The sequence below is a fragment of the Hibiscus syriacus genome, unplaced genomic scaffold (genome assembly GCF_006381635.1).
Source record: "Hibiscus syriacus cultivar Baekdansim isolate YM2019G1 unplaced genomic scaffold, ASM638163v2 tig00110864_pilon, whole genome shotgun sequence".
Lineage (NCBI taxonomy): Eukaryota > Viridiplantae > Streptophyta > Magnoliopsida > Malvales > Malvaceae > Hibiscus > Hibiscus syriacus.
This window is the reverse complement of record NW_024062893.1, coordinates 1,873,309-1,945,397: the sequence shown is the minus strand read 5'-3', so window position 1 is coordinate 1,945,397 and position 72,089 is coordinate 1,873,309. Positions and strand designations below refer to the sequence as shown.

General features: G+C 34.9%; 4 protein-coding genes and 1 pseudogene across 4 annotated transcripts; all 5 read left to right on the top strand.

Moving 5' to 3' along the window:
• Positions 1–6,073: 6,073 nt before the first annotated feature.
• Positions 6,074–7,422, top strand: LOC120143882 (glycosyltransferase BC10-like). Its single transcript, XM_039158092.1, has 2 exons — positions 6,074–6,661; positions 6,781–7,422. The coding sequence occupies exons 1-2, from the start codon at positions 6,074–6,076 to the stop codon at positions 7,420–7,422; spliced, it is 1,230 nt and encodes a 409-aa protein (XP_039014023.1).
• An 8,126-nt stretch (positions 7,423–15,548) lies between these two features.
• Positions 15,549–18,078, top strand: LOC120143881 (receptor-like protein 19). The gene is made up of 4 exons (XM_039158091.1): positions 15,549–15,939; positions 16,677–16,748; positions 17,277–17,486; positions 17,582–18,078. Exons 1-4 carry the CDS (start codon positions 15,549–15,551, stop codon positions 18,076–18,078), a joined length of 1,170 nt encoding a protein of 389 aa, XP_039014022.1.
• A 5,267-nt stretch (positions 18,079–23,345) lies between these two features.
• On the top strand, positions 23,346–36,052 carry LOC120143880 (annotated as a pseudogene).
• Positions 36,053–41,552: 5,500 nt separating this feature from the next.
• On the top strand, positions 41,553–42,802 carry LOC120143879 (glycosyltransferase BC10-like). Its single transcript, XM_039158090.1, has 2 exons — positions 41,553–42,041; positions 42,161–42,802. Exons 1-2 carry the CDS (start codon positions 41,553–41,555, stop codon positions 42,800–42,802), a joined length of 1,131 nt encoding a protein of 376 aa, XP_039014021.1.
• Positions 42,803–43,845: 1,043 nt separating this feature from the next.
• On the top strand, positions 43,846–44,775 carry LOC120143877 (cysteine protease RD19A-like). Its single transcript, XM_039158089.1, has one exon. It carries the CDS (start codon positions 43,846–43,848, stop codon positions 44,773–44,775), a length of 930 nt encoding a protein of 309 aa, XP_039014020.1.
• The last annotated feature ends 27,314 nt before the right edge of the window (positions 44,776–72,089 follow it).

The following is a 72,089-nucleotide window of genomic DNA, read 5'->3' as shown; positions in this document are numbered from 1 at the left end:
GAAATTTGCTCTTGTTGGACAGTTTATTGGTTCGGCTCCAGCTTTTGGTTCCATTCAGAGAGTTGTCTCTATGCTATGGGGGAAGGCTTCTCCGATTAAGGTGAGTCTTGCTGGGCAAAATCTATACGTTTTTTCATTTGCTAATTCGGTTGCTAGGGACTGGGTTTTAGATAATGGTCCATGGCATATACAACATAAACCGATCTTTCTTAGGAAGTGGGAGCCTAATTTGAAAGAGCTCTAGTTTGATTTGACTCGAATGCCGATTTGGATCCACCTTTACAATGTTCCTCTGGAGCTTTTTTCAAGGAGGGGACTTAGCTACATTGCTAGCGCCGTTGGAAGGCCACTCCATATGGATTCTGTCACTGCTACTCGGGAGAAGCTTGAATATGCTCGAGTATGTATTGAAATCACTGCTGGATCTCCAATTCAGGACCACATCGATGTTGTTTTGGCTGATGAATCAGTGGCAAGAATAAGAGTCTCAATTCCTTGGATTCCTAGCTCTTGCAGTGATTGTGGGCGTTTTGGTCACTCTGTAAAGTTATGCCCTCGGGGGAAAAGAACTGAGCAAGTTTGGAGGGTCAAAGGGCCTGTTCAAGATGCTAAACAGAATGTTTTTCCTGACAGTGGTGGGATCTTAGTTGTCACTACTAATTCAGCATCAGAAGGGATTAGCCCTGGCAAGGATAATGATCATGCAGTCAATCATGCTGGACTCAATGGATCTCTTGTTGAGAGTAACGTTGTTGCCAAATCAGTGCTGGATGCAAATTGCACCGTCACTTTAGATCTGGTCAAGCAGATTGAAAGTAATGTTGTTGTCAGCACAGTGCCTGAGGGGGGCGTGGATTTCATTGTCTCAACCAAACAGGTTGGCCACCTTAATAATCCTCTTGTTAAAAGAGGTAGAGGAAGACCTGCTAAGGAGGGTAAGATTACTGGAGGAGCTTCAAAGAATAAATTCGACATTCTTAATACTTTGGATCCTCATAATGCACTGGAAATTTCTGTTGTTGATTCTGGTAGAAAGCAGAGAGGTGCTTCTATGGGAGTTGCTAAGCTTGTTCAGGAACTAAAAATGAAAAAGAAAGAGCATGTGGATAAAGTAAAGAAACTAGAGGAAAGAGGGGGTGCTTCTTCCTCTACCCCTGCTCCATGCTAATCTGTTTTTGGAACACTAGGGGTTTTAACAATCCCCTCAAGCAAGGAAAGGTTCTGTACTGGGCTGTCAAGAATCAAATTAGTATCCTTTGCCTTCTGGAAACTAGAGTGAAGGAGAATAAATCCTTAGCTATACTGTCAAGTAAGTTTAATGACTGGCAGTATTGCTGCAATTATGGTTTTGCTGATAATGGTCGTATTTGGGTTCTTTGGAAAAGTTATGTCGTCTTCTCCATTATTTCTACTTTTGATCAAAGCATCACAATTAAAAGTTGTTTTAGGGGTATGGACTTCTTCTTTATTGTTGTATATGGCTTGAATGATGGCTCCTCTCGTAAGCGCCTTTGGACCCAACTTTGCTCCATGGATGCCTTTGTGGATAATAGATCTTGGCTAATTGGTGGTGACTTTAATGTCATCCTCAATGCTGAGGAAAGTTCTGCTCAAATCAACTCTGGAACCTTAGTCGACATGGTTGATTTTCAGTGCTGTGTTGAGGACTTGGGGCTTATAGATCACCCTTATACAGGTCCATTGTTTACTTGAACTAACAAGCAGCAGGACACTCACTTAGCTCGCAAGTTGGATCGGGTTCTTGTTAATCCAGCTTGGTCTGTAGCATTTCCTGCCTCTGATGTTGAGTTTCAGGCTCCGGGTGATTCTGATCACTGCCCAGCTCTTGTTTGGCTTCACAAAGAAGTTCCTGCTGCCAAGCCAACCGTTCAAATTTTTTAATTTCTGGGCCATGCATCCTGATTTCATGTCCTTAGTCAAGGACTCCTGGCAAGTCCCAGCCCCGGCTAATGCTAATCCAGCTCAGTGTATTCACTTAAAACTTAAAAGGCTGAAAATGCGTCTTAAAGAGCTTAACAGGAATAATTACAGCGACATATCTGGACAAGTAAGGGAGAAAAGGGAAAAATTAAAGATTCTTCAGCTTGCTAACCTCGATCCGACAACTACTGGAAGTAACATTAATGTTGAGTTGGTAGTCGAGAAGGAGTTGAAGATCCTTGAGCAGGCTAAGCTACTGTTCTACAAGAAAAAAAGCAAAGTTTGATTGGATTAGGGAGGGGGACCAGGGTACTCAATTTTTCCACTCCATAGTTGCCACTAAAAGGAAAAGCAGTACAGTTAGAGTTCTTTACAATCCAAGTGGTTCCAGGCTTGACACTTTTGAAGATATGTCTAATGAAGTGACTAGATTCTTTGTTAACCAACTTGGTGTGGCTGACCCCGAGGTTAAAGCCACTTCTGCTAGCATTATTAAGGATCTTCTTGGCTTCTCCTTGTCAAGTGAAGCTGCAAATAGTCTTTGCGGGACTGTTTCTGAGACTGAGATCAAAGAGGCCTTATGGGGACAAGGGGATAACAAGTCACCTGGCCCTGATGGCTATAATGCCTTCTTTTACAAAAAGACTTGGTCTATTATTGGCGAGGATTTCTTGGCAGCAATCAGGTACTGCTTCGATCACTCTTTTATGCTCCCTTCATTCAATGTTACTGCTGTGGTACTTGTCCCTAAGATTCCTAATCCTAGCTTAGTGAAGGATTTCAGGCCCATATCCTGTTGTACGGTGGTTTATAAAACTGTTACAAAAATCCTAGTAAACCGTCTCTCATCTATTTTCCCTGATATGATCGCATTGAACCAAACTGCATTTGTGAAGGGTAGAAGTATAGTTGACAACACCCTACTTGCACAAGAAATTGTTAGGGGTTACTCTAGAAGTAAGATTTCCCCTAGATGTGCTCTTAAGATAGACCTCCAAAAGGCTTTTGATTCCTTAAGCTGGGAGTTCATTGATGTGATTCTGCATGCCATGGGAATACCTGAGAAGTTCATTGGTTGGGCACGGGCCTGTTTTGCAAATCCTAGATACTCCATTGTTTTCAATGGTAGTCTTGTAGGATATTTTAAAGGAGCAAGAGGAGTGCGGCAGGGTGACCCCCTATCACCCTACATCTTTGTCCTAGCAATGAATGTCTTGTCTAGTCTCCTTAATACGACTTCTACGAAGGGTATCTTTAGCTTTCATCCTAAGTGCAAGAGGATTGGGCTCACTCATCTCTGTTTTGCGGACGACCTCCTCATTTTTTGCAAGGGTACTATTGACTCTATCATGGGAGTGCAAGCTGTGTTGGACCATTTCTATTCCATGTCAGGGCTGAAGCTGAATGCTAGTAAGTGTGAGATATTCACTGCTGGTATCCCTGATGAGTAAATCAGTATCATCAAAGAGAGCATGGGTTTCAAATTGGGTAGTCTCCCAGTGAGATACTTGGGTGTCCCATTAATAACCAGGAAATTATCTGTGAAAGATTGCCAAAGTCTCATCGATAAAATTAGAGCAAAGCTTAGCTCGTGGGCCAGCAAGCACCTCAGCTTCGCTAGCAGGTTGCAGCTTGTCCGTTCTGTTTTGCTCAGTATCTCTAGCTACTGGAGCAGGCAACTTATTCTTCCTCAAGAAATTATTAGGAAGGTTGAGCAGTTGTGCTCTCGGTTCTTCTGGAAAGGGTCTGATTTTCTTGCTAAAGGTGCACGAGTAAGCTAGAAAACCATCTGCTTGACGAAATCAGAAGGTGGACTGGGGATTCACGACGTAGGAGGTTGGAACAAATCCTGTTCTGTTCAGCTAATCAGAAAGCTTCTCGCTAATGATGGCTCTCTTTGGGTGGCGTGGATGCACTCTTAGGTTATTAGAAACGCTAACTTCTGGCAGATGGAAGTCCCTAAAAATGCTAGCTAGAGCTTTAAGTACCTGCTGAAAATTAGGCATGAGGTTGCTCCCATCCTTGTGAGTCAAGTCCAAGAGTTTAGTACGCGATACATCTGGGACAAATTGTGTTCCCCTGCTTTCAAGGTCCCTTGGCACCACCTAGTTTGGTTCTTGGGACGTATTCCCAAACATAATATTATTGTTTGGATGGCCATTTTAAACAGACTTCCTACTCGGGTTAGACTCCAGCGTATGGGCTTGGCTATAGAAACTGATAAATGTTTGCTGTGTGGTGAGGAGGCAGAGACAAGGGACCATATTTTCTTTGATTTCCAATTTGCTAAAGAGCTTTGGGAATCAATTTTTGAGTTCTGCTGCATTTCTCGTGGAGCTTGCAGCTGGGTTAGTGAACTGGCGTGGGCCACCCTTCTATTCAAGGGTAACTCCCTCATAGTGGGGATTCTTAAGCTCGCCTGGTCTGGGCACATTTATGGTATATGGAAAGAGAGGAATGACAGATTGTTTGGGAATAGAGCAAGATCGAAGGAGGAAGTGCTAGGTGACATCAAGGAGGCCATCCGTATCCGGCTGGTGGGCAAAGCTTTTAACCGGTCTGATCTGTCTAATATCGCTCTGTGTTCTAACTGTGGCATTACTTGAATCTTATTGTTCTGCTATAGCTAGCTGGTTGTTCTCTGTGTTTTTTCCCTTGTTCTTTTGTGCTGTCTATCGACTTTGTTTACTGTAGCAAGATTTCCTGCTTCTTGGGTAATGAAATTGATTTATCCAAAAAGTACAAACTAAAACAAGAATTTTAAAATTATCTATTTAATACAAAATAATAAATTTAAAAAATTAAAAATTTTGGTATTTAAATTACATTTATATTGTAAAACATTGAAAGATCATAATTTTGAGTTTAAGTGTTCAATTGATATAATATTTTTAATTTATATATTTTTTAGAGATCTACACGTCGAGAATGAACAGAAGGTACCTTTTCATTGTTTTGTTTTTTTGAAAGATGAGTACTTTGCAACCTTATCATTGTTTTGCCGCCAAAAACATAATCTTTCTTTAATTTTAAATATTAATATTTTTATTAAAAAATTGAATACGTACTTGTAAATCATTTTATTTTTTATATTCTTACTTTTTAGAATTTATATTCTAATTTTATAATTACTATTATTTTATTCAGTTTTTTTTATTTTCTAAATGAAACGGACTCTAAAATTTTATATTTTTAGGGAGGTTAATTTGCTTTTTCAATTACAAATATCCGAGTAATTTAATCATAAAAGAGAAATACGAATATCTTTTAAATGATATTTTTTAGAGTTTTTATATTTAAATAGTTACGTTTATATGACGTATATATATTCTTAATTTATTAAAAAAATTAAATAAATATTATAATTTAATCACTCATATCATTATGAAATATGTGAAAAAACATTCAACTCAAAATATCATGTTTGAAAGAATTTTTATATCAAAAATATAAAGTAGACTTAATTTCAATATTCAAGAATAATAATTATTCCTTTAACTACTGGGATAATTTGATTTGTTCAATAACTACTGTAATTTAATTTCTGTATATATGTTACATGAAACTACCTAGCCTAAGTCACCAACCACCTCTAACAAAAAATGACAAGATGGAGCTCACCCAATCCATGGGATAAGGCGCTACCCGCCAAACCTCATAAGGTCATCGTACACGTAAGGTTAGGCTATTCACTTCATCAATACTTACCTTCTACATGTATAATATATAGAAAAATGTGAAATCACATTAATTCCACCTTACTTTAAAAAAATAGTAAAGGACACGACACCGAACCTAAATTCTTGCTCTCTACCACACATGGTTGTACATTCCAGTAGCGTGACCAAATATGCAGCAGCAGCTCATTTCATGCACATCTACCACGGTAACGCCTAAACTTCTGTTATCCGACGTTAGATCTTAATTTATTATTGTTTTTAATTCAAGTTAGCTTAATCCTCACTTTTATCTACATTTACAAGAAATTGCTGTAAAGTTTGTAAATCAGGCATATTAGCTTTTAATGGCACCATTAATGTGATCATTCATGGATTTACATACGATTTTAGGTCTTACCCTAAACTCCACCACTTTAAACCATCGTTTTCGGTCCTAATTTTCCGTGTCAAAAATGATTAAGCGGTTTGAAATGACTGGTTTCGTTAGGGAACTCTACTCTCGCATTAGAAGAAAGTTTCATATTACTATAACGTCATTGTTTCTGCTGTCAATGACTTCTTTTGTGGTTGTTCTCGGGACTTTCACATTGAAGTTGTTGGTCTCTAAAGGCTCCTCGTCTTGCTTCCCAAAACTTAACCGATTTGCTCCGCCACCGATGAGCTCTCCGTATTCGTACATTTTCTCTAACTTTGGTTTCCGATCATCCCTTCCCCACCCACCTTTTAACTCTTCTTTGGAATCGAAAACTTTGATAGGCGCCCCGGACCACAACGGCACGTTGCATTCCGTGACAGATGATCGGGAGCTGATGCGACGTGCCGTTGTCGTATGTCCAAATGTTACCGAATCCTCAGAAAACCTGACCCCGAAGGTAGCCTTCATGTTTTTAAGCAGGGGGTCGCTGCCTTTAGCACCCCTTTGGGAAAAGTTCTTCATGGGAAATGAAGGGCTTTACTCCATTTACATTCATAAATCGCCGGAGTTCGTCGATGAGCCATCCGTAACATCGATGTTCTACAAGCGCAAGATACCAAGTAAGGTGAGATTTAAGAAATGAGGACTATAGAACAGTGTGTAAACGAGGCTGATTGGATTATTCGATTCATATAAGTATACAATTCGAGTTTTTTCCTATGTAAATTCGATTCTCTTTTGCAGCCTGTTCAGTGGAGAAGCGCGACAATGGTAGATGCCGAGAGACGGCTGTTAGCCAATGCGTTGCTGGACTGCGCCAACGAAAGATTCGTGCTGCTCTCAGAAGCATGCATCCCGCTAGTCAACTTCACCACCGTTTACAACTACCTCATCCACACCAACCAAAGCTTCATCGGTTCGTTCGATGATCCGAGGCCAACCGGCCACGGCCGTTACAACAAGCGGATGTTGCCGAAGGTCTCATTGGCCGATTGGCGAAGAGGGTCGCAATGGTTCGAGGTTAATCGAAAGCTCACCCTAAATATAATATCAGATGAAATTTACTACCCTCTCTTCAGAAACTATTGCAACCCTCCATGTTACGTAGATGAACATTACGTGCCGACTCTTGTCAACAAAATCTCGCCGGAGCTTAACACGAATCGGAGCATCACTTGGGTCGATTGGTCGAAAGGTGGTCCACACCCCACACAGTATGTGAGAAAAGATGTATCGATGGAATTGCTGAATCGAATTAGGCAAGGATTTGATTGCAGTTATAATGGTCAGACACGCTCGATTTGCTTCCATTTTGCCAGGAAGTTTCATCCGAATACACTTGAGACTTTGCTTAGGATGGCTCCAGCGTTGCTTGGATTTAATTGAATGTTAGATATGTTATTTTGATATTAAGTATTAAATAGAGTAACTAGTAGGAGTAAATAAAAAATATATGTTTGGCTTAATTGTGATTTGTAATCTATGTAAAATGCAACGTCAGTCCTTAACGATAGAATGGTTGAACTCACATAAATTTGATGGTGGAACAATTTTACTCCATCGAAGATGAACAAATATTTATTTATTTATTTGTTTGTTTGTTTATTTATTAGTAGGGGTATCAAAATGCAAATGTTGTATAAGAATTATTATAATATTTTTATTCAATTATAACTCACATAATTCTTTAATTTTATAACTCTTCAAATTTGGTCCAAATGTTACAATTAAATTATGAATATCATATTAGTTGTCGAAATGAAAAAATAATTTATTGATTAATTATATAAAAATATGATTAATCAATTAAATTCAGAAATTAAACGTAATTATTACTTATTAATGATGAATGATTATTTTTTATAATACAGAAGCCACTAGTAATTAACTAGAACCAAAAATATCCTTGTTCAGAATGGCCATAACTTCTAGTGGAGATATGTGAATTCAAACCCATCGATGAAAGCTCCGCGATTCAAAGCAGCCATACGATCAGTTGAAGTATTTTGGTCCCTATGAATATGTCATAATTTTATCCTCCATTCTCGATCCCAAAACTCCAAGAAAGCAGCTACCAAGGCACTCCGTGCTAACACCTCTGAATCTCTGTTACAAATTCTTGAAGCCTCAAGAATATCTGTTTCTACCTCCATGTATCGAATGTCTAACCTCCAAACATGGCTTAAGATGTCATGAATTGCCCAGAACTCGGCCACGAGAATTGAGCATCTCCCCATGCTTCAAGTAAACCTGAAGATCCAAGCACCATCGGCGTTTCACAGCAATCCACCAGCAGCGACCCTTCTATTGTTTGATCTCACAGCTCCATCTGAATTAGCCTTGATACCCTGTTGCAAATATTGAAAATTAGGGTTGTAGTATGATAATCTAAAAAAATTCCGTTGCAATAATATAGTTAAAAAAATTGTGAAATTAGAATAGAACCTGTAATCAGATGGAACTGAATAAATAGAAGTAGAGTTTTGTTGAGGCCTGTATGAACAGTTTCCTTAAGATATATTCGTCCTCTCCTCGGTGCTTTGAGTAACGTTGGACGTCGGTCTCCCAAGATACAACAACAAACGTTCACAACAATAACCACAAGCGTAGTGAACAATCGAACACAATCTTTGTCTTTATCTATCACCAGAAAATGACTTTGGAAGAATCGAAGATTTAAAAGGAAAGTATTTGAAAGAAAAATGAAAAAGTTGTGTGCTGAGATGTGTCACAACTTAGCCTTTATATAGGAAGAGGAATTTGTATTGAAAGGTTAAAACCTTTAAATAAAATGACTTAAGAATTTGATTAAACAATTTAACCTTTTGATGAAAAGGTTAACATGAAAAGACCTGACTTTTTGGGTGAAATGAATTAACTATTTTTCATGAAAAGACTTAACTATTTTTCATGAATAGAGATGTTGAATAGTCATGATTGAATAAATCAATTCATTCATATTTTTCCAACAATCCCCCACATGAATGAATTTGAATGTTTAAAACATTGACTCGATGTGGTGATAGATTCTACGTTCAAAATTTGCATAGGATAGGTAGGCGTCCCCCTATGAACCTTCTCTTGTGAAAATATGTTTACCTTATTGGCTGTCCAGTAGACATGATGTCCTTGAACTGTTCTACCATTTGTGTAAGCGATGACATAGCTCACATAAATATCTCACTGACAAGAATTTGGTTCTCATGGTAATGTCCATATATAGCCGTGAACATTTCCTGGTTATGCAAGAGCTTAGAGAACTATGCCCCAATAGTCTCTTTGAAGCGGCTTCACTTCACTCTCACATAGATGACTTATGTTGTTTGGTTCAACGAAACACATATTGGTCATTAAAAGCATTGCTTAACCTCATCCACATTTTAGTCATTGTTTTTATCATAGGAATGGACTTGGGGATAACCCCCCACAATGACCTCACAAGGTCTATGCAAGTAGGTTGTCCCATTGAACCTAGATCTTGGGATCTCCAGTCAACTAGGTTGGGTTTTCCTTCAAATAGAGCCTTAACAATTCATGGGCTTTAGTCTCATTTCTCTTGATGTTTTATCAACTTGATCTCGATTCAACCCTTTGGTTAGCGAGTCCACAATGTTATCTTTTGATCTTACAAAATCAATAGAGATAACTCCAAGTGAGATCAGTTGTCTAATGATATTGTGTCGACGTCGCATGTGTCTCGACTTACCATTATACATTACATTTTGTGCTCTACCAATTGTTGCTTGGTTATCACAATATATACATATTTTGGGTATATTCTTTGGCCATTCAAGAATATCCTCAAAAAAATTGCATAACCATTATGCCTCTTCTCCAGTTTTGTCCAATGCTACAAACTAAGATTCCATCGTGGATCTGGTTATAATTATTTGTCTTGAGGATTTCCATGAAATAACTCCTCCTCCCAATGTGAAAATATAACCACTTGTGTCTTTTGCTATCTTGAATATCAGATATCCAACTAGCATCAGAGAATCCTTCTAACACAGCAGGATCTCTAGAATAATGAAATCTAGAGTTTTGAGTATATCTAAGATATCTCAATACCTCACAATTGCTTTCCATTGTTTCTCCCCTGGATTGCATGTAAATATGCTTAAATTGCTTAAAGTGAAAGCAATATCAGATCTAGTGCAACTCATAAGGACATTAGACTGCCTATGATACTTGCATATTCCACTTGGTTAACACTTTCACCTTTATTTTTATATAGATGTTGACTTGTATCTATTGGAGTTTTGGCCACACCAGAATCATTTATATGATTGCCAATAGCAAAGATCCGGAGAAGTACCCAAGTGGCCCCATCACATGAGCAAGGGCTAAGGAGTTTCAAGCAGCCATGGAGAGTATGTTTACATCAAGATTGGAACGTGATGAAGGAGGAATAATAAGGGAGGAACACTTTACGTTGCTTATGCATGAATTTGCATGAGAATTTGAAGTTTGCATAACATTCATTGCATTTAATGAGTGTGATGTTCATTCAAGCATGCATTGCATTTAAATCATGTATTGCATTTAAATCATGTAGTTCATTTAGGGAAGTAGTTCATTAATTAAACTAGTTCATTTATTAAATTAACTCTTAATTGTTTCATGCATGTTTTCAATTAAATATTGAATAAAGTTCACCTTTGTGTCTAGGTGCATGAGAGAAGTTGAACGGTTTCATCATATGCAAGAATGTCAGTCAGAATGTCTTCCAATTCTGGATGCAATACAGACGTGTTTGGTTCTATAAATCAATTTTAAATTATTCTTCTATCTCTTATCTTTCCAACGCCTTTTGAATCACCTTAATCCGATATTGGGAGCTTGAGATATGATCGATTTATTGAAGAGAGTGCAGGCTGGAATTTTGTTACGGAAATTTTATGCATGGATGATTTGGATGAGTTTGAGCCAAGGGAGAGCCTTTTCAACTTCAGCCAAGTGACAAGCCATTTAAGGAATTTTAATTCACCCATTCAAGGCATTCAAAGCTGATTGTTATACTCTAAATTCAAGGGCTGTTCATATTCTTCAAGGGAGCATACAATGAAGGGTCATTTAATTCACTTATTAAGACAATTTTCATAATGGAATAGCAAGAGTCTACCACCCCTTGAACGAAATTAAGGCCAAATTCAGCTTCAAATTGTCTAGATTCATCCCCAAAATGATCTAGAATATTAAGCCAACCTTGAAGATAAGAAGACAAAGCATTCAAGTGCATTTTATTGCTAAATTGATGAGAATGTTTTCATCTTTTGAGTCTTTTCATATGCTGCTTAGAAATACTATAAATAGGAACCTTTGGGATCATTTGTAGACACATTTGAATATATAAACATCTTTGAGAGGTTTCTTTCATTCTTTTTCTCTTGTAGAACTTTATCGGCTTCAAGATAGTCTTGTTGTCTTCATCCATTTCCTTTTGTTATAGCGTTGTTTCCTAGCTCATCTATAGCTAGTGAGTCAAGTTCCATCTACTTCCATTTTGATTCCATCTATTTATATTGTTGGTTCCTAACTCCATATAGTTAGAGGGTCACAATTCATTTTCTTTTTAATCCATTTTTCATATTCCACACCATTACCAACCCATACCTTCGCCATACTTTCACTACATCCAACATCCAAACTACAACTTCCATCCTCTTCCGTTCAAAGCAAGCAATTTAATTTCATACTAGAAACACGATCGGACAATCATATATATGATTCGAAACTCATAATCGAGATCATATCAATCATCTTTCCCAAAATTTTCAAGAATATTGTCTACATAGTGTGACTAAGTGAATATGAGACCTTCAGATGACCTTTTGATTTGGATGCCCAATATCATGTCAGCAAGTCCCATGTCTTTGTCAAATTTTGAATTTAACATATTTTTGGTACGTTTTATCATTTCATCGTTACTTCCAACAATGAGTATGCTATCAACATATAGGCATAGGATTACATATCCATCAACAGTGGTTTTGACATACACACATTTATCACTCATTTATTTTAAATCCATTTGATATCATAACACTATAAAATTGTTCATGTCATTGCTTTGGTGTTTGCTTAAGTCCATAAAATGACTTTACCAACTTACATGCTTTTTTTTTTCTTGTCTTGGAGCTATATAACCCTCAGGTTGTTCCATGTAAATTTCCTCATCTAGGTCTCCATTAAGGAAAGCGATCTTAACCTCCATGATGATCTGAACAGATTTTTCACATGTAGAAGATCTCCAGAAACCATCTCCTTCTGATTCATGCACATCTTTTTGAGGTCTTTTCACGTTAGAATTCTTCTGTGCAATCTTCTCTCGACGATTGAATACAAATCGTTGGTAGTTTCTGCCAATTATTTCCCATTCATCACTTGAGAAGAAAAACCCTGGGTTGCATGAGTAAACATTGCTGACCTTGAACATATCTCTAAATTGATCTAAACTTGCAACCACATTGTCGTTGTCGGCGATGAGCATGGGGAGATAGATTGAAAGTATCTCGATGCCACTAGGGTTGAACACTATGTCTAAAGGACGCCACTAGACTTGAAGAAATCTTGGCGGTAAAGAGAGCTGATGGAATGGTGTTGGATGGCTTCAAGATCAGAGTTTTTCATGAATATTTTTCTGATAGTCGTGGTAAGAAGGTAAAGGAGGTTTGCAGTCATCATAAGGTTTGGAAGCCAGCTTTTAGGGTCGATAGGTCATCCAAATAGGTTGAGGGAGGTACGATGCCAGAAGGTGGGTTGTCGGTTCTGAATTGTGTTGGTAAGAAGGTTGAGATTCATAGCGGTTCTGATGCAGTTGTTAATGTTAGGGTAGCTGATGAGTGTGAAGCTAGTTCTTCTGCTTTTCCTTCTGTGGATTGTAGGAGTGTTATAATCTCTAAGTGTGAGCTTTCTTGGAAGGAAAGTAGCTTGGTTGGCATAGTTAAGAACAGGGTTGATGAGAATGTTATTAAATCAGCTTTCAAAGTTAAAGGTTTAGATGTTAAGGTTAGTTACTGGCAAGACCGTTTGCTGATTATCCAATTCAAGAATACTACTGATTGTCAAGCTTGTTGGGTTAAAAGAGACGATTGGATTCGTTCTTGGTTTGAGGAGTTGGATATGTTGGAGGGTTATGTTAATAGGCTAAAATATAAAGTGTGGGTCTCGCTGTTAGATGTTCCTCCTTCGATTTGGAGTGCTCATCTATTCATGCCATTGGAAGCTTGTGGGGTCGAGTGCTTAAGATAGATGATGATACTGTAAATCGAGTTAAGTTTGATGTTGCTAGAGTTTTGTTGGAAGTGCACTCCTTATCATCTATTCCAGACAAATTTTTCATTGTCGTTGATGGTCATTTTTTCTCCATTATCGTTCATTCTGAAATGCTGGGAGAGGCGAAAGGAATTCTTGAGGAAACCAAGGTGGTTGGTGGAGCGTGTTGTGCGGAGGTTGACGAAGGTTCAATCTCTTCTATCTTCGAGATGGTGGGTGCTGCAGGAGGTGGTATCGTGGGGGGTTCTGTCGTGCACGATCATGGAAAGTTGGTGAGTCAGAGTTGCGTCGAAACCATTGGATGTTTGGAGGATGGGGGATAGCTTGTTGTGGACAACGTGGACTGTGCAGGGCTCCATATTGTGCCTTTCTTCTCTGTTAATGGACTGCATGAGGAGCATGATATTATTGATAAAGTTAATGGTTTTATGGATGATGGGGGACAACTTGCTGCTGATAAAGTGGAGTGGAGTAGTGAGCAGCATGTTGTCGACGATAGTGCAAGTTTTATTAATATCAATAGGGGATTGGATCCAGCATGGGCGTCTCTACCCATCCCCACCAGTACTGGGTTTTTTGAAGTGGCTTTTGAGGTGTCTTCTCCCCTCGTGTTGGATGACGATCATCCGGTAGCTAATTGCGTTAATATTAAGAGACATATTCTTCCCAGTCCGGGTATTGTGAGAGTTTCTAAGGCTAGAAGAAGGTGGGCGTGTGGGGTCAGTCTGAGAGCATCGTCAAGACTCATCTTTGGTAAGAGGAAAACCTTTGATCGTAGGTGTCGGGGTGGTTGGCCTAACGTTAGTAGCAGATGCAATCTTGTTAGAGGCAGAGATGAAGTGTATTATGAGGGAGTTCGAGGCGATTATGATGAAGCTGAGTTGGCTCTAGCGGCTGCCGTTGCTTTGGGGTGGAATTTGCAGAGCTGAGAAGTCTTGGATGCTCCTTTATTGATCAAGTTCCTTGTTGTTCGTTGGTTCCCATTCATCAAGCTTCAGCTCCGTACTAAGCAAGGCTATTGTTTTTTCTATTGTTCTCGTCTTCATGAAGGTGTTTGAGGTTTTGATTCTTGTCTTACATCAGTAAGGTTGTGGCTTTAATGGTTTTTATTTTGAGGCTGTAGTTCGATTTGGGTCCTGTTTGACTGTGCTTAAGTTTTGTTAGTGTTTCATTCAGTGTGTAGTCTGCAGATTATTTAGGTTGTTATGGGTTGTTTTAGTGGTGCAGAGTCGGACTCTTGCTGTGATGTATTTGAGACTTTGGCTGATTGGTTTCCACTCCAAGGTTACTCTTTTTCCTCCACATAGGCTTAGGGAGGTTTTTTAAGGAGGTCCTTGGAGTGGTGTACTTCTGTGTTTATCTAATACAAAGTACCCCTTTTTCAAAAAAAAATTGCATAGATAAAAAAAAATACATCTCTTAAAAATAATTTTTTCACATAATTTTATAAATTTAAACATACCTTCTATTTATAGAAAAACAAACTAAGTACACTAAGAATCTTTATTATATAAGGATTCATATCGAAATAAATGTAATTCGAACTAAACTTTACCTATTAGAATTATAATAAAATTTAATATTATTATCAATTAAAATTTGAATTAATATATAACAATGTTATTGCAACCTTAATTTTAAAGGATTGGTACTTGAATTTTCTTGATATATTGCAAAGGTTGATCATAATGATCGATATATCATCTAGGGGTGTGTATTTTTAGATATTGGATATCCAAAAATTTTCTAAGTAATTTTTTAACAACTCAAAATACTGCTCCTCACTCGAATGAGCAATGAATTGAGTTAAATAACAATTTTTTTATAAGTACAATTTGAATAAAATTTTACCATACTTAATAAACAACGAGTTGAATAGAACAATAATTTTTTTTTAACAAACATGAGTAGAATTCTGCTCCTCACTCGATAAGCAACTAGACTCTCTTAATTAACCGGCACCTTCCGGATGTTTCACTGTCTTTTACTTGTTCTGCAGGGCTGAGTCGCAGTGGCTTCGATTGACCGACACTGTAAACTTGAATTGAAAAGAAAGGTCGCCATTGTCAACATATAATTAATGAGTTTGACATATTCCCCTCAAATCAAACTAAGATTAAGCTTAAACTTTTTTCTAGGAGTTGCATGTCTTTCAACATTGTCGGGACCATTCATATGGAACCAATGATTTAAAGTTTTTCCACCTATGTGGTTTTCAACAATCTGGGTCGAATACTATGGCGAAAACTAGTTTCCTCCTTCCTCTTATGTTTCTGCTGCTATTTGCAAACTATGGGGCTATTTTTTCTGTGAATTCATCAAACGCCACCACCGATCAATCGGCCCTTCTAGAACTAAAATCTCATATAAGTCATGATCCATACAATCTCTTAGCAACCAACTGGTCTACTTCTATCTCTGTTTGCGATTGGATTGGTATCACCGGTGGATCCAGACACCACAGAGTCACTGCTTTGAATTTGTCAAGTATGGATTTCAGAGGCACCATCCCATCTCAATTGGGCAGTTTGTCTTTCCTTGCCTCCCTCGACTTTCGTCACAATAGTTTCCATGGCTCTTTACCAACTGAATTAGCAAATTTGCATCAGCTGAAATATTTGAACTTTGGTAACAAGTAACAACAGCTTCAGTGGAGAAATCCCATCATGGTTTGGTTACTTTGCTCAACTTCGAAGCTTGTTTTTGTACGGCAATAACTTCACCGGTGTTATCCCATCTACTCCGGGCAATTTGTCAAAACTAAAAAAATTGAGCTTGTTTGATAATGATTTCAAAGGCCAGATTCCTATGACCATGGGAAATCTTTCAAACTTGAAATGGTTATATTTACACAATAATTCTCTTTCAGGTTTTATACCTTTCTTGATCTTGAATACATAATCTTTAACATTTCTTCAATGTTATCGGAGATTATGGGCCTTGTAGAAAAATATTACTACTAAATTACCACGAATTCGATTATATTTTTCAGGTAAAATTCCATCGGTTATTGGAAGCTTAACTTCTCTAATATTACATTTATGCAATCCCTTTTAGTTGTCATGTAAAGCTAAACAGAAATTGCATGTTTTTTCAAGTACACCCGATAGTGTTCAACAAAGAAATTAAGGCCATTCAGAAAAATATTAATAAAATTTTAAGTACACCTGATAATGTTGAATTCATGTTTTCGATTGTTTTCTTAATTACGACTTATAGCAAAAACTTATATTTTTTAATAGTATGAGATGATTATACTATAGTATTTGTTTATTAAATAATATTTCTTTTTATCACTAAAATCACTTAATGAATTCACAAAAATTACATTTTTTAAAGTTGATTGATTTAATTATATGTTTCAGGTCCAATTCCTCCTGTTTTTCAAACATTGACTTCTCTCATATACCTTTTTCTTTTCCAAAACAAATTGACAGGTATGATTTCATCTTTCTTTTCTTGACCTTTTTGTTCAATGCAATCATTTGACAATCTTTTAATTTTGTTTAGATAATGTCAATTAAGTCATTTGTCGTTAACATTTGACTGAGTAATCGAGGTGACAATTAACAAATTTGATATAATCACATTTTTGGTCCTCTTTACTTACACATTATGTCAATTAAAATTTATTGAATTAATAGAATATGTAAGTAAAGAGGACCAAATATATGATTACACCAAATTTGTTAACTGTCGCGTCAGCTACTCTTTCAAATGTTAATGTAACTTGATTGACATCATTTAAATAGTTAATTGATCTAATTAGAAAAATTAGAAGGTCGATGGTCAAATTAAAATCTCTCATAGTTAAATGGTCAAAATTAGAAGATCGATGGTCAAATTAAAATCTCTCATAGTTAAATGGTCATAGGTGTAGTTTACCCTTGTTTTTATTCACTATACACTCGTGCATGTATCATGTTTCATACAGCCAATTCTAATTCAATTCCAATTTTCTCAAGGGCGAGTCCCAAGTCCACCACCGTCATTGCAGTTGTATGATGTTTCAGAGAACAACTTAGCAGGAGAATTCCCTGCCTCACTATGCAATTTGAGTGCCCTTTCAGTTCTCAATTTAAACAATAATAGTTTGGGTGGAACAATCCCAAAGTGCATTGGGAACTTCAGTTCTTCTCTTTTAGAAATTGATCTACGGAACAATAACTTTCATGGTAAACTACCACAAAGTTTTATGTGGATCAACTACAAGTTCTTATCTTGAGATCGAATAGATTCTACGGTCAAGTGGATGATTCTGATGTGGTAGTTTCCTTCACTTGTTTACGTGTCATTGATCTTTCTCACAATAACTTCAGTGGCTACTTACCTACCAAAATTTTTGAAAATTTGCATACCATTAAAGAAGGGTTGAAAATGGATTACATGATAGATAGAATGACGGATGGAACGATGTATTATGTGGATGGTTTATCTTTTGGTACAAAAGGGTTGGAAATGGAGTTTCATTCACTATTAACCATTTGGATGGTAATTGGTTTTTCGAACAATCAATTCTTTGGAGAAATTCCTGAAACAATTGGTGAGCTTCATTCACTTATTGTCCTAAACCTGTCTCATAACTGTTTAACAGGTCCTATCCCATGTTCATTAGGTGAATTGTCAGAACTTGAATCATTAGATCTCTCATCAAACAACCTCCATGGAAGAATTCCAACAGAGTTGAAAAATCTTGGATTCTTGGCCGTGTTAAACCTTTCTCAAAATAATCTCACTGGACACATTCCTCAAGGCAAGCAATTTTGATACTTTCACTAATGAATCATACATAAAAAACTTGGGTTTATGTGGATTGCCATTATCAACAAGGTGTGATAATGATGAGGGAACTCCAACCAAATTAGATAGAGACGCTGATGATGATGAGTTGAATTGGAAATTTTCTATACTGATTGGATATGGATGTGGGTTAGTGCTGAGACTGAGCATGGGCTACATTGTATTCACAATTGGTAAACTGTGGTGGTTCATTAGGTTTATTGAGAGAGTTCAGCAAAGATTTACAAAAGAATCGAACACTTTGGCGGATGTTTTGCAAAACAAGATGTGAACAGAGCAGAAAACTTCATTGCTTGGAGTTAGGGGAGCCTTTTCCTCTAGCTGTTTTACATTTGTCTTGGTGTCTTGTTGTATGTTGTGTTGTTTTGTTGGTGTTTCCTTATCATTTCAACAAACTTGATGTAAAAAAATATTTGCAACAAGGAATGGATGCTCCAAGGGAGGTTAATTTCTTCCAAAGATTTTGTGAGGATCAAGGGAGATAAAGTAATGCAAAATCATATCTGTTAGACTTTTGTATTGAATTTGAATAATGGTTTTGCATAGTATATCCTCCTTGCTAGGAGGATTGGAATCAATCATGCCTAAGGTGGCTAAATTGGTTTTCTGGTCGAGTTCGTGGGCGTTGCGAAAATGAAACTCAATTACAGACAGATCCTCACCGCCAAGCAGTACTCTGCTAATCAAATTAGTGACGTCCCTTTCAATGATCGCGTGTTTTCGGCCATTAGCCACTGCAAGTTGTGTTCATTCAGTGAGGGCTTGAGCTTCAGCCACGCTTGGATCCGCCAATCATCGCAGTATCAAAGCCAAAACGAAAACGCTATATCGCAGTATATTATTATTTACACTTTGCATGAATCAATTTCATTGCATATATATATATATATATATATATATATATATTTGAAACATCACAAACGACTCATAAATTATTACAAAAAAAAGAAGAGGCAATTTGTTACAATCTGATTCTGCGATATTCAGTCCTCGTCTTCCATTGTTGCGGTAGTAGAATTACTCTTCCGAGCAGTTTTTCTTATCTTACAAATAACCCATTCTTTAAACGTCGATTCAGCCGATACTCATACATAATCCAATCCGTTTTTCACCTGTAGATGATCTCCAAAAACCATCTCCTTCTGATCTATGCACATCTCTCTGAGGTCTTTTTGCGTTAAGATTCTTCTGTGCAATCTTCTCTCGATCGTTGGTTGTCTCTGTCAAGTATTTCCGATTCATCGTTTGAGAAGAAAATCTCTGGTTTGCATGAGTAAACATTGCCAACCTTGAACAGATCACTAAATTGATCTAAACCTGCAACCACGTTGTCATTGTTGGCGATGAGCATGGGGAGATAGATTGAAAGTATCTCGACGTCATTAGGGTTGAAGACTATGCCTGGAGAAAGATACTGCATATTGATTTTCAAGTTTATATTCCTTGAATCTTGTTTTGATTTTTAGGTTTGTATTTCTTGAATTTTTCTTGAATATATAGGCATGTAAATGAAATCTATATCCTCCTAGGATTTAGATTTATTATTATTTTATTATTTTTTATTATCGATAATGTTTATCCTCAACAAAAACAATAGTTATTTTAATATTTTTATAAAATTAAAATAATTTATAATGTGTATTTCTACTCAAGAAAAAAATATTACTAAAAGATTTTTAAAGATTAAAACATAAATATATAGAAATAATAATTTTAATTATGTTAAATAAAAATTATTTATTTTAATATTTATATATCAAATTAAAATAACTTATATTGTATCTTCCTCGTCAAGAAAAAAATTATTACTATTAAATGTTAAATGATAAAACAGAAACATATAAAAATAGTAATTTTTTATATTAAATAAAAGGTTTTTATCTTAATACTTCTTTTATATAAAATTAAAATAACTTGTATTGTATCTTTCTCGTCAAGAAAGAATTATTGCTAACAATTTTTTAAATAATACAACAGAAATATATAAAAATAATAATTATAGTTATATTAAATAAAATGTATTTCTGGAATTTTTAGGGTAGTTATGAAGCCATCTAATAAAAAGTTGATATATATTCAATCATTTCAATTAATATATATTCGAGATATTTTTGTCCAATTCCTTATCACTCAATCGTTTCAGCTAAATATAAAACAATTAAGAGTACGAAACAGTAAATAAATCAAATTCGATATATATCACGTCAAATATTTTTTAAAGTATTATCACCAAGTTCTAAACAATTTCAATTCTTACATAATATTTGATGAAATATTATTGATCGATTGAAAACTACTCTAATATAATTCAAAACTCGTTGAAATGAAACTCTTTTTGCATGTCTTCAATATTCTTAGCAATATCTGCAACAATAAATTCCTTCAAATATTTACGAGTCAAACCATAGCTTATATATCACTTGTTAGAAATTAGAAACGAAAAAATGGATTAATTTGAAATAAGACATGCATAAGAAATGAGATTTGACGTAGTTGTCCTTAGTTGCATCTTCGAATGAAAGAAACAATAATTTATTATAAATGTTAAAATCATGAATAGTATAAATATATCATATCTCATTTATCAAGTGTATCACAAAATATTCTTTCAACATTCTTACAAAACTCATCTTTGTAACATAAATCTTACAAATTGCATAGATAAAAAATACATCTCTTCAAACTAATTCTCATAATTTTATAAATTTAAACATACCTTCTATTTATAGAAAAACAAACTTAGTACACTAAGAATCTTTATTATATAAGAATTCATATCGAAATAAATTTAATCCAACTAATCTTTACCTACTAGAATTATAATAAAATTTAATTTAATTATTTTTTAAAATTTGAATTAATATATAACAATGCTATTGCAACCTTAATTTTAAAGGATTGGTACTTGAATTTGTGCCTAATGGAAGCCTCGAGAAATAGTTATATTCTCGCAACTATTTTCTTGATTTATTGCAAAGGTTGAACATAATGATAGATATATTATCTATCCATATGTATTTTTAGATATCGGATATTTAAAAATTCGGATTACTAAAAATATGATTCATATCTGATCCGATAAAAATTAGATATTTAAAATTTTGGATCGGATAGTCAAAAATTCAAATCCGAAAATAAACTTTAATTTGACAAAAAAAAATAAATTTAAATTTATTGTATTTTATATATTATTATTAATATTATTAATATTATTATTATTTATACATTTTTGTAGCCAAATAATGTTAAAGTTTTTCTCTGTTAATATTAAGACCAAGTAGCTAAAAAATGCAGTGGATAAAATCTCCACTGCCTTAACACAATCTGATTCTAACTCGAGCTTTATGAATCCTATGTTCCATGCATGGCTTAAAGAATCAGGAATAGCCCACATTTCTGCCATAAGAACCGAGCAGATAACTAGGCTACGAGCGAACCCAATAATCCATTTAGCTTGGTCGTCTCTCAAAACTCCACCCGCCGCTGCCATCTTCAAAGGTCCTCCTACAGCTCCATCAGAGTTTACTTTAACCCAACTCGTGGCAGGCCTGCACCACCGATCAGTAGCTCGAACAATACCTTTTAACTTCGACCCAAAGACTTCGCTTGATAGTATTTCATTCTTGAGTCTAACAGAATGCACCAGAAAATCTTCATGTTCGATGAAATTCTCTTGAAAAAGCATATTACACCTACGTTTCCAGAGTTCCCAACAAATGATAGCAAACAAAATATTCCAATTACTTCCACTGATCGAGAACTCACCTTGGCTCTTCACATTTATAGGTAACCAATCAACATAGGGAATGGACAAAAAGAGTTGGATTTTGTCCTTACCAATCAGTATACGGCAAACACCCAAAGCAAACGGGCATCTTCATAAGACGTGATTCATGTCTTCATCTTCAACTTGGCACAAGAAGCATCTAGCAGAAGCAGTAATATGGCGACAGTGCCTCTCCTTGTTTGTCATCAACCGTCCATGAAGGGCCAACCAAAGAATTGTCCTTATTCTTTGCGGAATATTTAGCTTCAACACCACCCTCTAAGGATCCACACTCTCATTTGAGCCACTAGGGGATAATTTATTATATGTGGATTTAACAGAAAAGCTATGATTCGCCTCCCACCTCCATCCCGGGTTGTCGTTGCCAAGATCGGGTCTAGGTGGACACATAGCAACAATATGATTGCAAACCTGTTCCGGGATGCATGTTTTTATAACTTATCCCAATCTCATGCACCATAAGCAATGGTCATCTCGCATACTGGAGTGGGCTGAGGAAGATTATTCTGCAACCTATGGTCAACGAGAGGTCCGAATTCATCAAGCCAAACATCCTGCCAAACCCATTTTGCCATGCATGGAGTGAATCCCTTCTTGAGAAATAATGATATTGTCAACTATATTTTTCCTAGGGACAAAACTAGTTTGATTTTGGGAGATCCAATCCGGAAACAGAGACTTCAATCTATTAGCCAAAATTTTAGTGATAATTTTGTAGGGAACAGTGCGTTAATTAATGGGCCTAAACTGCGAGATCCTCTCAGGCAGTTCGACTTTTGGGATTACCACCAAGAGAGTTTTATTTGCTAATTCCAGTAAAGAACCAGTCTTAACGAAATCATTCACAAAATGAAAGACATTTCCACCCAAGGTACTCTAGTTCTTCTAAGAAAACCTCGCATGGTAGCCATTAATACCTGGAGCTTTTAAAGGATCCATCATGAATAAAGTTTGTCGTACCTCTTCAATGGTCACAGGGCGCGTTAAAAAGCTCCAACGGTTTGCATCAATCTGTTAAAAATCACCCAAGCAATCCATTCCCACATTACGACAAGGTTCAGAGGAAAAAAGGTTGCAAAAAAAATTAATCGTGGCTTTGAACAATAGCTTGGTCTTCACACCATTCCCCATCATCCAATTTAAGAATCCATATATTATTACGATGCCTCTTGTTTAACATTGAAGCATGGAAGAAACTCGTATTACGATCCCCATTCGTTATCCACTTGCATCTAGACTGTTGGTGCCATAAATTTTCTTCATGTTCAAAAACCATGTTCAGATCTTTTTTGAGGTTCTCATATAGATCCAAGTGGAATGGAGACTCGGAATCTTCCAAGGCCATTTCAATTCAGCGAATTTGGTTTGGTTACTGTAGGTTTCTAATGAAGAGATAGGTTTTTTTGTGCTCTGTTGATGTGTTGGTTTTTTCTTTGGAGAGAAAACGATGGACCCCCTCGTCTGGTTTTGTTACTTGTTATATTCTCCCCCCCCCCGCCCCCGTTTTTTAATTCCCCTCTCATATTTTTCATTTTTGTTTGCATGCACGAGACCTCCTGTTTGTGTGGTTGATCTATGGATTTTGATAGGCTCCTTACGCCCTTTCGTTGGAGTTTTGCAACGTTACCCTCTGTTCTTGTCATTGTCGAGGGAATGTGGCAGGGGGGGAACATACGGCCGCTGCAAGCGCTCGGGTACAGCAGAGGCTGTCGAGGCATGGGCGCGTGGAAGCTTGGGAGGCTTACGTGCATCCAACGTGCAAATCCGAACGGTTTGATGCTCCCTGTCTGAATCTGGACCGTTGGATTGCTGATTAGATTCAACAGTTGTAAAACGTTGGCGGTAGCAGCAATATTATAGGGTAAACAAACCTAAATCAGACCTAATATGGACCGTTGAACTTCCCTTCATCCAAGGGATGATGACTGGCGACGCACGGATGATGAGGAGGGCTGGGTTTCTCTAATCCCTAAATGCTTGGGCCATCAGACTTGAGCCTCCTGTTTTGGGTTGAGCGTATTTTGCCTTGTAATACTCCGGGCTTCTTTTACTAATGTTTAGGTTTGTAAAGGGACATGAAATAAGATTAGTATATTTTAACTTAATATTTTATGTATATAAATATATTTAATTTAATTTAATTATTTATATATTCATATAATCGCATATATATATATATATATATATTCATACGTATATAATATAAACACACATATATGATATCTATTTATATGCTTATAATAAATACCACACGCACGCAACCATATAAAACCATATATATAATGTATATTTTTGTTTATAATATGTAACACTTTCATAATATATATATGTCATAATATAATATAATACTAATATATATATATACAAACACACGCGTAACCAATAATATAATATAATATAATATAATATAATATAATATAATATAATATAATATAATATAATATAATATAATATAATATAATATAATATAATATAATATAATATAACTAGCCCAATAATCTTTTGGATTTAAACTAATTAATAATATATATATAAACATAAATGAACTTGGATGTAGTCCCGGACAAAATGAGTATCTACATTATAGACACTCAATGTCTCCTAATTAAGGGAGGTCAAGAAAGGCTAAAGAAGAAGAAAAACTCCCTTTAACTTTCTATACTGAAAGATTTTATATTGACTAGACGTAGGGTTATAACGACTACTCATAGGTTAACAACTTAAATAGATCTAACTGTTAAATATTAAATTCTAGATCATGCATGTCTATCCAATGTCACATCTAAAGATTGTAATTTTCTGAAAGACACGAAATCCCTAGAACATAATATGACCTGCGAAGAAGATATAAGAAAATACAAAATAAAAACATTGGAATCACCTCAACGTCATTACATAAACATGCCAATGACATATTTTCCCACAACAAATAAAAAAAAATGAAGGTGGTACTCATGAGTTACGACTAAATTGTAATGTCCAATTTCCATGACTTTTCATGCTTATTGCAACATAAAAAGAAACAATATGTGCTCAAATAACTAACATTGCTCAATTCTTCCAACCAAAGTCATCATTGTACGATTGTTTAGTTATAATGTTAGAATAAAAATAGTAGTTTGCTGCTGGTAGTTGTTCTTAATGAGATCTCCATGTTAGAATATTTGAGCAAAAACTATGATTGCTTATAAAACCCTACTTTCTAAAATCTCATAGAATACTTATGCTCTCCACTAGATTAAGCAATAAGGGAACAAGTGGAACAATGTAATCATAGAATACTAGAAAGAGATTGTGGTTATGATATCTAAAGCACTGTATAAGAAACTGCCTATAATATATGAATGTTTATGCAATTGGATATGCTAGTACTTTAATGGTTAACCCACAAAGAGTTTATTACGTGTTTAGAATTGTCATCGATAATTTTAGTTACATATGACCGAACACTCTTAAAACCTAGTTTGTATCTTCATCTATAAAATATAATTTGTAGTCACAAATTTGTATACTGTAATTTTATATTTCATCTTAGTATTGATGTCGAAGATTTAGCATTGATATCAATAGAGCATTATAGATACTTCAAGAATGAGTAACAATTTCTCTTCAGAATTTGCTTAGAATTTTAGGGAAATTTCATACTGTATCAATACCAAAGCCCATAATTTTCCATTTCAAGTTTAGAAATCACATCCAAATCACATCAAAACACAAAAGAGAAATTATATTTTACCTCTTTTGAATCCGAATCACTCAAAATCACTAGAAAGTTTGTTCTTCTGATTGCTAGAGCCATAGGGCTTTGAAGGAGAAAAAGATGAATATAAAAGGGGTGGGTGAGCTAATATCTCAGCTTTCCCCCTTAAACCCACATAAGAAGTGAGGAAATCAATCATGTTTTTTCTCAATAATATAATTATTCTTTTGGTCCTTTCCTTTCTAATCTCAATTAAAAAATTATATTTTTAGTGACAATTCAGCCTATTTTTTTTCTGGATTAGGCTCAAACTTTACCTAACAAATCTAATCTCTCAAATTGGTCCATAAATGTCTTGGGTCAACCATCATACATCAACTCGAAAATTCATTGTCGTATATATATATATATATATATATATATATATATATATATATATATATATATATATATATATATATATATATTTCATTTGTTAAGGAATGATCATAGTGTTAATATTATGATTAGAGGGCTTTGCTTAGAAGAACATCATTCCTAGAAATTTAATAATAAAAGTTTAGTGGCCAAAGAAACATGGAACTAATAATGGATTGCCTTTGGAAAAATTCCAAAAATTTTCCTAAAGTACACTTTTTTATTATAATGGAATTAAAGTTACTTTGAGATTAAAAAATTTAAAATGATTTAGATGGAACACCAAGACTTCTCTAATAATGATGATGAATTGAACTGCAAATTTTCTATATGGATGTGGGTTGGTGCTGGGATTGAGCTTGAGATACATAGTATTCACAGCTGGAAAAGCATGGTAGTTCATTAGGATCTACGAGAGAGATCGAAAAAGATTTGCAAAAAGATAGAGAAGTGAACTCTTGAAAAAGAAAATTTGTTGCAAAACAAGTTACGGACAGGGAAGTAAACTTCATTGCATGGCAGTAGGCAGGCCTTTATCTATAGCTGTTTTATATCTGTGCATTACTTATGTAGATTGCATCTTCGGATATTCTCTATTTTTTAATCCAGAAGTTGAATTTGGATATCTAATATGCAATCTACATAAGTAAAATATATTCGAATAATGCATATTCAGGGGTGTTTATTTGTATCTATCCCAAATTCAAAACGGAAAATAATTAATTTTAATATCTGAATCTGTAAATTCTCTTCTAGTGAAAAGTACGGCGACGATGATGAAGAGCTTAACAACTCTGTTGCATTCAATGAAACTAATGCAGAAAAGGAGACATAAACCGCCTCTCCAGTTGATTCAAATAAAGAAGAGGAGCTTTTGACAATGTTAAGAAGATGTCTGGGAATCAATTCCTTAGGGTGCGTTTGGTTCACGGAATGTAAGATTACCGGCGGGAATAAGATTATTGAGAATGTTGTATTTTGTGTTTGGTTTGTTTAGTAGTAATGTAAGATTATAGTGTTTGGTTAAAAGAATAAAAGATTATTGAAATGTATATTTTACCAAATTGTCCTTATTATATATTTGTTTTTTTAACAAGTTGAATTCTACTATAATATTATTATAATTAATTTATATACTTTCTTTAAAAATTTTAAATTCATAAAATTTATATAATTATTTTTACAAAATTGAAAAGATAAATAGATTTAATGAAAGGGTAAAGTTTTATTTTAACCCCTGGACTTCATATAAAATTCTAATTATGATTTTTTTTGTAAATCTAAAATAGTTTAAGGATAAATTTGTAATTTAACCTTCATAGAATTTTTTTATTCAACGACAGAAGAATGATATTTTTGAAAAACAATTAAGGGTATTTTAGTCCAAAACGCCGAGAATATAACAATATATAAGGGAAAAGAGGTATTCACATTCCCGGTAATATACCCCCAAAATATCACTGTTTGGAATAACTTATTATCGAGGGTTGGGAATGTTTGCCAACCAAACGAGGGAATGACATTTGGATAATGTTGGGGGCAATCTGATTGCTTTAGGAGAAAACACCAATAACGTTTGTGCTTTAGGAGAGCAACATTGCTCATCATGTCTCATTGTTTCGTCAATACAAAATATTATACAATCAAAAGGTTAAGTGAACACTTGTATATCTCAATTTAAGATTTAGTATCATGCTGGTGTTACATGCATCAATATTCTCTATGACCATGGCATAGAGCAGGAAAGAGTGCTGTTAGGAGTTCCTTCCAATATCAAGATTCACGCTTTTACCAGGTGCAACAATATGTAAAAGTATTAATAATATGATTAGAGGGTTTTGCATGAGAAGAACATCATTTCTGGAAATTTAACAATGAAAGTTTATTGACCAAAGAAACATTGAACTAATAATGGATTGCCTTTGGAAAATTTCCTTAAAGCTTTCCTAAAGTACACTTTTTGTTTCTTTAAAATGGAATTAAAGTCACTTTGGATTAAAAAAACTTAAAATGTTTTTGTTGGAAGACCTAGAATTTCTATTTATACTTCTATACTAACAATGACTAGCTTGCAATAATTTCATTTCATCTACTTTCCTTTCCCTCCCAATTCCATTTCAAGGAATAAAAAGAAGAAGAAAAATGAGTTTCCTCCTCCTCCTCCTTCTTATCCTCCACCGCAAGAGCCATCTCGCAGCATCGTGCGCTCATGGCTGTTAAATCCTCCATTACTGACGACCCTCAAGCTTACCTCTCCAACTGGAATGCAACTACTCCGCTTTGCTAATTCACCGGTGTAACTTGCGATTACACTAGTCGTCATGTGACCTCCATAGACCTAACCGGCTTCACCTTGTCGGGAACTCTTTCCCCATCATTTTCCCACCTTCGTTTCCTCTAAAACCTCTCCGTCGCAGCCAACCAGCTTTCCGGTCCAATTCCAATGGAACTCTCTGCCCTCTCTGGTCTCCGTTACCTCAACCTTTCCAACAATGTTTTCAACGGTTCCTTTCCTACCCAGCTTTCCCAGCTGAAATACCTCCAAGTCCTTGATTTATACAACAATAACATCACTGGGGAATTGCCGGTTTCTGTCACTGAGCTTCCCAATCTGCGACACTTGCATTTGGGAGGGAACTATTTCACTGGTCACATCCCGTCAAGTTATGGCCTCTGGGAGCATCTCGAATATTTGGCCGTTTCGGGCAACAAACTCGGTGGGAAAATCCCACTTGAAATCGGCAACCTAACCAAGTTACAGCAGTTGTATATTGGTTATTTCAATACTTTTGAAGGTGGTTTGCCACGAGAGATTGGAAACTTGTCGGAACTCGTTCTTTTCGATGCCGTTAATTGCACGTTAACCGACGTAATACCACTAGAGATCAGGAAGCTGCAGAAGCTCGACACGTTGTTTCTCTACTCCAATTTACTGTTTGGCCCCTTGAATCCGGAGCTGGGAACCTTAAAAAGCTTGAAATCCATGGATTTATCAAAAAATATACTTACCGGTGAGATTCCGGAGAGTTTCGCTGAGCTTAAAAACTTAACTCTGCTCAATGCTTTTAGAAACAAACTTCAGGGACATATCCCTGAGATTATTGGTGAATGGCCGGAGTTGGAGGTATTACAGTTATCGGAAAACAACTTCACGGGGAGCATTCCTCAGAATGTGGGGAGCAACAAAAAGCTTTAGTTTTTTGATTTTTCATTGAATCAGTTGTTGGTTTTTGGCAAAGTCCCACATTGGTTGTGTATAAGGAGAAGGGGAAATTCTTTTGTTATAAGTAAAACCATCATCCTCCTTAGTTAATCATCCCTAAAATATAAGCCTTCTTCTATATTAAAGGCTATTTGTATTCTTTCTTTCTCTTTGTAATATTTCCTCTATTAGTGAAATATTATTTTAGTAGTGTTAGAGGAGGTAGGCATAATTTTGGCCTAACCTCGTTAAATTTTGGTGTTCTCTTTATGTCTATTTAATAGCTATTGTTGGGTATAGTTGTTGTTAATTATTGTCCTATTAAAATTACTTGTCTTGGTAGTTCTGTATAAGGAAAGTGGGTTTTAAGAGGGACCATTGTGACCCCTCCTCTTTCCTGGGAATCTACCTTGGGGTGATTTTTAGTACAATCGTTTTCACACTAGTCACCCAGATAATAGTTTAAAGGTGAATCTGTTATTGGTGGAAATTAACCCGAATTTCACAACAATTGGTATCAGCGCTCTTGGTTTATTTTAGTATGCTCTGTGGTTGCGGCTTAGGCTGATCTTCCACATCAGAAAAAATTTCCTTGGGATAATTGACATTCCGCATTGACAGTTATTAAATAGAATTTGTAGCAGAAATGGCAGACGCTTCTTCATCTTCAATTTTGGCAATAAATGCTGTGACAAATGTTAGATTTGCAGTGGAGATTTTTTATGGCACCGGTCATTTCGGCATGTGACAAAGTGAGGTTCTAGATGCCCTATTTCAGCAGGGTCTAGACATTGCTATTGAATGAGAGAAACCAGATGATGTTGAGGAGAAATAATGGAAGAGGATCAATAGAATGGCATGTGGTACTATTCGATCGTGTCTTTCTAGAGAGCAGAAGTATGCAGTTTCTATGGAAACTTCTGCAAGTAAATTGTAGAAGGCACTGGAGGAGAAATTTTTGAAGAAAAGCGGTCAGAACAAACTCTACATGAAAAAGAGATTGTTCCGCTTCAACTATGTACTAGGTACCACTATGAATGATCACATTACTAGCTTTAATCAGCTGGTGACTGATCTGATGAATATGGACGTGACTTTTAAAGACGAAGATCTGGCTCTGATGTTGATGGGATCACTTCCTGATGAGTTTGAGTATCTTGAAACTACTCTACTTCATGGGAAGGTTGATGTGTCTCTCAGTGAAGTAACTGCTTCCTTGTATAGTTATGAATTGAGAAAGAAAGACAAACAAGAAAACACAAGTGTCGAAGCAGAAGCTCTTGTTGTTAGAGGCCGTTCGAAGAGTCAGAATAAAGGAAGCAGAGGGAGATCGAAGTCAAAGTCCAGATTGAGCAAAGATGAATGTGCCTTTTGTCGAGAAAAAGGGTACTGGAAGAAAGAATGTCCCAGGCTAAAGAATAAAGGCAAACCTGAAAGGGGGAAGGCTGTCTCAGAATCAAATGTGGTCGAGTATGATGATGTAGATTCAGATTTCGCATTCGCTGCTACGCCATCAACCAGCTGTTCCAGTTCATGGCTGTTAGATTCAGCTTGTAGCCACCATATGACCCCCAATAGAGAATGGTTCTTTGATTTTAAAGAACTAAAAGGTGGAATTATCTACACAACAAATAATTCCCCTCTTGACACACTTGGGATTGGTTCAATTTGCTTGAGAAATCAGGATGGATCAATCAGAACCTTAACAGGTGTCCATTATGTACCAGATTTAATGAGAAATCTCATCTCTGTGGGAACCTTAGAGTCAAAAGGTTTAGAAGTGAGGGCAAAAGATGGGATTATGAGGATTATTTCTGGTGCACTGGTGATAATGAAGGGAATCCGAAAAAGAAACAATGTGTATTACTTTCTGGGTAGTACAATTGTTGGGACAGCAGCAGTGGCAGCAGTGGCAGCTTCTACTGATGAACATGAGTCAGAAGCAACCAGTTTATGGCATATGCGCTTGGGGAATGTTGGTGAAAAATCATTGAAATTACTCATAGATCAAGGATTATTGAAAGGTGCTCGGACTTGCAAATCAGCTTTTTCTGAGCATTGCATCAAAGGGAAGAAGACGAGGGTGAAATTTGGAACAGCAATCCATGATACTAAAGGTATTTTGGATTATGTTCATTCAGATGTATGGGGGCCTTCCAAGACAACTTCATTGGGAGGAACACACTATTATGTCACCTTTGTTGATGATTTTTCCCGGAGAGTTTGGATGTATCCAATGAAGACAAAGGATGAGGTGCTAGGATTTTTCCTTAAATGGAAAAAGATGATGGAGACTCAACAGGCAAAAAAATCAAACGTCTCCGTACAGACAATGGTGGAGAGTACAAAAATGATCCATTTCTGAAAGTCTGTGAAGAAGAAGGTATTGTCAAGCACTTCACTGTCAGAGGTACACCACAATAGAATGGGGTTGCAGAGCGTATGAACCGGACATTAGCGGAGAAGGTTCGGTGTATGTTGTCTAATGCTGGGTTAGGCAAAGAATTTTGGGCTGAGGCTTTGGTCTATGCTTGTCACCTTGTCAACCGCTTACCATCGACTGCTATTGGTGGTAAAACACCATTAGAGAAATGGTTTGGAGTACCTGCTACAGATTATGATTCCTTACATGTGTTTGGTTCCACTGCATACTACCATGTTAAGGAGTCAAAGCTGGATCCAAGAGCAAAGAAGGCGATCTTTATGGGGATCACCTCTGGTGTGAAAGGCTATCGTCTTTGGTGTCCAGAAATAAAGAAAATAATCTTCAGTAGGGATGTTACCTTTGATGAATCTACCATGTTGAGAAAGGTGACTTCAAAAAAATTGGACCGGACAGATGGAACTCCCAAACAGGTGGAGTTTGAAGGAAGCAAGATTGTCCCAACCAGTAAAGAAACTGATGTTGACTCTCCTATGGTAGAAGAAGAGTCAGATAAAGAAGAGGTTCAGACCCAAGAACCTCCACAGCAACATGAATCAATTGCACTTAGAAAGGGAAAGAGGACCATTAGACAACCTGCTCATTATGCTGATATGGTCTCTTTTGCATCACCAATTGCAATTGATGACGTTCTTACCACTTTTAATGAAGCAGTTCAAAGTTCAGAACATAAAAAGTGGAGGATCGCCATGAATAAAGAAATGCAATCCCTTCAAAAGAATTAGACGTGGAAACTAGCTAGTCTTCCAAAGGGAAAGAAGGCAATTGGGTGCAAGTGGATATATGCAAAGAAAGATGGATTTCCTGACAAGAATAACATCCGCTACAAAGCAAGATTGGTGGCTAAAGGCTACGCTCAAACGAAGGGAGTTGATTATAATGAAGTATTTTCTCCAGTTGTAAAACATTCCTCCATCAGAATTTTGTTAGCTTTGGTAGCGCAGTTGGATTTGGAACTAGTTCAGATGGATGTAAAAACTGCATTTTTACATGGAGACTTGGATGAGGAAATCTACATGACTCAACCAGATGGATTCAAAGTTGTTGAAAAAGAAGAGATGGTGTGCAAATTAGAAAAATCGTTGTACGGATTGAAGCAATCTCCAAGGCAGTGGTACAAGCGATTTGACAAGTTTATGATAGGGCAGAAGTACACAAGAAGCAAATATGATCATTGTGTGTATTTACGCGAGCTAGAAGACGGATCCTATATATATCTTCTTCTTTATGTTGATGATATGTTGATAGCTTCCAGGAGTCAGACAGAAATTGTGAAACTAAAGACTCAATTGAACAGGGAGTTTGAGATGAAGGATCTTGGTGAAGCGAAGAAGATTCTAGGCATGGAGATATCAAGGGATAAGAAATTAGGGAGACTTTGTTTGTCTCAGAAAGAATATCTGAGAAAGGTACTAAAACGTTTTGGCATAAATGAGATGTCAAAACCAGTTAGTACACCTCTTGCTCCTCATTTCAAGCTCGGTGCATCAATGTCACCTAAGGATGATGCAGAACGGGAATACATGTCAAAGGTTCCGTATGCAAGTGCTGTTGGTAGCTTGATGTATGCAATGGTGTGTACGAGACCCGATATTTCACAGGCAGTTGGGGTTGTGAGCAGGTATATGCATGATCCTGGAAAGGAGCATTGGCAAGCTGTGAAATGGATTATGCGGTATATTCTGAACACCGTAGATGTTGGTTTGGTCTTTCAGCAGGACAAACAAGACGGTCAGTGTGTAGTTGGGTATTGTGATTCAGACTATGCAGGTGATTTGGACAAGCGTCGATCAACTACTGGTTATGTGTTTACATTTGCAAAGGCACCAGTCAGTTGGAAGTCCACCTTACAGTCAACAGTGGCTTTGTCTACTACAGAGGCAGAGTATATGGCAGTTACAGAGGCTGTGAAGGAGGCAATTTGGCTTCAAGGGTTGCTTGGTGAATTGGGAATGGAACAAAAGCACATCAAAGTGCACTGTGACAGTAAGAGTGCTATTCATTTAGCAAAGAACCAGGTTTACCATGCAAGGACGAAGCACATCGATGTTCGATATCACTTTGTACGAGAGATTTTAGAAGAAGGTGGAGTCATAATCCAGAAGATTCGGACCACTGAGAATCCTGCTGATATGTTGACAAAAGTGGTAACTGCGGTCAAGTTTAAACATTGTTTAGACTTGGTCAATATTGTTACAAATTAAAAGATTGTTTTTTTAGAGATGTGTGTGGAATTTGCCAAGGTGGAGATTTGTTGGTTTTTGGCAAAGTCCCACATTAGTTGTGTATAAGGAGAAGGGGAAATTCTTTTGTTATAAATAAAGACATCCTCCTCCTTAGTTAATCATCCCTAAAATATAAGCCTTCTTCTATATTAAAGGCTATTTGTATTCTTTCTTTCTCTTTGTAATATTTCCTCTATTAGTGAAATATTATTTTAGTAGTGTTCGAGGAGGTAGGCATAATTTTGGCCTAACCTCGTTAAATTTTGGTGTTCTCTTTATGTCTATTTAATAGCTATTGTCGGGTATAGTTGTTGTTAATTATTATCCTATTAAAATTACTTGTCTTGGTAGTTCTGTCTAAGGAAAGTGGGTTTTAAGAGGGACCATTGTGACCCCTCCTCTTTCCTGGGAATCTACCTTGGGGTGATTTTTAGTACAATCGTTTTCACACTAGTCACCTAGATAATAGTTTAAAGGTGAATATGTTATTGGTGGAAATTAACCCGAATCCCACAACATCAGTTAACCGGTAAACAGAAGCTTCTATCTTTTTCTTTAAGGGTAAATTACAAATTTGGTAAATTACAAAGTTGGAGGTATGATTTTTTTAAATAGTTAGATGATTGAAACAGAAACACAATAATAGGTAGGTGACTAAATAAGTAGTTTATCGTATAATTTATTTAAATTTTCTTTTAAAGAATAGCCAAACTCTTAATTCTAACTCTTTCCCAAATGTTTTTCCTAGGGAAAATTCCAGCCCCACCACCCTCGTTGCGGTGGTACGATGTTTCAATGAATAACTTAGTTGGAGAAATCCCTGCCTCAATATGCAATTTGAGTTCCCTCAATGTTCTCATTCTTATGGAGAATAGATTGAGTGGAACAATTCCAGAGTGCATTGGAAACTTGAGTTCTTCTCTTTTACACTTTGATCTGCAGGATAACGATATTCATGGTAAATTACCAGAAAATTTTGTTAAACATTGCAAGTTGCTAAGTTTTTGGATCAACAACAATCATGTAGAAGGGTCACTGCCACGATCTTTGGGTAATTGCAAAGATTTGTACCTTCTTGATGTTGGGAAAAACAAGTTACATGACACATTCCCATTTTGGTTAGGAAATTTGGATCAACTACAAGTTCTCATCTTGAGGTCAAACAGATTCTATGGACAAGTGAATAGCTCAGATATTGCAGTTTCCTTCACTCGTTTGCACGCCATTGATCTTTCTCATAATAACTTTAGTGGTTACTTACATACCAAAATTTTTGAAAATTTGCATGCTATTAAAGAAGGGGATGGAAAGAAAGTTGAACTAGAATACATGAAAGATGAATTGGCTGACGGATCAGTGTATAATGTGCAAGGTTTATCTTTTACAATAAAAGGGTTCGAAATAGAGTTTCAAGTACTTCTGACCAGCTGGATGGTAATTGACTTTTCCAGCAATCAATTCTTGGGAGAAATTCCTAAAACAATTGGTGAGCTTCATTCTCTCATTGTCCTAAACCTCTCTCACAATTGTTTAAAGGGTTCTATCCCATCATCATTTGGTGATTTGTCAAAACTTGAATCATTAGATCTCTCATCAAACAAGCTCCAAGGGAAGATTCCAATGGAGTTGAATAATCTTGGATTCTTGGAGGTGTTAAACCTTTCTCATAATTATCTAGTGGGACCTATTCCTCAAGGCAAACAATTTGATACTTTCTCCAATGATTCCTACATAGGAAACTTGGGCTTATGGAGGTTGCCATTATAAAAAAGTCGTGATAATGATGAGGAAACTCCAGCAAAATTTGATAGAGATGATGATGCTGATGGATTGAATTGGAAATTTTCTATACTGATGGGGTACGGATGTGGGTTGGTGCTGGGACTGAGTATGGGCTACATTGTATTCACAACAGGAAAACCATGGTGGTTCATTCGGAGCTACGTGAGAGTTCAACAAAGATTTGCAAAATGGTATAGAACTAAACTCATTCGCTGATTCCTTTGCAGAAAAATAAAGGCCTTGGACAGAGCATTAAACTTCATTTCTCGGTGGTCGGTATTGTTTTCTGCCTGGGTGCTTTGTTGTATGTTCTGTTGTTCGTATTATGTTTTACAGGGTCTTCTCTCATGGAAGCAGTGTCCGCTTGTGTGTTTATAGCTTGTAAGGACTATCTTAATCGGCATCTTATTTGTATTTCCTTCTCTTTTTAATAAAACTGATGAAACTTTACACACACACACACATATATATATATAAAAGAAAGTATGTGCGACAATGGATTGTTTGTTTCGGGAAGGCCGAAGCAGCTAAAAGAGCAACAATCGACAATGTCATTAAGGTCAGTGCCATACAACGGCAGTGATATCAAGAGATCCGGTGAGCTGGGGAAAATGTTTGATATCCCAGTGCTTGATCGTTCCTCGTCCAGTGGTCCGCCTTCGAAACCCAACTCAAAGTAACAATAGCAAGTTCTGCATCCTTAACGTGCTTCATATTCTTTTCATCCCAGAAGTGGATCCAAGTGACCCGGCTCGAACACGAGCACGATCACGAAATCGTCCAGGTCCATGTCGCTTCAACCTCATCACTTCAGGTCCACTAAGTCCTCCATAGCGTGCTTTGACTAGTGCTCTTAACCCAGGTTGAAAATTCGATATGTAGAAATTGACAACATAGGTCTGGTTACAAAATAAACATAGCCTAAGAGAACAAACAGAAAAACCAGAATTGTCAAGTTCACCAATCATGATCGACCATAAATCCTATACCCTAAACCCTAATTATTCTAAGCCAAAACAAACACCGCAGAATGTCTACATCCCCAGGAGAAGTTGCGATGTTTAGGATTTGCAGATTTTCCACCCCATCCTTAATACTCGTACAGTTTGGTGGAAACATATACGCATCTCGGCAAAAACATAAGATAATGGATATGATAATGGGATTACGTGTTTATGTTGAATGTTGTTGCTATATTGATATCAATGCTAAATCTTCGACATCAATACTAAGATGAAATGTAGAATTACAATATACGAATTTGTGACTACAAATTATATTTTATAGATGAAGTTACCCTTTTGTCTTTCTTTTATTTTTATATATGTTCAAGAATTTAAATAGTGGTTTGTTAGTAAAATAATGATCGTTAAATAATAGTAAAGGTGTTATAAAAAATAATTATCGTAGGATCTCACAATTGTAATAAAACAACACAATCGATAACATAGTTGCAATCATAATATTTGTTCTGAATACTTTCAACTATCTAATAATGTATGTTCAATCATCCTTGTTGTAGTTGTTAGTACTCGAACTCATGAGTTCTAAAAATAATAATTATTCCTTTAGCCACTGAGATAATTTGATTTGTGCAATAGAAGCTATAATTTAATTTCTATATATGTTACATAAAACTACTTAGCCTAAGCCAACCAACCACCTCTAACAAAATAAATGACAAGATGGAGCTCACCAAATCCATGGGATAAGGCACTACCTCGCCAAACCTCATAGGCCCCGTTTGGTTCACGGTATAATTCATTCTTGGGAGGAATGTTTTTTTCCCAAAAAAATATACACACGTTTGGATGATCACTTTACCAAATGCCAGGAATGAATTAATACCAGCAGTGATTTTTCCCTGTTTTCTCGGTAATATATATCCCCCCATCTCTTTAGGTGTTTCATTATTCCCGTCCCCGTTGTCTAAAATAACCTTCTTCCCACTTCGTTCTAGCTATCGGGATTCATCCCCTTCTTCTTCCTCCTCCCTCACGTAGCGTTTGCTTATCACCATGGTTTCCCCTCACTGACTCCCTCCTCCGCAAATTCGTACGTTTCCCCTTTCATTTTTTTCCTTTATTCAAATTTCATTTATCATCTAATAAAAATATTTTATTTCTCCTTACTTTTTGTCTCTTCCTTTTTTCCCTTTCATTTTTATTCAATCTCGTATATGTATACAAAACCATTATGAAATTGTTGTTCTTTCTGTAAATGATTTGATATTTTTTATTTTATTCGTCTTTTCGATTAAATTGTTGATTTAGTTTTTTGATCTCATACTCTAAAGTTGAAATTATTTCTGTGAATTTTGCATTGAATGAATCTATGTTATAGTTTTTAGATTGATTTGAACACTGAATTTGATTATTCATTTTGTGTGCAAGAATCGTTTCCAATTCTTACTTTACGAGCCGAAACTTAATATTTGTAATTTGAGGTTCATACTTCTTACTGCTCTTTTTTTTCTTGTTTATTATGTTTCATTTATTTCATAGTTTTCGCAGCCATTATTGTTTAGTTGCTTCTTGGAAGAGTTTTCATTTCGTTGAGTGACTAATAATGTAATGTCACTTTGAAACCGATTGCCAATATTTACTTAAAAATTTTATTTTTGTTATGAAATTAGTTTCATTAGGAGTTCTATATATAGAAAAACGCTTTGAACTCATTGGAAAAAGATAATTTTGTTAATTGGATATTAATTTGTTTATCTGAGACTCAGATTAATATGCATCCTCATTTTCCTTCAACTTCTTTCATTTCTAACCATAGATGCTGATTCAGCTCAGGCCGATATCAGTTCCAAAGCAACGAAGTTGGCATCTGAGGGGATGATCATGTTTTTCCCCTTAGAAATTCTTTGATTTTTTAAAGCAGATCTAATGTTTCACACGAAGTTCTGAATTGAATGGACTGTAAGCTTGTTGTATTGGCAGTGAAATATCTATCTCCGGCTGTGCTGAATTTTTAGTATCTGTTTATAAGCACCTCAAACAATATAGTATGGAGGAAATTGAGTGGGCAAAAACAAATTTGACTATTTGAAATGCAAAAAATATAAAATAAGAGTATTTGAAATAAATTTTGAATACTTCAAAATGCTGCTTTTCATTAGGTGGTAGCACAACCAACAAAGGTCAATAAATGGATCCTAGATGTAGTGTACTGAAAATATAGGTTGTTGATTTTGGATGTATGGTTTATGTCGTAACTTTGACACTTCTGCTACTTTAAATTTATTCAATCATTTTCAGTCATTTACTAAATTAGGTTATGACATTTATTTGTAACTTCAAAATTGATGGACAATGGGTCAGCATCATCTAGGTTATATAGAAGGCAATTTTATACGATAACCGGTTACTCTATCCCAAACCCCTTACCCAAAAGAAATGCTTCTTCTAAACCTAATGAAAAACTATACTTTTCATCAACTCAGATTCTAATCCAAATGGAAAAATCTATATTTGTGGACTAATCTTTCATTCCAAAGATCATCTAGTTTCTTCCTTCTGCTGAGTTTTGGAACATATGCTTTACCTCTCTTTCACACGGTCGATGTGCTTATTGCTTTGGTATTGGTGATATTTGTGAATTTATTAGCTTTGGATTTGATCTTGGTTTTATTTATTTATTTATTTATTCTGCGTACGCACATAGATGCTTGTTGGAATTAGAATACTGACTGATGTTTGTGTCACTTTATTTGCAGGAACATGGAACTGTCTTGCTCTAAAGCCCAGGAAGTTACAGACAAGTTTGTCCGAGAAATTGAGAAGGCAATAGGGATGATGCAGTCAACCACCGTTGATTATAAATCTGTACTTGCTGAACTGAAGACAAAATTGCATGAAATTGCTCCACTCATAGCTTTGGTAGCTCTGGAACATATGGGGCAATTTATCATGGCAAATGGAAAGGTTCTGATGTAGCAATCAAGAGAATTAAAGCCAGCTGTTTTACAGGGAAGCCTTCTGAAAGAGAACGATTGGTAATAACTGTTATCACTTTTCCTTCCATAGCTTTTGTAGCTTGTAATTTGAGGCTTCTTGATAGTTAAAAGAATGACAATTGATTCAGAATGACAAATGATTCACCTGATCATTTGTTTCTAGCTTCATTTGTTCCTTTAATTTAAGTTATCTTTTATCTATGCCTTTAGGTTTTACTAGGGAGGGATTCTCACACCTGCACTGCCGGAGCATTCGGTTATTTTGCTACAAGAATTGGACATACAGATGCAGGCTTTGTATTAGGCACCGGGAAGCTTATGCGAAAGGCGTGTTAATTATTCTTTGATGTTTTACTTGATTAAAAAATGTGTGTGCGTTTGTTTTTGGTGCATTTTGATTTTTCGTTTGGTTTCATACTAGTATTTGGTTACCTTAGGTTCGTAGCGTAATAGCGTTATGCCCACCATAGAATTATAGATGTTATTTTTTGAATAAGAATTTAAGGTGGTCCAACTCTGTTATCCAAATTCATTGAAGGATGTTTGACGAAGTTGTAGCTATTTGATGAATAGTTTTGTCCTTCATATCCGTTGCTCTAGGCATATAGTTTAATCTGGTAGACCATCTTGGCATTTTCTTTTGCAAACGGATATTCATGACTTGTATGAGTTGAAGGTTGGCACTTAAAAAATTACGATTAATTTGGTGGTATATATGTTGCATATTCGATTACGGGTTCCACCAACTTTGATATTTGTAATGGATGGTGAAATGCCTCCTTATCTGCTTGCAAAGGATATGATTTTGCAAGAAAGATCGTAATATAAATTCATGAGATAAATAATAATGATAAAGTATGCAAAATTAAGTATAAATATAAAAGATAAATAAATAAATTATTGTATATAGAAGATATAATAAATATTATATCTTAGATAACAAAAATAATTTACAACTTTTTATTATTATGAATATCTATGATAAATTATTGTATATAGAAGAATGTAAAATTTTAATATATTTTTACATAAATTATATAAAATTTAATACTAATTAAAATTAAAATAATACATTATATATTTAAATACTCAAGTAATATATTATCAACAGTTAAAATTTTTATATATATAATTTTTATTTAAATATTTAGAATTCACTTGTTAAAAAATATAGAACAAAGACAATTTGGTAAAATATGCATTTCGATAATCTTTTATTCCTTCAACCAAACACTGGAATCTTACATTTCAGCCAAACCAACCAAACACAGTAATGTAAGATTCCCAGTAATCCTATTCTCTGATAATCTTTTATTCCTATTGATAATCTTACATTCCGTGAACCAAACGCACTCATAGGGTCATCGTACACGTAAAGTTTCAGTTCATCAATACTTACCTTCTGCATATATAATATATAGAAAAAAGTGAAATCACATTAATTCCACCTTACTTTAAAAAAAAATAAAGGACACGACACCGAACCCAAATTCTTTCTCTCTACCACACTTGGTTGTACATTCCAGTAGCGAGACCAAACATGCAGCAGCAGCTCATTTCATGCACATCTACCACGGTAACGCCTAAACTTCTGTTATCCGACGTTAGATCTTAATTTATTATTGTTTTTAATTCAAGTTAGCTTAATCCTCACTTTTATCTACATTTACAAGAAATTGTTGTAAAGTTTGTAAATCAGGCATATTAGCTTATAATGGCACCATTCATGTGATCATTCATGGATTTACATACGATTTTAGGCCTTACCCTAAACTCCATCACTACTTTAAACCATCGTTTTCGGTCCTAATTTTTTGTGCCAAAAATGTTTAAGCGGTTTGAAATGAATGGTTTCGTTAGGGAACTCTACTCTCGCATTAGAAGAAAGTTTCATATTACTATAACTTCATTGTTTCTGCTGTCAATGGCTTCTTTTGTGGTTGTTCTCGGGACTTTCACGTTGAAGTTGTTGGTCTCCGAAGGCTCCTCGTCATGCTCCCTGAAACATAACCGATTTGCTCCACCACCGATGAGCTCTCCGTATTCGTACATTTTCTCTAACTTTGGTTTCCGATCATCCCTTCCCCACTCACCTTTTAACTCTTCTTTGGAATCGAAAACTTTGATAGGCGCCCCGGACCACAACGGCACGTTGCATTCCGTGACTGATGATCGGGAGCTGATGCGACGTGCCGTTGTCATATGTCCAAATGTTACCGAATCCTCGGAGAACCTGACCCCGAAGGTGGCGTTCATGTTTTTATGCAGGGGGTCGCTGCCTTTAGCACCCCTTTGGGAAAAGTTCTTCATGGGAAATGAAGGGCTTTACTCCATTTACATCCATACATCGCCGGAGTTCGTCGACGAGCCATCCGTAACGTCGATGTTCTACAAGCGCAAGATACCAAGTAAGGTGAGATTTAAGAAATGAGGACTATAGAACAGGGTGTAAACGAGGCATATTGGATTATTCGATTCATAGAAGTATACAATTCGAGTTTTTTCCTATGTAAATTCGATTCTCTTTTGTAGCCTGTTCAATGGGGAAGCGCGACAATGGTAGATGCCGAGAGACGGCTATTAGCCAATGCGTTGCTGGACTGCGCCAACGAAAGATTCGTGCTGCTCTCAGAAGCATGCATCCCGCTATTCAACTTCACCACCGTTTACAACTACCTCATCAACACCAACCAAAGCTTCATCGGTTCGTTCGATGATCCGAGGCCAACCGGCCGTGGCCGTTACAACAAGCGGATGTTGCCGAAGGTCTCATTGACCGATTGGCGAAAAGGGTCGCAATGGTTCGAGGTTAATCGAAAGCTCGCCCTAAATATAATTTCAGACGAAATTTACTACCCTCTCTTCAGAAACTATTGCAACCCTCCATGTTACGTAGATGAACATTACGTGCCGACTCTTGTCAACAAAATCTCGCCGGAGCTTAACACGAATCGGAGCATCACTTGGGTCGATTGGTCGAAAGGCGGTCCACACCCCACACAGTATGTGAGAAAAGATGTATCGATGGAATTGCTGAATCGGATTAGGCAAGGATTTGATTGTACTTATAATGGTCAGACACGCTCTATTTGCTTCCTTTTTGCCAGGAAGTTTCATCCGATTACACTGGAGCCTTTGCTTAGGATGGCTCCAGCGTTGCTTGGATTTAATTGAATGTTAGATATGTTATTTTGATATTAAATATTAAATAAAGTAATTAGTAGGAGTAAATAAAAAATATATGTTTGGCTTAATTGTGATTTGTAATCTATGTAAAATGCAACGTCAGTCCTTAACGATCGAATGGTGGAACTCACATAAATTTGATGGTGGAACCATTTTACTCCTTTGAAGATGAACAAATATTTATTTATTTATTTATTTATTAATTAGTAGGGGCATCAAAATGAAAATGTAGTATAAGAATTATTATAATATTTTTATTCAATTATAACTCACATAATTCTTTAATTTTATAACTCTTTAAATTTGCCTTGATCAACCCAACAGGGCGCAACCACACCAAAGAATTAGCACCTAGTTCGTGTCCACTGTCTGCTATAGAGATCTTAGTTGCTGTAAATTCATTAGTCAATCTCTTGCACATCAAAATAAACTCCTTCCTTTGCACATAATTAGGGTCAAACAACAAACTATATATGTGCTTCCACAGTTGCCAACAAATTACAACAAAATATAATGTTCGGTTACCATTAAAGTGATCATACCTCATATGGTAAAGAGAGGAACTTCCCCAACTTCTCCGTTCGAATTACCCTCATCCAAACATAACTAGCCATTCGACACCGACGCAGCACATGGTCGACATCTTCCGCTTCACTAACACAAATTTGACAATCAATCTTTGTTAGATTGTTGTCAAAGAAGAGAAAAGGAAGAGCGGGAGGAATGTTAGGCTGTTGTCAATGCAGCACATACGTGGAGAGGTGGTTAGTCTGTTAGCTAAGCCAGTTAGTTTGTTAGATGGTTAGTGGTGAGCTAAACCACTCTTATAAATGTAGTGTGCCAGCTGATATGAATGCAAGCATTTTCTTTACTGTGTATATTTTCTATTATACACGTTTATTAATTTGGTATCAATCGCCAAACGGTCCTGACCTTGTTGTTCTTCCGCTACATGGATTCTGTTAGCTCTATTGTGATTACATTTCCGTCTCGAGCAGCATATTATGTTTGAGATCTTCAATGTACCTTCCATGTACGTTGCCTTCCAGGCTGTTCTTTCCTTGTATGCTAGTGGTCGTACTACAGCGGGGGGATTCCAAGTTGATCCATTGATCGAGCAAGTAACGGACAGTCACGATGGAGCCGAGCCACCGCTGCTGACGGCGGAGCATCACTTCTCTCTATTCAAGAAGCGGTTCAAGAAATCGTACGTGTCACAGGAGGAGCACGGTTATAGGTTCAAGGTTTTCCAGTATAACCTGAGACGAGCGGCGCGTCATCAGAAGCTTGACCCATCTGCGACTCACGGGGTGACTCAGTTCTCTGATTTGACTCCGGGAGAGTTCAGGAAGGCGTATTTGAAATTAAGGAGATTGGTATTGCCTAAAGATGAGACCGAGGCACCGATTTTGCCTACCGATAATTTGCTTGAAGATTTTGACTGGAGAGAAAAAGGAGTTGTTTCATCCGTCAAAAACCAGGGTTCATGCGGATCATGCTGGTCTTTTGGTACAACAGGAGCCTTGGAAGGTGCTAACTTTTTGGCAACCGAAAAACTTGTGAGCCTCAACGAACAACAGCTAGTCGACTGCAATCATGAGTGTGATCCAGAAGAGAAAAGTTCATGTGATTCTGGATGCAATGGTGAACTAATGAACAGTGCTTTTGAGTATACCCTCAAAGCTGATGGACAAGTCATTACTATCGGAGCTGAGAGATTCTGTTGTCCTGAAGTCATCTTCCAACTATCTTTCATAGGGATGGAAGCAGTTGGAATCCATGAAACTACCTACAACTCTATCATGAAGTGTGATGTAGATATCAGGAAGGATTTCTATGGTAACATTGTTCTTAGTGGTGGTTCAACTAGTTTCCCTGGTATTGCAGACCGTATGAGCAAGGAGATCACTGCCCTTGCTCCAAGCAGTATGAAGCAGAAGGTTTACGTGCAAGGAGGATGAAGAAGTGTTAGTAGTTAAGCTGTGAAACATTGTTGTTATAGAATAGTTTTTTTTAGATTTGTTTTTGTTGAATGTTCATTCACGTCAAAAGTTTGCGTTGATTCAAGTCGAACGGAGGGAAGCATCGGCAGTTCCGATTCAATTCGAACGGAGGGAAGCATCGGCAGTTCCGATTCAAGTCGAACGGAGGGAAGCATCGGCAGTTCCGATTCAAATCGAACGGAGGAAAGCATCGGCACTTCCGATTCAAATCGAACGGAATGAAGCATCGGCACTTCCGATTCAAGTGAACGGAAGGAAGCATCGGCACTTCCGATTCAAGTCGAACGGGAGGAAGCATTGGCACTTCCGATTCAAGTGTTCATCCTTTCATCAAGAAGGAAAAATAGAGGGAATGTTAGATTGTTGTCAAAGAAGAGAAAAGGAAGAGCGGGAGGAATGTTAGGCTGTTGTCAATGCAGCACATACGTGGAGAGGTGGTTAGTCTGTTAGCTAAGCCAGTTAGTTTGTTAGATGGTTAGTGGTGAGCTAAACCACTCTTATAAATGTAGTGTGCCAGCTGATATGAATGCAAGCATTTTCTTTACTGTGTATATTTTCTATTATACACGTTTATTAATTATCTTATTCGAAATATGGTGCCTTGATCTCTCCATATTAGTGAGTAGTCTCTCATAGCCGGCTAACCATAAGGTCTTTACCCTTTGTGGAGCTTAAACTTTTCAATTTAACCTTGAATCTTTAGGTTGCATGAAAGAGTTATAAGCCGACTTGGTTGTAAATGATCTATTAGCTTCCCAATGCCAACCAGGTACATTGCTTCCCAAATGAGCTTGAGGGGGCTTAACAGCCGCAATAAGTTGTATAACATGCTCAGGCAACACAGTCAATAACTTGTCCCAATCCGAAGAGTCCGATGGAAGTGTCATGCATGTCACAAATCAATGTTGTATTTGGCGAGTCGGATCCTGTATATTCGAAAACAAGTCGATCTTCTATTTCCAACCAATGATCATACCAAAAATCGGTTGCTTTATCATCCCGAATGTTTCATGCAATGCTTTCATTCAGATCTCTCCAAATACATTGTAGTCCTTTCCAAATACGAGATACATTTATTCGGTATAACGTAAACGATAGAGAATCTTCCCATTTATATTTCGATCTAAGAGCTTGTAACTAGAGTATTTTCTGACCTTGTGACCAACTAAAAGCCAACTTTCAACAGAAACGCCTTATTCTGTTAATACAAATTCTTCATTCCCAATCCCTCATTAACAATGAATTTTTGCATAATTTTTCAATTAACGAGAGATATGTTAGAATTCAAACTTTATTTTATGTTTACAAACTATGATTATCTTATCTACATGTGGCAAGCAGCTTAAGAAATGCTTAAACAATTTGATTGGCTAAAAACGTGGCGACAAAGTTTAATTAACAAGAAGGCAAAGCTTGGATAAAAGGTGGAAGCAACACAAGGATTACTTTGCAATTAAGGATAGGATTGAAACAGTAGTTAACAAATTCATGACGGCAAGGAATTCAAGCTTGAAATGTGGTATCAATTTGAAAGTTTGCAACTACAAGTGAATTAAGTTGGCAGCGGCTAATTCAAAGCCTATTAATTAAGTAAAAGAAGCTTTAAAATTTAAGTTAAACACGACATAGAGTTGAAGCAAGCTTAGGCGGTTTATTATACACACTATGTGTGTGTTTTGTAGCTAGTGTAATATGAGTGAGGAAAGAGAAAAATGAGAGCGAAAGAAGCAGCAGCTTTGGTTGCGTGTTGCGTTCGTAAACTAGCTGCAACTAGTGTTATATTTGTGTGGTGTTTGTACTCTTATTTTGTTTCGTATTAATAATATCGTACAAGTTACAAAGTAAATTGAGTGCCCACCAACGCTTCCACTAAGTTGTATGATAGCTTGGTTTGAGTTTGATTTGAGTATACGCAGCGGTGAAAATGACCAACTTGATTCAATCACATATCTAGAGGTTGATAAAGACGAACTATGGTTATTGGAGTATCCAAATGAAGGCCTTACTCGGCTCGCGAGATTGTTGGGACATCGTAGAGGAAGGTTATGTCGAGCCTAAAAATGCAATAGTAGAAGCGACTTTAACCAATGAAGAGAAGCATGTACTGAAAGAATTTTGTAAAAAAGACAAGAGGACATTGTTCTTTGTTTTTGAAAGAGTTGAAGAATCAACCTTCAAAAAATTTTCAGATGTGAAGACCGTAAAACAGACACGAGAGATTTTAAAAAATCTCCCTAGGGTGCCAAAAAAGCAAAAAATATATGTTTACAATCTCTAAGAGTTGAGTTTGAAATGTTGAAAATGAAAAATACGGAAAGAATCGATGATTATGTTATCCATGTTAAAGTAGTGGTAAATGAAATGAAAATAAATGGTGAATCGCTCAACGAGGTTAGAGTGATGAAAAAGAATTTGCGGTTGCTGATATGAAAATTTGACTACATGGTCGTGACAATTGAATAATCAAAAGATTTATCCCAAATTTTGATATGGGTTCACTCCAAGCCCACGAGCAGAAGATGAAGCAAAATGAAAATTCTGAAAATTTGGTGCAAGCTCTACAGAGAAAGTTCAACGTCAACAAAGGTAAAGTCAGCATCAGTTACACACGAGGCCAAGAAAATCGTGGTGGTTATCGTGGAAGATATAGAGGTGGACAAAGAACACATGGACGTGGTGGTCGATCATATACCACTAATCAAACGAGTGAAAATTATCAGACATCAGGTCGTGGATGAGGATTCAGAGGCCGAGGTAGAGGCAAATATCAACAATGAAATAAATCATAGGTACAATTTTATAACTGCAATAAATATGGTAATTATAGTTATGAGTGTAGACCAGCTCTCAAACAAGCAGAAATAAATAATGTAGTAGTAGTTCAAGAAGAAAATGTTGAAAAATCCCATGTATTCCTTACTTACAAAGGAAATGAAGAATTCAAAAAAAAAATATTTAGTATCTCGATAATTATGCTAGCAAGCATATGTGTGGTAGAAAGGAACTGTTTGTGAAATTAGATGAAATAGTCCATGATCAAGTAATTTTTGATGACAACTCGTATGCGAAATTCAAAGACAAAGGTGAAGTTATGATTACACAAAAGAATGAAGAACATAAGTACATCTCAAATATTTATTATGTAACGACTTTAAAAAGCAACATCATCAGCATTGGTCAACTCTTGGAAAAAAAAGATATAAAGTCCAGATGAAAAAATGCTCCCTCGCCATAAAAAATAAAGATGGAGATTGATTACACAAGTTGACATGACTCAAAATTGTCTATTTACCATTGATATCGAGTCAGGAGAAGCCAAGTACATAAAGATGGTAATCAAAGATGATTCATGGTTGTGGCATCTATGATATGAACATCTTGGATTTTAGGTTTGAAATTGTTATCAAAAAAGAAAATATAGTAAAAGGACTACCATAAATTAACCCTCTAGATCAAATATATGAGACATGCTTTAAAGGAAAACAACATAGACAAAGCTTTGAAGTTAGCATATCCTAGTGAGTGATGCTATGATATTGCTACATCAATGTGCAAGCATACACTATTCTATTCAAGTAATAAAGTGAAAGCTATACAAGTTTCGGATGTCAAATCCACAGAGAGAAAAATATGTTACAAAAGAGTTGTATGGCAAGTGATAAAAGATATTGGTTTAAATATTGAAATAAAAGATGATTAGCAAATAGATAATTTAGAATGGGAAATGTCAAGCAGTGCTATAGAAAACAGGAGAACATCAGATCAATAATTAAATGTATGCAGATGATATAAGACAACTTCTATTATGATGCTTAAAATAGTGTGTTCATGTACCACCAAAGGTTAACAACATTTAATTAACAAGAATCAATCTTCACTGATCCAAGTAATTAAACAATTAACAATGTATGACAATTGGCAGCATACGACTCATAATACTAACTTGCCTTTACGACACCAATGCTGATAAAAAAATATATGAACATTTCATAACTTTCTTTTCTAAAACTTATAGAATTTTCATACATGAAGATGATTTTATTTCGAAAATTAACTTTTAAGCTCGACAACCCATTAAAATAAAGTTCAAACATTAAACATAATAAAAACATTTAATCAAACACATAATGTTCGAAACCAATTATCATCCCCAACAATGAAAAACATCCACTGTAAATTGCAACTTCCCTATCTCAATGAAAGAAACAACATAGAGATGAATCCTCTTGATCACCGTTGCTACAAGACAAAGCTCCCCCAACTGCTACTGCACTTTCCGATAGAGAACTTAGGTGGCCATGAATTTTATGCGGAGATTAATTTTTTAGAAGAAAAGAGTCATCTAAATGGTGTGAATGCTTCTCCTATTTATAGGCTAAAATTTCAAGCCTTCAATCAATAAAAGCGTTCCACATTTTAGGTGACAATTAGACCAAATGAAAGCTTTCCAGCTAGCTATCCCCTTCCAGAATTTTCTTTAACCATCTATGACTTAGTCGTTGTCGCTAGTTCTGCACAGCGAGTGTCACAACATCACTTCTCATCATTACCTACAACATAAAGCAATGCCACAACATCAATGTACTCGTTTTCAGTAGAAATATCATAGAAAACCCAAAAGATCCAAACACATTCTTATGATACAAATAATGTAAAAACATGTACAAATGCTCCTAATATTCTCTTAATAGTGTTGGAGTTCAAACTAAACCTATGTTAAAAGAATCTAAATGATAACTCTTTTGGAGAGTTATCACACCCCCAAAAATTAAGTGTTTGCTTGTCTTCATGCAAAACACATGAAATGCAACTACGTCTAACAATAATGTTACTGAATAACATCATTCAATTGAATCGTATTTTTAGCTTCCTTTTTTAGCTCTTAGAATATTACCGTAACATTAGATACAACATACATATGATCTTAAATTAGGGAATGCAATTTCAACTAATTAAAATCCGAATCCATAAAGTGTAGTATTATGCATCTAGGTGTATCCAATCAATACTTAGCTATATTAAAAAATATTGTCCATACTCACTTATTAGTTTCAATGCTATAACAATCCTCTTATCATATAACTAATGTTGGAGTCATCAACAGTCACTCCATTTTATCATTACCACTACTTAGCTTAACTAGGCCTTCAGCTCATCACAACCACCTTCTAGTACTTGAGTAGTATGATGATGTCAACAACGAACCCCCTAGCCTTTTAGGTAGAGTCATCATGTGAAGACTTTCATTCACTCATGCTATTCAAAACTATATTTCCTACTTAGTATTCGCTAAGCATACTAGACTTGCCTTAGCAGCAGAGTGTCCTAGACCTAAAAGTTGGCATGATCAATTTATTCAGCTAGAGCCAGTTTGGCACCTCAGGCAATTTTTAAAAAAAATAAAGTTCAACATATTGCTATAACATTTAATAAAGATGTGAGATTTAAAGTTAAAAAATGTCTAATTTCTCTAAGTATTGAGAACATTGATGTATTGTGCAAAAGGGCTTCTATGGATCCTAATTTTAGCAAGTCTCTAAAGCATTCTAATAGCATTTCACTATTCTAACTTTTTCATCATAGGGCATCATCAAAATTTTACTAAGTATTAAATCAAATTAAACATGCATCATTACCTATGCAATTTCTAAATGCTTAAACATAACGCTAACAAAATGCTCAACAATGCAAAACATCATATAACACAAAATGCACTACTAAAGAAATTTGCTATCCTAAATATCACACAATATAAACATAAAAATTAACTACACCCTCCAAACCTAAGGATTGCATTGTCCTCAATTCATGTAAACAATAAAAACAACTTAAATAAAAATGCGAGGAGTAAACGATACTCCCCTAGTTTGACTTGTTTGGGCTCTTCCTTGGATTGGCAAATTCAGGTAGACTTTCTTTGTTGAAACTTTGGTCTTCATCAAAAGTTTTCACTTCATTGCAGTTGACATCGACGTGGTTTTAACCACGACAACAGTAGGGACTGTAGTTGTAGAATCTACAACAATATATTTTCCTTCAGTTTCGTTTGACTGTACTAGTGCGCCGCCAACTGGCATAGAGACAACTTCCTCAGGCACAAAAGTCTCATTTCCTTTCATGACATCCTCAAGAACATTGTGAATAATTGATTCAATGAAAAAAATCTTGTGTTTCCTCAGCTGCATCATCACGAGCAACTTTATCATCATTTAAATCCAGTAGTTGTCGTGCAACTTCTTTTTCTAGGTTTGCATCTTCCTTAGAATTTTGTTCCTCCTAAGGGTGGATAAACTTTTCCTCGTCAACTTCCGTAATTTCTACATCCTCATAGTCTACAATATCTTCAGAAATAGACGCCTAAGAATTAGCCTCCTTTTCCTCTTCATTAATTGCAATTTCTTGTTTAGGACCATCTTACCCTAGTTCAACATCTTGGGTAGCATCCTCGTCCTCGTTTTTAGTGTCTTCCTTGTCAGTGCTTGTAGAACTATTTTTAGCATCTACTACAGCTGGTGGAGCAAGATCCTCCAAAATTTAACTTGGAAATGTTGAAAACATGAACACTATTTTGCGCAATTTTTTCATGAACACCTTTTGAATTGATTTATCATGCTATTGCGCATACTCCCAATATTGTACTTGTGCATAGATCATTTGAGATTGGTTTTGTAAATTATGACTCAGTATTGATAGTATTATATCATGTTTTACTATAACTGAAGCCAAAGCACTTTGCAATTCTTGCAAAGTTAGGCCTACTTGGGTTGCAACAGTAGGTGTAGCTTCAATAACAGCAGTGACATCGTCCATTGTTTCATCTTTCTATTCTGGATCCAGTCCTTCTCATAGAATTGTCCTTCTTATGGAGGCCGATGTAATCGCACTTCGATTGTCAAATATATTATCAGATACAATTGAAACCACTTGTGCTTGTTTGCACAATGAAGTGATTAGGGAGGGAAAAAAATACTCAATTTTATTTTGGGCACATGTAAAGAGTTTAGTAGAGATGATTTTACCCAGATTAATGTATCTATCATAAAGGATTGAGTGTAACAGCAAAATTTTGTCCTTAGTGATAGTAGAGTAATGCATGGTAGGCATTAACCAATTTGAAGAAAAATGAGCCATACCCTTGTTGACAAGTTAAGATCAAGTCTTTGGATAGCGTATTTGTAGATTTAATCCATGTGCTTCTAGGCAAGAATAAGTCAGTACTAATTTGTTTCAAGTCATCGTCTGTGAGATTAGCAATGAACTGTGTATGCTCACACTCGGTTTCTTCAATGCCCAACATCATATTTATAAGTTTTTCCCACCAATGAACCATTTTCTCTTGAACATAAGCCAACAATTGTTCTTCGAAAGTGAGATTGCAATAAAATTCCCAAACCATTTGCTGAACTATATCTCTAGGGTGGGTGAAAAAAGTCTCACATTTGAGCTGTGTTATGGTGTCCGTACTATAAACAAATGCATGCGGGTCCTCAATCGATGATAGGTCAAACCCTTACTCATAATAGAATAACTCCTCATTGGAAGGACGCTGCTGCTTGACTTTGAGAAACCATACCAGACATGTGTTGAAAATAGTTAAATTCAACTTCAATGGTGCTCGTAGAGGTGGAGTCGACATTCAATGGGTAGCTTTGACAGTAGCTTTCTTTTTAGGAGCCATTGATGGAAGCTTAGTTGTACATCGAAAATGGAAGAAAGGAGAAGAATAAAAAAATAGAACCTTTGATATGTTTAGGAAAGAAGCAGCTGAATAAATAAAGTGAAGGGAAAAGTAAAAGGTGAAGGTAAGTTTTAGGGTAGATAAAAAATTATCTTTTCATTTGAATGGATGGGTAGATAAGGATGAAGCAGAGATAATATAGAATTTGAAATGGACAGTGAATATATGGCTAAGGGAATGATTGGGATGAATTGGGTGAAAAAGTGAGTGAAAACTCACAATCACATTTTTTCCATTAAAAGTTACCGCCCAACTATCGCTGCACAACAAAAGGTGAAGAAAACCATTGATGCAACATGGAATGTTAAGGTATCCCCTGTTCAAAAACAAAAAGAAATTAAAATACTAAATGAAAGTAAACTAAACTAATGTCAAAATTGACTTATTAAAAGTAACACTATAACATCCATCTCCCGTATACCATTCCGTACAAGAGATATGAATGTCACATCACTTTAAAATAATATTTGTCATTAGAAAACCCGTAAAAAAATGTTTCAATTTTATTAACCACAAAATAGAATATTTTTAAAAGCAACATACAAAAATTACCATTTAATTTCATTACAAAATGTTTACCATAATTTGATTACATGCCAGTAAGTTCTTAAATTGAATAAGATTGTCCTACTGTTATTGATGAGAGTCAACCTTAACTCATGATACCCACTGCTACTGATGCCCTCCTTACTCAATTTATCCCCATTTTTACCTACGCTTGGAAACAACACACATTAAGTATTTACTCAGTGAGACATAATATTATAAAGTAACCTTTTTGTATATAATTAAGTATGTCCTTTTTATTTATTTTGTACTAAATCGTATATTCCTTAAGGGTTCTATTATCTATGTGGTTGGTATACCCATTACCAATATAAAGATCTTTTTTTTTTCTTATTATGAAATTCTTATGTTTATTCACATATATTTCTTATGCGAAAATTCATACACTTAATATATTGAAATTGTTGTCATGATTCTTTCTTTTCGTTTGTAACCTCCATTTATGTTTATAATACATCATTATGCATTTTAAACTCTAACATCTTTTATGTTGATAATGCAACCATATGCATTTCAACTATAGTATACTTTTATGTTGATAATGTACCCATATACATCTTAACCATAATATACTTTTCTGTTGATAATGTACCCATATACATTTCAACTCTAGCATACTTTTCTGTTGATAATGCACCCATATGCATTTCAACTAGCTAGTATACTTTTCTATTGATAATGCACCCATATGCATATTAACTCTGGCATCCTTTCATGCCAATAATGCACCCATATGCATTATTCTGTTATGCCGATAATGTACCCATATACATATCAACTAAGGAATCCTTTTATGCCACTAATGAACCCATATGCATTATTCTTTTATTCATTAGTTTTAAAGCATTTCATACTCTAAAACTTATGAATAAAATTCTTTCCATACCTTAAATAAAACTTAGTAAATATTGTAAAACATACTTTACAATTTAAACATTTTAATTGTATTGATTCTATACAATGAATGTACTCACCTGGCCCGCCTTGCTTAGATATCCAAAAAGGAGAAGATAATTATTTCAGAACTTGGCCCTTGAATTTCGACTTACTCGACTCAGGAGCTTGTTTGCGATCTATTCCATATTCATTAAAAACATGTATAATATCAATTGTTAGTATGTTTCCTAACAATCATAACTTAACATTATTCAAAATATTTATTATTAATCTCCTTCAACATTATCAATTCCAATTTAACAGTTAGGGCCCTCGGGTATCGATACCCTCACCATGGTATCGATACCCCTATGTTATGGTATCGATACCCTCTATAGGTTTCGATACCCAAATTAGATTCGATGTCTACTGGTATCGATACCCTTACCATGGTATCGATACCACATTGCTTGGGTAACGATACTGGTTAAATCAGTATCGATACCTCTTATATAATTTAGCCTAATTCTTGCCTAGGGTATCAGTACTGTTCTATAGGGTATCGATACCCCTACCCAAATTTTCTAGTTTTTCAATCGAAATTTACCTAACTTTGGCCAATTTTCCTCTCATTTACCCCAAAAAATTCTATTAAACTCATCCTTAACTATCCATACTAACATTCCCTCATTTAGCCTCTTAGAACATCTAAAATCATTCAAGAACATTCAATTGTTAATAATCAAACCACTTTTTCTAATATGTTCTTTAACCAATCTAATACTTCTAATCTCTCATTTATCTTTTTGGTAAGTCAAATATACCAATAAATCTCAATGGATACGGAATGAATGCTCTTCGATGCTAGCTAGGTATTTATGGACGGACACTTACCTTTTTTGACAAAGGGTGGGAAACACCAATATACTAACATTTCATTTCAAAACCTATTTTCTAAAATCACCAATATTTTCTCCATTTCATGACTTTAATCTCCATTAATCCTTTATTATGCACATATATCACTTAACATAACCAAAGCAACCCATAATTTAAAGAAAACAATAGCTAAGAAGAATTTACCTTATGTTAGGGAAAAGAGGGCACCCATGTGAAGAAGAAAAAGAAGAAGAAGAAGTGTAGAAAATACACTTACTTTCCTCTTTCTTTCCCATTTAAAAATCCATAACTATTTTTAAATTTCATTTTTCTCTCAAAAGACCAAAATACCCTCTTAACTCATTTATTGTTACAATTTCAAGATACTATTTCAAATCTTTTGCTCATCTTTTACCAATTATTCAATTAAATCATCAAATTTTAAATTCTTTTCAATTTAGTCCCCAACCTAATATTTAGGGTATTACAATTCTCCCCCTCTTAAGAAAATTTGTCCTCGAATTTTAAAACTTTATGCTCTTACCACAGTACTTCAAATAAATAAATTGTTTTGTTACTCGTTTTCTGGATTTATCTAATCCAAATCTATATTGATTCTTTTTCATAACTCAACTTTAATCGAATCCCCATTTACCAAAGTAAGAACATGCAATGGATTTGATTGGTCATTAATAAACAATAACACATGAAATCATTATAGGTCTTGTCCATTTCGGAAGACAAAAGCTAACTGATAAAATCTATTAAGGTTAACTACTTCTCGAACTTAGTCCAAACCACAATATTTTCTTTCAAAACAATACTATTGGGAAAACTTTATCACTTTCTTGCCACTAAACTACTTTTCTCTTTAAATCAACATAAGACTTTTGTAATTAGCACCACTATAGCATCGCTTACCATACAATTAATAACATCAAATCTTTTAAAGTACTCGACTAGGACCGACTCTAAAACATGTGTAGATAATTCCTATTGTGAGTCTTTAACTTTATTGAGGCATATGTCACAATTTTACCTTTGTGCATAAGCACACTTCCTACATCTTTGATATATATATACATTAGTAAAAACTACATAATCTTTACTTAACTCAAGTTGTATAAACGCTGGTTTTCCTGTTACAATCCTTTTTAGTATTTCAAAACTCTCTTGACCCTTTTTCATGCCCCCAATAAGAAATATATTTCCTTAGAATCTTGATTAGCAACAAAGCTAACGTCAAAAAGTTTTTCACTAACCATTGATAGTAAACAGCAAGCCCCAAAGAGATCCAAACTTTAGGATCATTCTTTGGGAGTTTCCAATTTACTACACCATGAGTTTTTCTTAAACTTTACTCTTATACCTTCTACCGAAACAACATGGTCAAATAAAACTATCTTAGTTAACCAAAGTCCACATTTGAAAAATTGGGTAAACAAGTTCTTCTCTCAAAGAGTCTGATATAACTATCAAAATCTATGTATAACCATATAGATTTATCTTTCTTTTCACTATTAACACACATATTTGATTCACTTGACTCACTTAAGTCATTTAATTACTAAATCTTAGAAACATGTTCAATGCCTTATTAACTATTTACCTTGAATTCCACCTTTCGATATGGAGGTATCTCAATAATTTACTTGAAAAGACATCTACAATTTCCCAAATTATTATGAAATTATCAAACTATTCTTCTTTAATCATTTGAGTATCTATCACATTAACTATAAAAGCTATATATATATATATATATATATATATATATATATATATATGACATCATTTCTTCACAATCATAATCAATATCACCTTGAGGGATGATTTACTTTATCACTAAAAACTATAATCTCCATAACCTCTGCACTTTTCTGGAATAATCATCTCTGAAAAAAATAACTTATAATCAATATGATTTTAACTTATCAAATGATAATTTCATCAGGTTCATAGGGAGCATAGCCCCTGGAATCCTTATCGATTATTTACTACCTGTTCAATTCATCTTTGCACTATAACCCACTATGGTTTACTGCTATCTTCTCACTCAAGATTAAGTTGAATATAATACTTTTACTTTTATAATTTTCATTTCCTTATTGAGGAAATCCGTATAACTTTTCCAAATCCCTTTAAAATATTCTCGAACAGTTAAAACATCTTCTATATCAACTATGAAAATCTAATTATCCACATCATTTACTAAAAAGACTTGAAAATTTTGTAGCAATAATTTCACAGTAGTTAATGCTAAAATCACACTAGTAATCAATTTACTCTATTTTGCTTTTCATCAAGAACTTGACACTTTACCAAATTCTCAAGAATTAATCTTGATTTTAATTAAAAATCCATTGAAGCATAAAACGGGTAGTAAATTCATTTTCACAAATTACTTTCTAAAATAACTCTATTAGTTTCATAAAACTTAGTCATTTATTCTCAAACAACTCATAATAAATTGTTCCACTAGCAACTCTTCTTTCTATAAGCTTTCAACGGTCAATATACTTACGCTTATTCATTTCTTCTTACTCACATTAACCATACTTTAAACACTTCACTTGATTATTTCTCAAAATCAGTAACATTGTTAAATGCTAGGGCATTTCTTGCAAAGAATAAAGGAAAAATCCCTAGTAACTTTTACTCTTCTAAGACATGATACTGAAGTCATGTTGAATTCTCTTGAATCAATGTTGATCTAGACCTTCTTTTCAATATTATCAACTTTCTTACTTTTGTCCTTAGTTTACAATATCTATTAGAACATACGAAATAAGACACTTGAGTTAGTAAGGTGTGATGTCTATCACACTCTAATTGACATCATATCAGTAACTTTGACAATCTTAATGGCATGTAATCCTTTTTCTTAGTTCAATTAAACCCGATTTTAGCTGAGAATTGGCTAAACCTGTAGTTCTGATACCAATAAATGTAACACCCATATCCTGTATACCCTTCCGTACAAGAGATGTGGATGTCACATCACTTTAAAATAATGTTTTCATTTGAAAACCCGTAAAATTTTGTTTCAATTCGATTAACCACAAAATAAAATATTTTTTAAAGAAACATACAAAAATTACCATTTAATTTCATTACAAAATGTTTACCATAATTTAATTACATACCACTAAGTTCTTAAATTGAATAAGATTGTCCTACCGTTACTGATGAAAGTCAACCTTAACTCATGATACCCACTGCTACTGTTTCCCTACTTACTCAATTTATCCCCATTTTTATCTACGCGTGGAAACAACACACATTAAGTATTTACTTAGTGAGACATAATATTATATATAATTTTATGTTGATAATGTACTCATATACATTTCAACTCTAGCATACTTTTCTATTGATAATGCACCCATATGCATTTCAAATCTAGTATACTTTTCTATTGATAATGCACCCATATGCATCACAACTCTGCCATCCTTTCATACCAATAATGCACCCATATGCATTATTCTGTTATGCCGATAATGTACCCATATACATATCAGCTAAGGCATCATTTCATGCCAGTAATGCACCCATATGCATTATTCTTTTATTCTGCATTTTATACTCTAAAACTTATGAATAAAATTATTTCCATACCTTAAATAAAACTTAGTAAATATTGTAAAACATGCTTTACAATTTAAACATTTTAATTGTATTGATTTTATATAATGAATGTACTCACCTGGTCCGCCTTGTTTAGATATCCAAAAAGGAGAAGATAATTATTCCAGAATTTGGCCCTTGTCTTTCGATTTACTCGACTCAGGAGCTTGTTTGCGATCTATTCCACATTCATTAACGACATGTATAATATCAATTGTTAGTATCTTTCCTAGCAATTATACCTTAACATTATTCAAAATATTTATTAATAATCTCTTTCAATATTATCAGCTCTAATTTAACAGTTATGGCACTCAGGTATCGATACCCCTATGCTAAGGTACCGATACCCCTATAGGTATCGATACCCAAATTAGATTCGATGTCTACTGGTATCGATACCCTTACCATGGTATCGATACCGCATTGTTTGGGTATCGATATTGGTTGAATCAGTATCGATACCTTTTATATAATTTAGCCTAATTCTTGCCTAGGGTATCGATAATGTTCTATAGGGTACCGATACCCCTACCCAAATTTTCCAGTTTTTCAATTGAAATTTACCTAACTTTGGTCAATTTTCCTCTCATTTACCCCTAAAAATTATATTAAACTCCTCCTTAACTATCCATACTAACATTCCCTCATTTAGCCTCTTAAAGCATCTAAAATCATTCAAGAACATTCAATTTTTAATAATCAAACCACTTTTTCTAATATGTTCTTTAACCCATTTAATACTTCTAATCTCTCCTTTATCTATTTGGTAAGTTAAATCTACCAATAAACCTCAATAAACACCAATATACTAACATTTCATTTCAAAACCCATTTTCTAAAATCACCAATATTTTCTCCATTTTATGACTTTAATCTCTATTAATCCTTTATTATACACATATATCACTTAACATAAACAAAACAACCCATAATTTAAAGAAAACACTAGCTAAGAAGAATTTACCTTATGTTAGGGAGAAGGGGGCGCCCACGTGAGGAAGAAAAAGAAGAAGAAGAAGTGTAGAAAATACACTTACTTTTCTCTTTCTTTCCTATTTAAAAATCCCTAAATATTTTTAAATTTCAGTTTTCTCTCAAGAGACCAAATTGCCCTCTTAACTCCTTTATTGTTACAATTTAGTTCAAGATAATATTTCAAATCTTTTGCTCATATTTTACCAATTATTCAATTAAATCATCAAATTTTAAACTCTTTTCAATTTAGTCCCCAACATAATATTTGGGGTATTACAAACATATAATAAAAAAGAAAAATGCAATGTGACAAAAGCAATATGTAGACTTTGTTGATGGCAATAATGTTTTAAAGGTTGCCCATAATTTTGAATGTACTTTCATCCATTAAATTCTTAGGAAACACTGTTCCATGAGGATAAAATTCAAGAACTTCAAATGGACCAGACCAACAAGATTTAAGTTTCCCATGAAAAAACTTCAACCGAGAGTTAAATAACAACACATGCTGGCCAATATAGAATTATCGTGGAAAAATATGTTTGTCATGTCATTTATTACTCTTATCTTCATAAATTCTAGCACTCTCATAGACATCATTATGAAGTTCTTCCAATTCATTGATGTCCAACCTTCTTTTCTCTCCAGTAGCATCTAAGTCATAGTTTAGCCTTTGAAATACTCACGTTGCTTTATACTCCAACTCTACAGGAAGATGGCAAGATTTACCATACACAAGGCGATACGGAGACATAGTCAATGGGGTTTTATAGGCTACATATATATGCCTACAATGCTTCATCAAGGTGCAAGGACCAATCTTTTTTAGACTGGTTTACCACATTCTCCAATAGTTTCTTTATTTTATGATTTGAAACTTCTGCTTAACCATTTGTTTTAGGATGATATGTTGTGACAATACGATGTTTCATGTCATAACGTTGTAGAGCATTAGTAACATGCTTGGCTATAAATTGGGAACCCTCGTCACTAATAAATACCCTCGGAGTCCCAGAGCGAGTGAAAGTATTTTTATGAAGAAATCTTAAAAATGTATTAGTATTACTAGATGGTATTTCTACAACTTCAACCCACTTAGACATATAATCCAAAAAAATTAGAATGATAGATTACCACAAGATAAAGGATATGGTCTCAAAAAATCCAATCCCCAAACATCGAATAACTTAATCTCCAATATAGGTTGCATTGGCATTACATTGCGATGCGAATTCTATCAATTCTTTGAAAACAGTCACAATGCTTGGAAAAATCATTGGCTTTCTTGAACAACGATGGCCAATAGTAACCACATTGAAGAACTTTTTCTATTGTATGCATGCCTCCAAAATGTCCTCTATACGATGTATCGTGGCAATGATGTAGACTGATTTACTACTCACATTATGGGACACAACATCATAGAATTTGATCATTACATTACTTGAAGTGATATGGTTCTTCCCAATGATATTGTCGGACACCACACAAAATATTTTTCTTCGTTGGTGATTTAAGTCTACTGGCAACATACGACATACTAAATAGTTAACAAAATCCACATACCAAGGCAATGCCTCAATAACAAGAAGTTTAATAGAAAAATGATCAGGAATCACAGTTATTTTACCATTTGCCCTATCAGATTCCAATTGATATAGATGATCATCCACTTGATCTTAGAGCCTATTTTATCTCTTACTTCAATATCAAATTCTTGAAGCAGCAACATCCATCGTATAAATCGTGGTTTGATGTCTTTATTGGAAAAATGTTTCAATACTGAATTATATGTATAGATAATGACCTTAATTCACACTAAATAATATCTAAAGTTGTCAAATACAAACACAACAACGAGTAGCTCCTTTTTTATTGTTGTGAAATTGACTTGAGCTTCATTCAATATTCTGTTGGCATAATGTATAGCATGGAAATATTTATCTCTTCTTTTTCCAAGCACTACTCTAACAACATTGTTACTAGCATCGCACGTTAATTCAAATGGAAGATTCCAATATAGTTCCATAATAATAGGAGCATTGATAAACTTCAATTGAATTTCCCATTTTGTTCCAGTAATGAACACAATGGTCAAGCAATTTTGGGAAAATCTTTAATAAATCTTTGATAAAATCTAATATGTCCTAATAAACTTCTTATTGCTTTTACATTGGTAGGGGTGGAAAATTCTCAATCACTTCCACCTTAGCTTTGTCCCTTTTAATTCCTTAGTGAAAAATGCGATGCCTAGCACTATGCCCTCCGTCACCATAAAATGACATTTCTCCCAAGTTAATAATAAATTGGTCTCTTCACATCTTTTCAATATACTAGCTAAATTTTCAAGGCAATGATCAAAACACTGATTAAGAACTGAAAAAGTCATCCATAAATACTTGAGGAAGATTTCAACCATGTCAGAGAAAATAACCATCATACAACGCTAAAATATTGCTGGAGCATTGTATAAACCAAAAGGCATTCTTCGAAAGTCAAATGTTCCATAAATACAAGTGAATGTAGTCTTTTATTGATCTTCAGGAACAATAAATATAGGATTATAACCATTATACCCAACAAGAAAACAATAAAAAAAAACTTTTCCAACAAGCCTATCTAACATTTGACCGATAAACATTAAAGGGAAATGATTTTTTCTTGTAGCCTTATTTAACTTCCTATAATCCATTCAAATGCGCCAGTCTGTAGTAGTCCATGTTGGAACCAATTTATTCTTTTCATTAGACACTACAGTGATGCCACTTTTTTTTTTGGAACACATTGAACATGGCTTACCCACTTATTTTCCGACCAGCATCCAATCATTTAATCTCTTTCTGGACTACTTCCTTCATAATTAGTTGAGTCTTATTTGCTGCTCAATAGAACCATTATTGGGATCCTCAAGCAGGATTTTATGCATACAAAAGGCCGAGCTGATGCCTTTAATATCATAAATACTCTAAGCAATTGCTTGTTTATGCTACTTTAGAACAACAAGCATTTTTTCTTCCTCTGATGCATCAAGCTTTGTTATAACAATAACATACATAGTTTCATTTTCCCTAAGAAATGAATAATTCAAATGCTCGAGCAAAGGTTTTAAGTCAAGTGTGGTGGCTCTTTGATAGAAGGTATACGAGTTTTACTAGGTTGGTTTGAAAGTTCTAATGACTCAAAATACTGCATGAAATTTCCTTCCACCTCCTCATCATCAGTTAGCCCCTCTATGGTTACAACATGGCTTGTGGCAACATCTTTGATGTAATATTCATCTCATTGTTCCTGCTCAAAAACATCAATAATATCAATTGAATAACATTTAGCATTATTATCTATATATGAAACATTGTTCAAAACATTGAATGTAATATGTTCATCATTCAAACGCATATTGAATTATCACTTTTCAATATCAATTAAGGCTCGACCGGTGGCAAGGAATGATCAACCAAGTATAGTTAGAACATCCTTGTCAGCTTCACAATCTAAAATGATAGTTAGTATGAATTTTTCCACTCGGACTAGCATATACTCAACAATGCCACTGGGATACACGGTGGAGCGATTAACAAGTTGTAAGGTAATTATGGTTGGCCTTTCGTCCCAACTTACAAATTTCCTAAAAAAGGGCAAGGGCATAAGATTAATGTTAATACCGAAATAACATAATATTCTACCTAAAAATTGATTACCAATAATACAATAAATAGTAAAACTCCATGGATCTTTAAGTTTTGGTGGTAATCGACTTGTAGCCATAGCACTACATCCTTCAGTAAGTGCAACAGATTCAAATTCTCCAAGACATCTATTCTTAGAAAGAACTTCTCGCGTGAAACATAATTCGGGTTTTGCTCCAATTCTTTAATCAATAGAATATTAATTGCTAATTTTCTAAGCACACCCATGAATGCTTTAAATTGTTGGTCCCCCTTGGTTTTCTTTAATCTTTGAGGAAATAGTAGTTGTGGCCTTGGATTAGGTTGTCTAATAATATGTGGTGGAAATATAGGTTGGGGTATTGTCGACATTGATGATGGCAACAATGTAGAATTACTATATTATCTAGTCTCTTTTGTTGTAGCATCCGAAGTTTGTGTATCAATATCTATTTTTGTTGCCTTCCCTTTATCTTATTGTCAAAGTTTCTCATTATCATCATTCTTAGGTTTTTGGGCAGGCTTTCCAATATAAAGACCACTTCGAGTTGTAATGGCCTTACAATGCTCATTACATTGAGCTTTTCCATGTAACTTTGGATTTTCGGCATTACTAGGAAAAGTTCTTTATTTTCCGTTATTCATAGCATTAGCCAGCTATACTATTTGATTTTTTAATGCCCTTAATGATCCTGATTGACTTTGAATCAAAGCTTTATTCCTCTCGTTTCTATAAATATATTCTTTCAATAGAGACTCAAGAGAGGTTAAAGTGGTGGCCTGATTAGATTGTTGTCCTTGATAATATTTTCGTTGTTGTGATTGTGTTACTTGTGATTGTCACTAATGCTGGGGCATCATCTATTACTGATTGTATTGTTGTTGTGGTTGGTATTGCTGCTATATATATCCATAATTGGACTAAAATACCATGTTGGGATTTGCAATATTTTGACTCCTCTAAGATAGATTGGGATGGTTCTAGAAATTGACATTATAAGAGTTCCAATAGACATTGGCACGATCATTCCTATTTTAATTTCTCATAAAGTATATGGATTTAGGATTTTGTGAGCATTCTTCAAAGTTATGAGAATTACTACAATAAACAAAAGAAAAAAGAGATGTAGCCTTTACCTCATACATGCCTCCCAATTTTTATAATTTATTTACAATGTCTTTTAACTCAGTTATTTCAGAAACCATTGAATTGAAAGCTTCATGATCCGTTAATGCTGCAACATTCCGTCTACCAAACATGTTCCTGGTGTTGGGATATTAGTAATCGTTGTTGGATATTCTTTCCAAAATATCATATGTTTCATTGTAAGTTTTATCCAATAATGCCCTATTGGTATAAGCATCAACAACCATATGAGTTTACATATTTAGTCCATTATAGAACACCTCCATTTGTGTTAAATGTATGAAACCATGCATCAGACACTTACGCAATAATTTTTTGAAACGTTCCCAAGTTTCATAAAGATTTTCATCCTACAATATTTTTGAATGAAGTAAGATCATTTCTTAGCTTAGCATTCATGTTCGGAGGGTTAAAACACATAAAACAATTTTGTGTTAATTCATTCTATGATGTTACAACACCAATCAGTAGTGAGTTAAGCCATGCTTTAGCTTTGACACAGAGAGAATAATGAAATAATTTCAATTTCAAGGCTTCTTCAGGTACTCATTATTATAGAAAAGAGTCATGCACCTCTATGAATGCTCGATGGTGTGCTCTAGGATCTTGAGTAAATGATCTGCTATATTGTTTCATTGACTGCTACATTTGAAATATCACTGGTTTAAATTCAAAATGAGAAACATGAATGGCATGTCTAATGATGCTAGGATTAAATCATCCAAAGTATGAACAAAATGCTCTCGAATAGGTCTATTTCAGTCATCCATGTAGTAGTGATGATGATTGCATCCATTTTGTTGAGTTAATCGATTGACGGAATCGGCCAAGAGGTGGGTGAATTGACAATAAAAATTTTGGTGGAAGCTTTTGCAGAAAATTGAAATAAATTGCACAGCGATTTAGAGTGGTTCGACTTTCTCAACCAAAGTCTACGTCCACTACCTTAGCTATCCACACTAAGGATTTTCCACAAATTCACTAATTTGTCTTTCTTTTGAGGACAAAGAGTAACCTTACAATCCCTCAAGAATTATACCCCAAATTCTTGAGAACACTCTCTCCCAAAGAGAACAATACAAATTTGCAAACTTACAAGGAAATCCTCACAAGGTAGATTGTTTGCACAATTCTAGAATAAAGAAAAGAACACTCAAGAATGAATACAATTGAGCACAATAAGTGTTCTTGAAAGCAAAAATGAATATTGAATGAAAAATAGGCTTGAAATGCTCAAACTTGAGGTTTGATGCTTTCTATTTGATTATCTCTTGATTCTAGTTGCTTGATGTTTCTTGTTATTGATCAATGGCTTCCAAGCTTGCTTAAATACACCTTGAATCACTTTTGAATGTTGGGGATGATTAGTGGAGTCAATATAGCCGTTTAATTGTGAAAACAATTAATTAAAAACAATTGGGATCGTCAGTGCATCGATGCATACCCATGGTGCATCGGTGCATCAGTGTAAAATTCAAATATTTTGACCGTTGGACCCTTAGTGCATCGGTTCACTAAGAGTGCACAATGCATCAAGTGCATTCGATGTTTCAAAATAGCCAGAGTGCATCGATGCATGGCTGGTGCATCGATGCATTAAATGCATTCGATGTTTTCATAAAATCCTCAGTGCATCGGTGCATGGTATGTGCATCGATGCATGAAATGCATTCGATGTTCAATTTAATTCATGGTGCATCGATGCATGGTTGGTGCATCGGTGCATCACTCTGAAAAATTGATTTTAGGCTTGATTTTTGGTTCAAAACAATTTTACACATTTAGTAAGGCTTGAAATTGATCTTTAAAAACTTGGAGTAATAATTTGACATTCGATTAATGAAATCGAATATATTTATAAAAATTGTTTGTAAAATCTTAAAATTTATTTAAACTAATTTGTTATATCGAAATACAAAAATGTTTTTAACAATGTCCCCTTTTTTGATATAACAAAACATTTGTGTTATTTTAAGATTTTCTAAAAATTTGAAATCAATTTCAATTTAGAAAAATTACTCCCCCTTACTATAACACTTCCCCCTTTGAAAACATTTTGACACACTTAACATTTACTTAACATTTCTCCTCATTTTTGTTAAATAAAAAAGACTTAAAATCGATTTGAACAAGGTTTTGAAAAACATAGCCAATTGATTATATATAGCTTAAGCTGCTAAGATCACAATCAAAAGAGAGTTAGCCATTAGTTTCATAATCAATATTCATAATAAAAATGTGAAATGGTAAATTGGTCATATTGCAACTAAAAAATAAATGATGCATATGTTGTAATAAACCAAAATATCAAATATCAAACAGTCATCGAACGATCAAATAAAGTTAATCCAAAATGTTTTAACAATGCAAGTTTAACCCAAAAACAATGAAAAATAAGTCTATTCATCCATTGAAGGATCGGGAGGAGGAGGAGGGTAACGAGCTCTCATCTCAAGCGTGAGTGCATCCAAACGATCATTCATATCTTGTTATCGAGCTCACAAGGTAGAGAGCTGGGACTCAATGAATGTGAAGCGCGAATCCATGGACGCATACCGTAAATCAAATGTCTCTAAAAAAGAATGAAAATACGAAGGCATTTGTTCTTCTTGTGGAGCTGGTTCCGGTGTAGGCTCGTCATCAGGTACATGATCATCGATGTCTTGCATAAGTTGTTGAAATTCAGGATCATCATCATCAGCCAGAGCTGGAGGAGTAGGAGCACGAGAGGAGCTAGGAGCAGCTCGTGAGGAACTAGCTCCCGGAGTTTGCTTTCCGGGTCTAAAAACCCATTGACCGGTAACCTCATCTTGTTTCCAATCCACGTTCTTCAAGGATGTGAGATTGATTTGATTTTGAAGTGGGATAGGATTGTCAAGAGAAACATCTAGACCAAGTTTGATAAAGAGGTTACTAAGAAGACATCCATAAATCAATGTTTCAACATGTTTTGAAGGAATAATGTTTATGATGTCCTCCAGTTGACTAAATATAATATGGGGCAGATTTATTTTGATTTTTTTAAGACAAAATATCCACCATAAATCCGTAGCACGAAGTGTGGAGTACCTACCTCCGGATGGTCTAAACCACCAAGAGATCATCAAATGGAGAAAACGATCGTGATGAGATCGTAGAGTACTAAAACTTGAGTTTGGAACATAGGGATATTCCACATTTTCACTTTCATTATATACACCATTATCATCTAGCCCAAATCGAAAAGCTATAGTCTCGGGGTCAATATTAATATATTGGCCTAAAAGATAGGATCTAATGGCTATAGTTCCACATTGATTTTCATTTTGAATACACACCGCATTGGAATAGAAAATGTAGACCAATTGTTGATAGACGATAAGTTTAAGCTTAAACAATTTATCAAACTTCCAAGCTTTAAGAATCGGAAGGTATTCGAAATCAATGTCAACCATAGCTTGAAGCGAAGGAATACGCTCTTCACAGATTCTATAAGTTTGGAAAGAGTTTCTGTACCTAGAGTACAATTCGTCTATACGACGCTCAGGCATGTTAAAACAAGACCCTAATAGAGATGAAGATAGAGGAAGAATGGGATTAGAAGGTTGAGAAACGGGAGGACAGTTTTGGTTTGATCGACTCGAAGATGACCTAGGTCGTTTAGGATTTGACATGATTAAAGGAAATCAGAATAAGGAATGTCACCTGCAATTTGAAACACATATATGCATAATCAATCCCAAAACTCAAATGAGTCCTCAATAATTCAATGTTCTCTAAACCATATCCTAATGGGCATGTTTTGAAAACTTTTTACTAATATCATAATATAGTTTTCATGAAAACAACACAATTAAATAAAAAATATTACTAATTTTTTATTTTTTTTAATTTCGAAATTCAAAGAAAAATCTTGAAAAATTGTTTGTTTTTGACGAAGTTGGTAGTAAAATCTAGTTTAGAACCAACAAACAATCAATGCCCGATATAACGTTCATCCTAGAACTAATCAAAACTAGTTCTAAAATCAAAAATTTGTAAAATAGAGGTTTTTAGAAAAATACCTTGAAAATTCGGATTGAGAGGGATGAGAAGTTGTTTTACACGATTTAATGATTGAAGCAGGTTTGCAAGTTGAAAAGCTTGAAGATTCTGACGAAAAATCGTTGATTTTGAGCAAGAATGGAGATTTTAGAGTGAGAGGGACGAACGGCTTGGAGAGAATAGATTTTAGGTTTTGAGAAAATGAAGAAAATGAGGCATTTTAACCCAAAACCCGACGGATGCATCGATGCATGACCATGTGCATCGAGGCACATTCAAGGCGTGCATCGGTGCATCAACATAATGAATCGATGCAAATTCAAAGGGATGCATCGATGAACTGTTAAGTGTATCGATGCACTAAGCACAAAAATGAAAAAAATTCATTTTAAAATACTAAAAATGCTAAATTAATTTGCTCTAGTGGTATTGGTAACTCATATATTGAAAATTAATCATGTTCAATTAATCAAATTAATCCTTAAACAACTTTTGAACATAAAATAAATTTTCATCAAGAATCATAAACTCCCCCTAACTAATAGTAATGAATGTAATAAAAAATTAAGCATTTTTCATTTAGTCTTAAAAGTGCTACAATTATTTTAAACACTAAGTGAAGATAGGTTGGTCAAACCTAATTCTCTCCTAAGTGTCCAAAATCTTTCCTTGTCTAAAGGTTTTGTAAAGATATCCGCTAATTGGTGTAAAGTATCAACAAATTCTAGAACTACATCTTCCTTAGTGACATGGTCTCTAATGAAGTGATGTCTTATTTCAATGTGCTTAGTTCTAGAGTGTTTGATGGGATTTTTAGTGAGACAAATAGCACTAGTATTGTCACACTTGATTGGAATGGTACCAACTTCAATTCCATAATCAAAAAGTTGTTGTTTTATCTATAAAACTTGTGCACAACAACTACCAGCTAAAATGTATTCGGCTTCAGTGGTAGATAATGCAACACAATTTTGTTTCTTTGAAAACCAAGAAATCAACATATTTCCAAGGAATTGGCAAGTACCGGAGGTGCTTTTCCTATCTAATTTGCATCCTCCATAATCCGTATCAGAAAAAGCATGCAAGCTAAAGCTAGAGTCTCTAGGATACCAAAGTCCTAAACTAGGAGTGTCCTTAATGTATATAAAGATTCTCTTAACAGCTAGTAAATGTGATTCCTTAGGGCATGATTGAAATCTAGCACATAAGCAAACACTAAACATAATGTCCGGTCTACTTGCAGTTAGATAAAGTAGAGATCCAATCATTGACCTATATAATTTAACATCTACACATTTACCTTCTTCATCTAAGTCAAGCTTTGTTGAAGAGCTCATTGGAGTGTCATGTGGTTTGCCATTTTCCAGTCCAAACTTTTTGAGCATGTCTTTGACGTATTTAGCTTGATTGACGAAGATGCCATTTTTTCTTTGCTTGATTTGGAGTCCCAAGAAAAATGAGAGCTCCCCCATCATGCTCATTTCGAATTCAATTTGCATTAGCTTAGAAAATTCTTGGCAAAGAACATCATAGTAGAACCAGATATTATATCATCAACATAAATTTGAACTACTAATAAATCTTTACCTTTATGCTTTAAAAAAAATGTAGTGTCAACCTTTCCTTTTGAAAAACCTTTTTCAATTAAAAAATTTGACAATCTTTCATACCAAGCTCTAGGAGCTTGTTTTAAACCATAAAGTGCTTTTGTCAATTTAAGAACATGATCCGGAAATTTTGAATCTTCAAAACCTGGAGGTTGTTCCACATACACTTCTTCCTTTATAAAACCATTAAAAAATGCACTTTTAACATCCATTTGATATAATTTAAATTCATGAAAACATGCAATTGCTAATAACATTCTAATTGCTTCCATCCTAGCTACGGGAGCGTATGTTTCATCATAGTCTATGCCCTCTTCTTGAGTATACCCTTGAGCAACAAGTCTAGCCTTGTTTCTCACTATATTACCACTCTCATCAAGCTTATTCCTAAACACCCATCTAGTACCTACAATATATTTATTACTAGGCCTTTCAACTAATGTCCATACTTTACTTCTCTCAAATTGATTTAATTCTTCTTGCATAGCCATAATCTATTGTTCATCATTTAATGATTCTTTAATATTCTTAGGCTCTATGCATGAAATGAATGCAACATAATTACAAATATTTCTAAGAGAAGATCGAGTTGTTACCCCTTTGGATGGATCACCTATAATCTTACCATCCTTGACATAGTTGTACTCTCTTGGATAAGATACTTCCCTTTCTTCAATGGTTGGATTCTCAAGAGGATCATGAGTTACCTCATCTTTTGTTTCTTCCTTTGATGATGATTCTCCAACGTCATGTCTAACGTCATTTATATTTATAATCCCTACATCATCGTTAACACAAGAATCCTTCCTCGGAAGGGGATTATCATCGAAAACAACATGTATAGACTCTTCAAAAACTAAAGTTCTTTTATTAAATACTCGATAAGCTTTAGAATTTAAGGAATAACCCAGAAAAATTCCTTCATCACTTTTAGCATCAAATTTGCCAAGGTTTTCTTTACCGTTGTTCAAAACAAAACATTTACATCCAAAAGGATGAAAATAACTAATGTTAGCCTTTTTATTTTTGAAAATTTCATATGGAGTTTTCTTTAAAATTGGCCTAATCATTACTCAATTTACAACATAACAAGCAGTATTTGTGGCTTCCTCCCAAAAATATTTTGGCAAATTATTTTCACAAAGGATGGTTCTAGCCATTTCTTCTAAAGTTCGATTTTTCCTCTCAACAACTTTATTTTGTTGAGGAGTTCTAGGTGCTGAAAAATTATGGCTAATACCATTAGAATTACAAAACTTAGTAAATTCAAGATTTTCAAATTCAGTGCCATGATCACACCTAACACTAGAAATGGAGTAACCTTTTTCATTTTGGATTACTTTTGAAAACGTGATGAATTTTTCTAATGATTCATCTTTAGTACTTAAGAATAGAACCCAAGTATATCTAGAATAGTCATCTACCAAGACAAATGCATATTATTTTCCACCCAAGCTAGTAGTCCTAGTTGTCCCAAAAAGATCTATATGGATCAATTGTAATACTCTACTAGTTGATACGTCATTAATAGATTTAAAAGAAACTCGCTTTTGTTTTCCTTTAGCACAAGCATCACAGATTTTATCATTATCAAATTTAAGCTTAGGCAACCCTTGAACTAAATCACCTTGAATTAGCCGTTGCAAAACACTCATACTAGCATGTCCTAGTCTCCTATGCCATGACCAACTATCATGTTCATCCTTAGCAACTAGGCACAAATTAGTCATATCAATAGAATCTAAGTGCACTATGTATATGTTTCCTATTCTATGACTAACAAGCATAATCTGATTAGATGCAATGTCAATGACTTTACAACCATTAATATCAAACATGACATTGAATCCCTTATCACAAAATTGACTAGTACTCAATAGATTATTCTTTAATCCATTCACATATAAAACATTCTTAATTTGTATGGAAGAGGTATCATCAATAGTACCAATACCTTCAATGTGACCTTTTGAATCATCACCAAAAGTTACTTCTCCTCCATTTTTGGCGTTAAGCTCAATGAACCGATTTTTGTCTCCGGTCATGTGTCTTGAGCATCCACTATCAAGGTACCATGAATTTGGATTTGTTTCCCGTGCCTTGTAGCAATGTTCCTTTTCCTACAAACATAGATTAATTTCTAATTTTTGGTACCCAAATTC

Excerpts from the sequence above, each read along its gene's own strand:
- LOC120143882 (XM_039158092.1), top strand. The coding sequence starts at position 6,074 with ATGATTAAGCGGTTTGAAATGACTGGTTTCGTTAGGGAACTCTACTCT. Across the intron at positions 6,662-6,780 it reads AGCGCAAGATACCAAGTAAG|CCTGTTCAGTGGAGAAGCGC; the intron begins GTGAGATTTAAG and ends TCTCTTTTGCAG.
- LOC120143881 (XM_039158091.1), top strand. The coding sequence starts at position 15,549 with ATGGCGAAAACTAGTTTCCTCCTTCCTCTTATGTTTCTGCTGCTATTT. Across the intron at positions 15,940-16,676 it reads GCTGAAATATTTGAACTTTG|GTCCAATTCCTCCTGTTTTT; the intron begins GTAACAAGTAAC and ends TATATGTTTCAG. Across the intron at positions 17,487-17,581 it reads ACGGAACAATAACTTTCATG|TTTCCTTCACTTGTTTACGT; the intron begins GTAAACTACCAC and ends CTGATGTGGTAG.
- LOC120143879 (XM_039158090.1), top strand. The coding sequence starts at position 41,553 with ATGGCTTCTTTTGTGGTTGTTCTCGGGACTTTCACGTTGAAGTTGTTG. Across the intron at positions 42,042-42,160 it reads AGCGCAAGATACCAAGTAAG|CCTGTTCAATGGGGAAGCGC; the intron begins GTGAGATTTAAG and ends TCTCTTTTGTAG.
- LOC120143877 (XM_039158089.1), top strand. The coding sequence starts at position 43,846 with ATGTACGTTGCCTTCCAGGCTGTTCTTTCCTTGTATGCTAGTGGTCGT.